Genomic DNA, 53340 nt, shown 5'->3' on the forward strand with positions numbered 1-53340 from the left:
AGAGAGCTGGATGGGAAGTGGAGCAGCCGGGACTTGAACCGGTGCCCACAGGGGATGCTGGCACTGCAGGCGGCGGCTTTGCCCCGCTACACCGCAGCGCTGGCCCCTTCTTTGCAAGTCTTGACCTGAGCGCAGGGCGTGTGATCACCAGTGCCTCCCCGCGGACGTCCGGGACCCGCGAGAGCGCGCTCACTCCACCACAGGGAAGACATCCAGGAGCGGTGTTCAGCCTGAGCGAGCCCTGACAGCTGCAGCCACTGACGACAAGGCAAGGACATGGCCGGACATTAAAAAGCACAGGTGTGTCCACTGCCGTCGGCGCTCCCTGAAAACCAGCTTCGTATGAAAAGCCCGTGCTATTCCCAGGCGCTTTGGGCCTCCCACTCTTCTAGAATTCTCTCTAAGGCGGAAGGTGGGGGCTGCCTGGAGGCAGCGGCACTTCTGGCTATTTGGTCCTGTAAGAGCCGTCCTTTGGCAAAGGCCTGCAATGGAGCTGCTGGACGCACCTGCCCGCTGGGCCACCTCCCTCCCCACAACGCCCTCACAGTGGGGGCAGGGATCATGGACAGGGAGTCGGGGAATTAGGACGAGCACATGGGCTGGGTCAGACTGGAGTCCCGTGAGTGGGCGCAGCCCCAGGAGTGGCCGGCGTCTCCTTCCTCCCGGGCTAAGGGACATTGTCCACTCTTGGCCGCTTCTGTTGCTCTCTAGCGGCCCCTTGTGGTGCTGGCGGCGATCTGCAGCCCAGTGCCTCTGCAAGAGGTCTGAGCTCTGAGAACCGGCAGCTTTGAACGCATCGAAAGCCTAGTCCTGGGCATTAGAACTTTCTAGATCTCGCCAGAAAGGCTCGCAGTCACCAAAGGCGGCACTGGCTGTGGCTCATTAGAAACGATCGGGCTGGGAGCCTCTCCATGTCTCCCGCGTTAACCAAACGTTTAACAATACCCTCCTGTGTGCCGCCCGTGACTGCGGCTCAGCTCAATAAATGGACACAGTGTCACGGTCGGGAGCCAGGCAGATGGAGAAGCACCCTTGGTGCTCTGGGCAGGCAGCAGGCCGGCGGGCCAGGGCTGGGATGGAGAAGACGCTGCTGCAAGTGGGAGGGCACTCGCAGGTGCAGCGTGGCGCGTGGCTGGCGTGGGCACGGCCCGTCTCCTCCTCCCCACCCACTCTGGAGCCCCCCTCTGCAGCCCTTCTTGAGGAATTCCTGATGTAAGCCTTCCAGCTGTCGCTCAGGCGCCCACTGGACCCTGAGGCCCCTGGCACAAACCTCACCTCCTCCCTCACAGTCCATATGGGCCCCACCGCCCTTGAACTTCTTTACGCTCCTCTAAAAGATGGAACTACTGCAATCACTCCCGGTGATTGTCAAAAGGCTTATTGAGGGGCCAGTGCTGTGGCATAGCGAGTAAAGCCACCATCTGCAGCACCGGCATCCCATATGGGCACCGGATCGAGTCCTGGCTGCTCCACTTCCTATCCAGCTCTCTGCTGTGGCCTGGGAAAACAGTAGAAGATGGCCCAAGTCCTTGAGCCCCTGCACCTGCGTGGGAGACTGGGAAGAAGCTCCTGGCTCCTGGCTTTGGATCGGCACAGCTCCGGCCACGGCAGCCATTTGGGGAATAAACCAGCGAATGGAAGATCTCTCTCTCTCTCTCTCTGTCTCTCTCTGTCTCTCTCTCTCCCTCCCTCCCTCTCTGTAACTCTGCTTTTCAAATACATAAATAAATAAATCTTTTTTAAAAAGAAAGAAGCCTCTGTGGAGAGGACTTCCTGGTGTAAACAGGTGGGTGGTTTTGATCGTCTCAGTAGGCGCTGTCCAGGAGCCCCGCCACCAGCACTCAGCCTTTGCTTAACTCTGTTGTTGGTTTATAAAAACGTCTCGCCCAACTTGAATTGTTATTGCTGTAAACGCAATGATGCAGGAACACGAGAGCAATCGAGGACAGTTTGGGAAGGAAAAAAAAAAATAAAGCCTTCCACAGAAAGGAGATGGGGAACAAGGGGGAAATGGCCTTTTCCAGCAGCAAAATATTATTGTGAGTCCAAAAAATGGCAGAGTGTCCACGGAGCCCTCTGCAGTCGCCAAGGGCGAGCCAGAAAATCTCATCCAAGCCCACTGCAGAGGTGGAGCCCGCGAGAGTGACATTCCAGACTTCCCGGGGCGTTGAATGCTCACTCCACTCGGTGCCCAATGAGGCAAGATCGGTGGCAGAGCTGCGACCTCCTGCAGGCCAGGGAGGTGCCTGGGGTGCAGAATTGAGGGACCCTCAGGCTCCTCACTCTGGGAGTGCCCAGCATGGCCGTGGGAAGGGGCATTTCAGATGCCGTGGCCATGGAGAAGCTCCGTCGAGTGAGGAGCCCTCAGCCGCGGTGACGTCACCTGGACGCAGGGGACGGCGTGCACCCTCTGTGCCCGGCCTGGTCCTGCGCCAGGTAGCTCCCAGCAGAGCAGAGCCTCAGCCTTGAATTTCAAGAGAGGGGAGCCCTGCACAACATGTGCCTGTGCAGACCAGAAGCGGAAGAAATTCCAAGCCTTGGTGAGGTCTGAACGTGAAGCCACGCGTGACAAATCGGCGTGTCTCACGACAACAGCCGCCACCGGAGAGACCCAGCCATGGGCTGCATCCCAACTCCGCTGAGCAGCAGAAGCCCCCTGCCTGTGGGATGTCTTTCTTTGGACTCGTGCACTCCCGCCTTGCTGACGTTGCCAGTAAACTCTTGTGTTCTGTTGGAAATGAGACACGCAGTTCTTGCCTTAACTCTGCCGGCCAGAGAGCGCGTGCATGGAGCGCAGACTTGGCTGGATGAGACCGTGCCGCTCTGCCCCTGCTGAAAGTTCCCCTACTCCCGCACCACGACTGCTGTTCTATCAGCGACGAGCAAAGCTACGTGCAGCGAGCACCGGGGGCTGGGGCTCCGGGGCAGGGACCTGGGTGCCTGCGGGCAGGAGCTGCCGCAGACCCCAGCGTTGCTTTCGCCATCAGTATGCTGCCCTGTGGCACCTTTGCTCCTCCCTCTGTGCGTGGGGAATCCGTTAGCGCGTGCAGCCATGCTGCAGAGCCCTTGCTAAGGGCCGGTCTCCATTCTGGGCACTGGGGAGACAGCATGGACAAAACAGACACAAGTCCTGTCCTGGGTAGCTCGCATTCTAGCACAGGAGGTGGGACGTTGGAATGAGCACACTGATAGACTGCGCTGAACCACAGAGGGTTTTCATGGGGAAAAGAGAAAGTACCGGGGCAGAGGGGTGGGCAGTGGGAGCCGTTGTGAGCAGAGGAGCCGCTGTGACAAGCAGCCAGGGCCCAAGCAGCTGGGAGAGGAGCGGCCGCTGGCTGATAGGAGGGAGGCTGGGGTACATCCAGCCCCAGGGAAGGACAGGAGCCAAGTTTTGAATGGAAGGTGTCCACTCTGGGGCATCCTGATGAAGATGGCGGTGGGGGTGGGGGCGTGAATCTGTAAGGCCCAGAGAAGACAGGAAGCCAGGAGGTGAGATGAGACTAAATCAATAAAAGAGGAGGCTTGAAAGACAGAGCCCCGAGGGCATCTGAGGCTCAGGGAGAGACGATTCAGCAGAGAGAAAAGCCGAGACAGACGGGTGGCTTGGAAGGCCAGGGAAGAGAATGGGTTAAAGATCAAAGTGCCTACAACGTCCTAGTTTGTTGCAACAAAGTTGCATCATTGATGCATGCATTTGTTACAGGGTTTAGAAAATATTAAAATAGTCACTTATAAGGTATCTTGCTCATGATAAGATTAAAAAAGGTTGTGGGGGGGGGGGGGGACCTGGAAGCAGTTAGCTCGGAACCAGGGCACCTGTGTGGTCAGGAGCCCGAGCCCGCCTTCTGTCCCCACACTGCTGTTTTCAGGGGAGTGGATCTGAACTTCTTGGTTAGAAGTGACTGCTCTGGGGCCGGCATTGTGGCACAGCGGGTAAAGCTGTCTATGACACCAACATCCCATGTGGGCACCAATTCAAGTCCCAGCTGCTCCACTTCCAACCCAGCTCCTGGTGAATGGCCTGGGAAAAGCAGCAGAAGATGGCCCAAGTGCTTAGGCCCCTGCTACTCAACGTGGGAGACCTGGATGAAGCTCCTGGCTCCTGGTTGCAGCCATCGAGGGAGTAATCCAGCAGATGGAAGATTCTCTCTCTCTCTCTCTCTCTCTCTCTCTCTCTCTCTCTCTCTCTCTCTCTTTCTCCCCCTTCTCTTTCTCTCTGTAACTCTGACTTTCAAATAAATAAATCTTTTTTAAAAAAAGAAGTATTTTGCTTTCCAAATTTGGTATTAGAGAAAAGCAATACACATGGTATTTAGAGAGGATGTTAGGAGAGTTGATCTGCTCGCTGCTATTGCCAACACGTGCCGCTGGAGGTGAGGGAGTGGGCGGAGGGCAGCGTCTCGTAGCTGTTGAATCAGGCAGGAAGCTGGAGCACCTGACGTAGCCGGTCCCTGATAAAGGAGCCTGCCCGCTGACGCTGCACACCCGGCTAAGAGTCGTGACCAGACCCCTGCCCCCTTGTGCCCGTTTGCTGATCAGCCCCAAGCGTGCAGCACCGAACCGTGCTGCCGACGTCTCTGCATGGCACCCAGCCCGTTCTCATCTGAAGTGGGATCAGCTACGAGGGCGACTCAAGAGCCAAATCACCTTGCAGCCCATCATCATTTCAGGCTTACAGGAACCACTCGCTCCGTCCCTGCCTTTCAGAGAGCTGTTCCATCCGTAGATGGTGGGTGTCAAATATTCATGAGCACATTGCACGAGGGAACAGCCAGCCAACGAGCCCTGGCTTATTGCTCTTTTGGCCCACGCTGCACCTACCTCCTTCTCTGCCCCGGAGCAGGAAACCCTCCCAAGCCCACTCAGAATCCTCTCTGCACCTCCGCAGCCCGCCTGAGGAAATCCCTTTTTTTCTGGGCTCTGATAATACCCTGAATTACCTAACACACTGCATCTGACCAACATTTGTAAGATGCAATAAAATAATGCTTGGAGGGAGATTTACAACATTAAAACCTTATATTAAAAAGAGTCCTGGGTGTCAACATTGTGGCATAGCAGGTTAAGCCACCACCTGCAGTGCCATATGGACACGGTTCATGTCCCAGCTGCTCCATTTCCTATGCAGCTCCCTGCTAATGGCCTGGGAAAGCAGTGGAAGACGGCCCAAGTCCTTGGGCCCTGAACCCACAAGGGAGACCCAGAGGAAGCTCCTGGCTCCTGGCTTCGGATTGGCTGAGCTCCGGCCATTGCGGCCATTTGAGAAGTGAACCAACAGATGGAAGACCTCTCTCTCTCTGGCTCTACCTCTCTCTGTAACACTGTCTTTAACTTACAGAGATTTCATGGTCTCTGGAAAAAAAAAAAAAAAAAACTAGGGGGGGCCGGCATTGTGCAGCGAGTTAAGCTGCTACCTGTGTTGCCAGCATCCCCTAGGGCTGCTCTGCTTCCAATCCAGCTCCCTGCTAATGAGCTGGGAGGCACCAAGAGAGGGCCCCAGTGCTTGGACCCCTGCACCCATATGGGGGCCCCAGATGAAGCTCCTGGCGCCTGGCTTCAGCCTGGCCCAGAGCTGGCTGTTGAGGGCATTTGGGGAGTGAATCAGCAGATGGAAGATCTCTCTCCCTCTCTCCTTCTCTCCCTCTCTCCCTCTCTCTCTGTAACTCTGCCTTTCAAATAAATAGATATTTTTCTGCAGAGAGACTCTCTGTTCCGTTAATGTGAGGATCTTCTCTTGTATTCAGGACAAGGCTCTGAATCCCCGGACGCCCAGCACTGCCTAGCTCAACAGCAATGAGGAAGAGAGGGGGCTGCGCTTGATGGAGGCCAAAGCCGGCACAGCGCGTGCAGGGAGCGGGGCCACTGTATGGCTCCTCCAGCCCACGCCCCTGTTCTCAGAAGCCCTCACAGCTCTGTGTCCTCTGGTCGCTTTTATCAGAAGATTCTAGAAAGCTGCCCTCCACATCCTACTCCTTGGGCTTTTAGTTGCCGTCACAGCTGCATGGTGTCTCCTCCTCCTGCTGTGTCCTGCCCTGTGACGTCGTGGTCCCTCAGGTGGGCAGCTGGCTGGGACTTCAGCATCCCAGGGACCGATTCAGCCGTCAGCAGACCATGCCCCAGTAAGCGTGTGTGGGTGGGGTGAATTACAAGCGACTTTCTGTGGCCCAAGATGACGTCACGCTCTCACGCGTTTTCATCACAAACCAAGTGGCCAAGCTAATGGGAGAGGCATCTGCTCCGGAGTGCGCTTCCTCCACACCTGGTCCTCTGGGCTCCTCTGGGACGGAGCACTTAGAAGAAGACGGAAAAGATTCTCTTCGCTGCCCAACCAGGCCTAAAACTCTGACCGAATGATCTGAAAGGCACAAGCTCCAGGGAAAACGCTGGATCCGACTGTGCTTGGAGCAGCCAGCGTGAAATGCGATGCGATTCAGAACAGACAGCAGCCGCACGCTGCAGAGGGAAGTCATTAACGCCCATGAGTAATGACAGAGCAAGATACCATCTGCCGGGGCAATGCAGCACATCTTCTTAAAATTCCGATTTGCCCGTAAGCCAGACACGGGGAGCGGCGACGTCGCTCCAGCTGTGGCCCGTGCTGCCTCCATCGCTTCGTATGGAAACGAAGACGTGGATGATGGAAAACCACGCAGGATGCATTTTGGAGCTGACGTGCCTTGTTCTCCGGGACACGCCTGCTCTTCACGTAACCGCGAGGACCCGTGAGCGATAATCTGCTCACCCAGGGCACGCGGGGATTTTCCCTACATTGTGGGGCTGAGAAGATCATGTCTGGTAGAGGCAGAGTCTAAGGGTTTGGCTACAACAATGCAGCTGGATCGGATCCTCTTGGAGTCAGAGATGAGGAGGCAGCCCTGCCACTCAGCGACCCCAGGGAATCAGGCTCAGTTTATGATGGACTCGGATATTCTGAGCCACGGTCCCGAGCCGCCTCTTAGGACGCACACAGCTGTTAGAGTTTGTAATGCCCCTCACTGGGACTGTTGTGAGAAGTTGTTCTGATTGCAAATGTGTAAGATCACTCATCGCTTGTGGATGTGTCCCAGAATCTCCTGTTTTCCCGTGGCATGTTGGGTAGACAGAGGGATTCACTTATCTGGAATTCTTTATAAGAGATTTATTTATTTGCTTGAAGGGTAGAGTGAGAGAGAGAGGGAGTACAGAGAGAGACAGAGACCTTCCATCCACTGGTTCACCTCCCAGATGCCCACAACAGCCAGGGCTGGGTCAGGCGGAAGCCAGGAGTCAGGAGCTCCATCCTGGTCTCCCACAGGGGTGGCTGGAGCCTAGGCACTTGAGCCGTCATCCACTGCCTTCCTAGGCGAGTTAGGGGGAAACTGGATGGGGCGTGGGGTAGCTGGGACTTGAACCAGCGCTCTGATCTGGGATGCAGGCATTGCAAGCGGCAGCTTAACCCACTGCACCACAACGCCACCCCACGTCCTAGCCCCTAACCCCAGTGCTGTCATGTCTCAGCTACACGACTTCCAGAAAAGCCCTTGATTTCCTATCCATCACGTCCTCTCTGCCGTTGTCAAAATCCAAAAAAAAGGACCACAGTATCCAAAGAAGCCAGTGTCAAAGGATCTTCGAGAACTGTAAAACCCTTGTGGTCGTGGCAGGAGCAGGCAGAGCCTGAGGAAGCGGAACTGCACAGGTGAGGAGCTCCCGGGCCAGCGTGGCCCCCACCCCGCCCCACCCTGCCTAGGATCATTGTCCCAGCAGCAGGACGACGGGTCCCAGTGGGCTGCCTCCTCCCTGCGGCTGGGCCGGAGCTGGAGCCAGGACCCAGCCTACAGCGGCACCCCTAAGCTGGTGTGCTGTGAGCTGCAGGCTATTTGAATTTGTGGAAGAGGGCACTGTCCTCCAATTATTGACAACGTGACCCATTCCTACTGCCCGTGAGCTGAAGACACGAGGAGTGGCAGCCTTGTTGAAAGACCCTAGCTGCTTGATGACCAAGCTTCAGGACCCAGAAGGCACCTGCTCCCGCACCTACCTCGTCGTATCCCCTCTGGCCCCATCTTGAAGACTGCGGCCCCCGAGGGAGGTGCGGTGGAGGAGGCTGGGAGACTGCAGGGGCTCCGGAGAGCCCGGGACTCCCATGGCCGAGAGCTTGCTGCGCGGTCCTGTTCGAGGAGCTGGGCAATGCATGTCCTCTGGCCACATAATTTCATTTGTGGGGTCCCAAACACTACAGTAAGTGCATGAGGATGGACATGCAATGATGTTTGTGAAGTCATCTTTTTAAAGATATATTTATTTGAAAGAGCTACAGAGAGAGGAGGAGGAGGAGGAGAGAGAAAGAGAGAGAGAGAGGTCTTCCATCCACCCACTGGTTCACTCCCCAAGTAGCCACAATGGCTGGGTATGAGCCAGACTGAAGCTAAGAACCAGGAGCTTCTTCAGGGTCTCCCACGCAGGTGCAGGGGCCCACGCACTTGGACCATCTTCCGCTGCCTTCCCAGGCACATTAGCAGTGGAGCAGCTGGGACTTGAACTGGTGCTGGTATGGGATGCCAGCGCCACAGGCAGCTGCCATATCCACTACACCACAATGCCGGCCCCAAGAAGTTATTTTAATAGGAAACGATCAAAAGCTACAATTCACTGTACAGGAACATGGTTGCATAACAGGTGGTAGATGTACACAACAGGATACTATGAAGCTGACGGAAGACACTGGTTCGAGTCCCAGCTGCTCCACTTCTGATGCAGCTCTCTGCTGTGTCCTGGGAAAGCAGCAGAGGATGACCCAAGTGCCTGGGCCCCTGCACCCCTGTGGGAGACCGGGAAGAAGCTCCTGGCTCCTGGCTTCAGCTTGGTACAGCCCTGGCTGTTGCAGCTTTTTGGGGAGTGAACCAGCAGATGGAAGATTCTCTCTCTCTAACTCTGCCTCTCAAATAAATAAAAAATAATTAAAAACAAAACAAAACAAAAAAAAAAAAACAAAGAGAAGCACACTGCAAAGTATTACAAGTGCCACCCAGAAAGGAAACAAAGACATGTGTGTACATGAGTGTGCAGAGGCAGAGAGGGGCTGGGAGGCGAGAAGAAGGCTCAGCAGTGGAGGGGCGGGGCGGGGAGGCACACAGGGACCGGGAAGAAGACAGGGAGGGAAAAGGTCTGAGCGTTTCCCTTCATGCACTTGCAGAACGTTTGGAGGACACACAGAACAGGGCTCGGACGGGGCGGAGAAGGAGAACCGACAGCTGACACGGAAGACGAGCCGCCAAGTTTGGATCCGGGACAGCTCAGGGGCCCGGCCCAGGGATCAGCACGCCCCAGCCACGCCTGAACTCCAAAACCCGCCAAAAAGCCCAACACAGACGGCACCTGAAGCAGCAGGGCCCCCACCTGCTGCCTCCCAGGTGGGAGCAGGACTCGAACCCAGGCACCTTCCGTTCTGTGACGCGGACGGCCCGAGCAGCGACCTGACGGCTGCCCTGGCTTTCATTTTAGGATTAAACTAAAAACAGGGACTCGGCGTAACTTTAAATTACATATCATTTATTGAAATATAAAGATCTTCATTTACATGTCATAAAATGAAAACGGGCATGGGGCAGGGGGCATCTGTAACACATTTTGTCTTGGGAGACCCTCCCTCCCCAACCAGTTCGTCCTCACACACTCTCCACGCCACTGTTTGGGGAACACCTTAAGTCTTCTTCTCTTCATTATGTCTAAAATATAAATTTTGGACATTCAAAAGTGCAGCAGTTAATGTGCCTATAGGGAATATCACAGTTAAAAAAATATAAACAAAGGCAGTGAGACAGCTCGTCGTACATGTTTTGGCAGTATTCTGCAGGCCTACGTAGATACACATATGTACACATCGATGTATAACATCATTGCATCACAAGTCCCTCTCAGACAAACAGGACCGCTCTGTGCACGCGGGCAGACCACGGCGCGGGCACGGCCGCACGCTGCGTCGCCCACGCCGGCTTTGATTGTCATCAGGAAAAAAAAAAATCAAAGAGTGGGAAGCAGTGGCCAATTGTCTTTCTCTGGGGATTTTGCAGGAAGCAAACGGGACACAGATTGGAGATACACGGGACACTTTTTTAAAAAAAGCAAAAACTAACAATGCGGCCCCAGGCTCAGCCTGGCCACGGATTTGCACCCAGTCTTGTGGTGACGTGCAAGCCTGGGGCTTCGATGACCAGAGTGGCCACAACAGTGACTGTTAAGGGGCAGGTGACGGAGCGAGGACCCCCGAGCTGCGGTTCCAGCCACACAGAGGCTTCGCTGGTGCTACAGAACCCGGTCAGCTTGTTAGCTGGCCGATCCAGCTCAGAGCACACACTGGCCACGCAGAGGGTGGCTGAGAAAGCACCTCGGGGTGGCTCCCGCACCTGGCACGTGTCGCGCCCTGGGTGTCAGCAATTAAGCAACACGGCCGAGAACGCCATGAACCCACCCTGGCCGGCGTGAGTCACGGTGCATCGTCCCGTCTAACCCCGGTATAGCAGTGAAATGGTTCACCTCTTGGAGCAAAATGCTGGCCTCGTTGTGCAGAGAGGCAGCAGTGTGAGTGGCATCACTTCTATAGGTGTTTGTCCACGGGCTGGGGGTGCGGGCGGGCAGGAGCCGGTCCGTCCCCTCCAGGCAGGGAGAAGCAGTGGCCTTACCTTGAAGAAGACCTGCCCACGCCCAGTGTCCTGACCCTGACCCTGACCCTCAGCTGAGCCGGCTGGATTAAGTTGAGGGTAGCAATCTGGACGCACAGCCAGGCGCCGGGGACTTACACAGCAGGCTTCCGCATGGTGGCCCTCCAGCCCAGCTCCAAATTGCAAATCATTGCTTTTCCCACGGCAACCCCCAGGAACCCAAGCCAGCACTCCTGAAACTTGGCTCATCAGAACAGAACACGGGTGCCGGCTGCCCATCCACTCCCAACTCCAGATCCGGGCTGCCAGCTCCCTGGGGGCCAGAGAGCCGGGGCACACACACACGGCCGTCACTCACCACCACCCCCACTCCCAGCCTCGGGTTTCTAGCACTTTCTCTTTGAGGCCAGACAGGATCTCTGCTGCTCTTTCCCTCAGGGTGATGCCGGCCCGGGGGACTCTGACACCGGGGACCTGGGCTCGTCTCTCGTCCCGTTCAGTACCGCGGGCAGGGGGAGCGACTTGTACACAACCAAAGTCCATGACTTCCGGGACAACTGTGACCTTGTTCTCTGATGTCCGACCCACTGCGGTGATCAACATCATTTATGGGGAAACATAAGCTCTTTAAAAAAAGAAAGTGTCAAAAGTTGCAAACCTGTCACCTACTTAGGGTTCTTTTTTTTGTTTTTTAACTTGTGCTTTCTCGGGCAGGAGCCCGTGTTACGTGTTACACACTTAGCATCACTAATGACAGTAGTATGATTACAAACATAGGTTACGATACGAAAACGCGGCTTGGGGCTTCTAAACGACACACGTCTATTAAACGAGGCTGGTTAATGACTCTGCGCTACGCACGACTAAGATGCTCCAAGACCAGCACCTTTGAAGGTTCCGAAGTGGTTTTGTACAACACTGGGAGTCCAGAGCCAGTGGCAGCCAGGCTCCGACAGGGAAAGACACGGCTGGGCTGAGTGGTGTCTCAGAAGTCCAGAGGAGACGGACGCATCTCTCACCAGGGCTGCGTTCAGATTTATGTACATAACAGCGACACTGCAACTTCAGTGCGACTCCGGTTGTGCACGTGGACTTGAGACCCAGAGCTCACTTCCCGGGGTCCACCGTGCCCTTGAACCCCCCACGCCGCCGAGGCTGGCGAATCCAGAGGCAGTGCCAGCAGCGTCCACCTCCAAGCGTCCCATTCCCCCTCCGAGGCTGGTCACACGGCTCCCCCTGCCCCGCCCCGGAGAATCCCGGGCCAGGGCCTCCTCGTCCCGCATCCCCCACGTCGTCCTCTCCACCTCTGCCTTGCAAATAAAGTGGTTTTCTGAAAAGGATCCCAGGGCAGCTCCGGGAACGCGCGGGGACCTGCGGCTCACAGGAAGCTGTCCTCCACCAGGTCCGAGGAGTCCATGCCAATGTCGTCCATCATGTCCATGTCCTCGATGGTCTCGTCCTCTCTCTTCATGAAGGTGGAGCTGCTGGAACCCGTCTCGATGGCACTCTCCTCCGAGGTCTGCGAGCTGGAGGTTAGAGACAGAGGGCACGAGGCTGAGCACCGGGCACATCGCAGCCGCACTGCAGGGGGCGCCCAGCACCGCCCCTCCCGCCACGTGGGGCCATGTGGACAGCAGGGGGCGGGACGTGCAGCCCACCTCACACACACGGCCGCCTTCCTTCAGCACTGCCAACCGGCGGCCACCGAGCCCATCTTCCCTACTCAATCCCAGCAGAAGAGAAACCAGCAATGCACAAACACAAGGCAGCGGGAATGACAAGCAGAGGGAGGCACTGGGGGCGGTGCAGCCGGGCCAGCCACCTGCTCTTGGGGACAGGGACGCCTGTGTGCCGGGAGGCCCCCTGCCCCTGTGACCCCAGGGCTCCCAGTCCGGACCTCCCAGGGGAAGGCTCTCTGCCTCCTGGAGAGGGGGAGGGGGGGCCTTGCAGTGGACTCCCCCGGGTGGCACCCTCCGCCTGATGAACTTGAACGTACCTCCTTGCCTACACGAAGGGCATGCCAAGGACGCTCACAGCACGCCTGCTCGGCTGATGAGCAAGATACCAGCCGTGAGTGCCGAGCATGGGCAGGGCACGCGGCAGTGGGTGCTGCCCCTCCTGTCTTCTCACCCACGGCTGAGCTGGGCCCACACGCGCAGCACAGGGGGCTGGCACGGCGGGCGCGGGCAGGGGTGTTATTCACGGGCACGTGCGTGGGAGCCATGTCCTGGTGTCCCTTACTTAGTTCCAAGTGACTCAACCACTAGCAAAACGTGAGGACGCACGCAGGGGGCGTGCCTCATGAACACACCACGCGTGGGTTCCAACACTTCGGCACCAAAAACAGCTTATCTCCAGCGCCATTTCTGGAGTCCCCTCTATGTGACTGACACGCAATAACCTATGCCACACAGAGCTGAACACCTGCCAACAACTGTGCAATCTAAGTGGGAGGGAGGCTCATGCACTATTTTTTTGGCTTCTTCCCTGAAGACCCAGCCTGCGACCTGTGACCTGTGACCTGTGACCCGAGACCTCTTGTCTTAGCGCCATCCTGCCTTGCGCTGCTGTCCACGTTAGGTCTTTTTTGCCCCTCCAGATTATCACCTGCCGGCGAGGAGGTCCCTGTCCAACGTGGGACCAGCAGCAGTGAGGACACAGGGTCCCCTCCCTTCCCCATCCCCTGCCAAGCAGAGAACTGAGTCCCACAGCTCACGTCCTGCTGGGGAACACGGCGGCCACCACCCACGACTCCTGCGGCCCTGACTCCTCCTGGGCCCCAGGAGGCTGCCGGGCTGCGGGTTCCTTAGGCCTCAGCTCTGCCTGCACTTACACCTGTCCTGAGCCTCCGAATCCCATCCACTTGCTGATCCCGACAACCGTCCAAGGGCGGCCCCTCGCCCGGGACCTGATGTGGATGTGGACCCAGCCCAGCCGTGGGCGCTGGGATGGGCACTGCCGAGCCAGGCCCTGACCCTGCTCTTCCTCTGGAGGACACAGGGGTGTGGGCAGGGAGGACTGACCACCCCGAGACCCAGTACCAGCCCATTCCCGCGGCTCGCCCAGCTGCCCACACCCAGTGGCCAGTGCCCCTGAGCCCACTCCCTCCCCAAGGTCAATGTCCTGAGCCTAGAAGGAGGTGACTTCGGGGCTGACTGCCCAGCTGAGCCCAAAGCTCCCCCCGGCTCTGGGATGCCCTCACCCAGGGCCAGCTCGTCTTGCGGTTCAGGGCTACAGTCCCACCTGACTTGGGGCTGTTATCTGGGGCACACTGCCTCAGAGCCCCCAAACACAAAGCCTCCAAGGGGAGAGAGCCCCCAGGCCTCCACCCAGCCTCCCCCTGGCGCCCCCGTTCCAACACAGACCCCCAGGTTTGTTTACTAAAGGAACATAAACACACAGTAAAACAGCATCCCCCAGTCGAGGATTCCCAAAATAGAAGAAGCCAAAGCTGTACTTTGCAAAATCACCGGGTGCACGCAGATCAACAAGGGCTGCCGGCAGCTGTGCCGAGGGCCCCGACCACGCCACGTGCTCCTGCATGCAGCTCACGGAACGAGCAGGCAGGAAGGAAAGAAAAGGACCCCGGGCCACGTGGACCTTAATTAAACAGGCCACGATCAGCGCCTGGGGCTTGGGCGCCGGGAACCAAGGTTCTCATGCCGTTGCGTGTCTTGATAATGAACTAACGCATCCAGGCGGGAAGCTGGCTGGAAACGGAACTCCAGGCGAGTTTCGGGTGCAGGTTCGGTGCGCGCCTGAGACGCCGCCTGCGATGGCCATGTCCCGTATGGACGCCTGGGTTTCAGTTCCAGCTTCCTGCGACTGTGCGCCCTGGGAGGCTCAATGATTGGGTCCCTGCCACCCACAGGGGAGGCCCAGGTAGAACTCCTGGTTCTTGGCTTCGGCCTGGCCCGGCTCCGGCCACTGGGACATCTGGGGAGTGAATGAGTGGACCGGAGCATATTTCCTCTCTCTCTTTCTCTGCGTCTGTGCCCTTCTGCCTTTCAAAGGAGGACTAAGAATTCAAGAATGCTTTGTTTATTTTTATTTATTTCTATTTTATTTGTTATTTATTTGAAAGGCAGAATTGGAGAGGGAGAGGGAGAGGGCTGGGCCACATTGAAGCCAGGAGCCAGGAGCTTCTTCTGGGTCTCCCATGTGGGCACAGGGGCCCAAGGACTTGGCCATCTTCTACCGCTTTCCCAGGCCACAGCAGAGCTGGATGGGAAGCGGAGCAGCTGGGATTCGAACCGGCGCCCGTATGGGATGCCAGCACTGCAGGTGGCAGCTTTACCCGCTACACCACAGCGCCAGCCCCCATAATTTTTTTAAGGAGATAAACAGAAAGCCTTGCCAGGTGATTCGGAGGCGTGGCAAGCACGGGGGTGCGTCAGAGGCCCCAGAGCCACCTCCCTCCATCCGTCTCCTCCATCCGTCCCCTCAGCTCCAGGCCCATTTCAGACAGCGGCACAGGCTGCGCTCAGCACAGCAGCTACTGACCAGGTCCCCGAGGGCTCAGGTCAAAGGTCTGGACCCACTGGGGAAGTACCCCCCACACACACACATGCAGGTGCACACACACACTCCTATGAATGTATTCACACTCTCATGGATGCACTCACACACACGCACACACATGCATACACACTCAAGAATGCACTCGTGTGCACACGCATACACACATGCGCACGCATGCACACTCTCATGAGTGCACTCCACATGCACACACATGTGCACTCTCATGAATGCACTCCACATGCACACACGTGTGCACTCTCATAGAATGCGCACATGCACACGCATGCACACGCATGCATGTACTCTCATGGATGCACTCACACACTCAAGCACACGCTCATGAATGCACACTCATGCACACACATATACTCTCATGAACGCACTCACACACAAATGTACACGCATGCACTCACTCATCACATGGATGCACACACACTCTCAAGAATGCACTCACACATGCACACGCATGCACACACACACGCCCCCAACCCCAGCCCCAGCCCCAGCAGACGCCTCGGAGTCCCCTGGGGCGCATCTTCAAAGCCATGCAGCCCCCCGGCGTTCGGCAGGCTGACGGCTCCTGCAGACCCCCCTCCCCCCGCACAGCCCCCGGGGTCTGGCAGTGCTGGGGGCGGTGGGCGGCGCGAGGGGCGCCGGCAGCGCTGGGGGCTGCCTACCTGTGCCGGTTGCGCTTGCCCCCGTCCTCCTCGTCCTCCTCGGGCACGGGGTCGATGTCGGGCAGGGGGATGATGTAGCCGCTGTCGGCGCTCAGCCTCTGCTCGTCCAGGCCGCCCTCCCAGTCCTTCAGCTTGTCCTCCTCGTTCTTGTAGGTGACGCCCAGGTACGCGCTGTCGGTGTCCACACGCATGCGTGCCACGGCGGGGTGGTCGCTCCTCAGGAAGTCCAGGTGGATCTTCTCATAGCTCTGCAAGCACGCGCGGACCCAGGTGAGCACGCGCTGGAGCCAACAGACACCGACTGGACCCTCAGAACGCAGGCGAGGTCACTGCCCGTTGCAAACCAGCTCCTGGCTGCGAGCGTCACACAACGGAAGGGCATGGGCCAGCCATCCCCAGAGAGGGGGCCCACCAACAGGGATGCCAGGGGCCCAGGGGGTTAAGCTACAGCCTGTGACTCCGGCATCCCACATGGATGCCAGTTTGAGTCCCTGCTGCTCCACTTCCCATCCGGCTCCTTGCCAATGCATCTGGGAAAGATGGCCCAAGTGGTTAGGCCCCTGCACCCACGTGGGACATGTGCCCGAACCTCTGGCTCCCGGCTTCAGCTCAGTCCAGCCATGGCCACTGCTGCCATGTGGGGAGTGAACCAGCAGATGAAGATCTCTCTCTCTCTCCCCTCCTCTCCCTCTCGCTAACTCTGCCTTTCAAATAAATTACTCTTAAAAATAGATATATGGGCCTGCGCCGCGGCTCACTAGGCTAATCCTAAGCCTTGCGGCGCCAGCACACCGGGTTCTAGTCCTGGTCGGGGCGCCGGATTCTGTCCCGGTTGCTCCTCTTCCAGGCCAGCTCTCTGCTGTGGCCCGGGAAGGCAGTGGAGGATGGCCCAAGTGCTTGGGCCCTGCACCCCATGGGAGACCAGGAGAAACACCTGGCTCCTGGCTTCGGATCAGCGCGGTGCGCCAGCTACAGCACACCAGCCGCGGCGGCCATTGGAGGGTGAACCAAAGGCAAAGGAAGACCTTTCTCTCTGTCTCTCTCTCTCCCACTGTCCACTCTTTGTGTCAAAAAAAAAAAATATATATATATATATATATATATATATATATATATATATACTAGGAGCCCCTCCTCTGAGTCAGCAGCCAAGGCCATGTACCCTGCCCGGCCCCTCCAGCCCCATCGGGGCCCAAGAGGGAGCGGCCAGGCCTGCACTGGGAACACCGTGCCCCGAGCCCTGCTGTCCACACACTGGGAAGTCAGAACGACCCTGTCTCCCCCTGCAGCTTCCAGCTCTTCCTCCCGCCCACACCCCACTTCTGCGCCTCTGCAAAGGGCAGGGAGTTGGCGCAGGATAACTTCAAGTTCAAGTTCAACCTGCGGGTGCTTCCAGCACATCCCCCTGAGGACGAGAAAGAAGCAACCGCGATGGGAAACCTATCAGCCACAGTTCTGAAGGCGGGAAACCGGCCACTGGGTTTCAGGAAGGTGCCTCCCTCATTTACATATCCTGCTAGGTGCCCCGAAATCTCGCTCGCTCCTCAAACAATGTTTCCTGTTCCACAAAGCACCAGCTGGAGCCGCAGATAACAGCTGAGGCCGCCCCTCTGAGTCGGCTGCTCAAAGCCAGTTTTCCATGGATTTGGGCGCGTTCAAATTCGTGAGTTAATGGCCGCGGACGCCCGGGGACCTCCACGTGCACATGCAAACATGTGGAGAAGCTGGGGCTTATGGGGGCTGCTCGCTGCGGGAAGGGGCTTCCCATTCATCACTGCCACCAGGGACCCGAGCGCGTGCCGGAACCCCCAGCCCCGGGGCACGTGAGGTCTCTCTCCTCCCCCACCGCGGCACTGAGCACCTGCCCACCCCCTCCCCCCCGTCCTCAAGGGCCCAGACCTTTTTATACTGTCCGGGCAGCAGACTCTCCACGATCTCGCTCAGGTGGTAAAAGGAGGGCCGCTTCTCGGGCTCGCTGTTCCAGCACTTCACCATGATCTCGTAGCTGGAGAGGCAGAGGGCGGCCGCCTGGTGAGCTCGGGGAGGAGCACCTGGGCGCCCCGCCCCCGGCCCCCCGCCATGGGGAGGGGCTCACACTTCACTGGTGGCGTGGTCAGGCTTGGCCATCCGGTAGCCGCTTTTGATCTTGTTGTAGAAGGTGGAGTCCACCATCATGCCAGGGTAGGGTGTGCCCCCTGAAGTCGAGAGGGAGCAGGCAGGACTCAGCACTGAGCTGAGACATGGGGGACACGGGGAACCCTGTGGACAGGGAGCCGCGAGCCCTAACATCTGGAAGTGCGTGTTCTTCCCAGGCAGTGAGCGGTTACGGTCCAGTCCAAGCCTGCAGGCACATGCCCCCATCTCCAGAAAAGCACTAGGGTCGGTCCACGTGCCTGGCTGCTGAGGCCATGGGCAGGGACGGACTGAGCCAAGGGACAGCAAAGCCACGTGCCCCAGACACGGACCAGTGGCTAAGGCCAGAGTCGGGGCTTGGAAGGTCTTGGCTCATTCCCTGCTTTCGCTAAGGGGGTGTGAGACCCTGTTAAGCCACGCCCAGGGGAGATGGTGGTGACCGGCAGGGAGAGAGGGAAGGAGGAGGCCCACAAGGGATGACACACGTCCCAGGCACCCAGGGCAGCAGGGAAGCTGGTGGGCGGCTTCGTGTTCGCAGCCCAGGGCAGGTCAAGGTCAGTTCCCTCTCAGGCCTCCCCAGGACTCCCTTCTCTGGACTGAAGACAATGCTGAAGCAGCCCTGATGACTGACCACTAAGTGTCGGGAACCCCTGGGGCCGGGTTCAGTCATCTCAGGTCCCCCGGGGCCTGGTTCCTGGTGACGGACCCACCAGATGCCCAGGAGGCCTCTCTCCTCCAGGACAAAGACCAGGAAGGGAGCCGCACCTGTTCCCCCAACACACGCCAGCCCTCGCCTGAGCCCCAGCGCCAGCCGGTGAGCAAGGGGCAACTCCCCCAGGGAGCTCACGTGACCCAAAGTCACAATGACATATGTGTGATGAACAGGCAAGGCTGCCCTGTGTGGACTTGTCCCCTGTTTCCAGATCTCCCTGGGGGGTGGCATCGGGACAGAGAGGGGAGCAGAGACAGAGGCTGGGCGGAGGAGGGGATGGTGCAGCCCCAGGACCCCGACTCAGCCTGCAGAGGCCTGACCCGCACCAGGGAAATCACACAGCCCCCAGCCTGGAGCTGGGAAAGCACCCGGCTCCCGTCGGACCCAGGGCAGCCCGAGCCAGCAGGGCGGGGCCCGTACCGAGAGAGAAGATCTCCCAGAGCAGGATGCCGTAGGACCACACGTCGCTCAGCGTGGTGTAGAGGTTGTCGAAGATGCTCTCGGGGGCCATCCACTTCACGGGCAGGAAGGTCTGCAGGGGACAGGGGGCACAGTCACCCCAGGCCCGTGCACCACGGGCGACGGCAGCAGGCTCAGACAGCCGGCACAGGCCACCTGCCCCCGCCTGGGCCACGCTCACGGCTGCACCGGCCACCTGGACACCAGGAGCTCTCAGTAGCAGAGGGTCACGGTTCCCTTCTGAAACTCTGATAAAAGCTTAGACATCTTAGACGTCGGGACACCATCCCGGCAAACACGTGCCTTTCCACGCATGCACCTGTTCCACGTGCTACCGGCTGACACAGGGTGTGGCCAGACACCAGGCACCACCCCAAGGACTTCAGCGACTACTGGCTCAGCCCCCACAGCACCAGGACCAGGTACAGCGCATCTCCCCCCCACTCCAGATGGGGAGACTGAGGCACGGGAACCCGGCCGCCCAGGCAGCCCCTGCAGACCCCGTGTTAGGTGCCCGGCACGTACGCTGCCTTTGGAGACGTAGTTGGAGTCGTGCATGATGTCTCTGGCCAGGCCGAAGTCACAGATCTTGACAATCTTCCCTTGCGCCAGGAGCACGTTGCGCGCGGCCAGGTCCCGGTGGACGCACTGTGTGCAAAGGGGGCGGCGCGATGTTAGGGGCCTGTACCTGCGGCCTCACCCTGGCGGTTTGGGCCTCTCCCAGGGGGCCCGGGAGCATCCGGGTCTGCACCCAGGAAGTCCGCCCTAGAGGAAAGAGCTCTGTGGGCGCCACCCCCTGCTGCCCAGGGGAGCACGGAGGCCGAGGAGCTGGGCCCAGACCTCTCTCTCTCTCTGCGCCTCCTCCCATGCTCCCCTCACCCTGCCCCCTACAGCCAGGTCTACAGGAGTCTCTGCTCCCTGAACTCACATTTTTTGAAGCCAAAAATTCCATCCCTCGAGCGACTTGGTAGGTAAAGCTCAACAGATCCAACAAGGTGAGGCCTTCCGCGTTGTCATCCGAAAGGAGGTTTTTGACTTCGGACTCTGCAGGGGAGGAATAAAACGTCAGGGCAGCTGCACGGCCTGACCCGCCGCCCCGTGAGACCCGCCGCCCCGTGAGACCCGCCGCCCCCCCACAGCACGGATCCACAGCACTGCCTTCCACGGACTCCACCCCCACGGCGGCGAGCTCAGCTGTGCGGATTCCAGCTCCAGAAAGAACAGAGTCTGGGGCGGGGTGAGCGCGCTAGGCGGCTGCTGGGGACTCGCGCACCCGACTGAAGCTCCAGTCTGAGTCCCAGCGACTCCACCTCCGAGCCAGCTTCCTGCTAACGGGCCTGGAAACAGAATCTGCCACCCACGTGGGAGACCTGGATGGAGTTGCAGGAAGATGGAAGATTGCTCTCTCTCCCTCTCTCTGTCACTCTGCCTCTCAAATAAACGAATACACACACACACCCCCCTTACCTAAAAACCTGAAATCTGAAATGACTCAAATTTTGAAATTTTGGAGTGCCAGCCTGAAGCCGCCAGTGGAAGATTCCACCCAGACCTCACGCGAGTGCTGTGGACACAGGTGCACTGAGTGAGCACTGGGGGCAGTGGGCAGGACGCCTGTGGGATGCCTCAGCCCACGTCAGAGGGCCTGGGTTTGAAGCCCAGCTCTGCCTCTGATCTCAGCTTCCTGTGAATGTGCTGGGCACCCTCGGAGGCACTGGGGACAGCTCACTCCTCAGGTCCCTGCTGTCCACGCGGGAGGCCCGGACTACGCCCCGGCTGTTTCAGGCATGTGAGGAATGAACCAGCGGATGGAAGCCCTAGCTGCCTTCCAAACAAGTAAATAAATAATTTTTTTATAAAATTATCCACAGGCTGTGTGTATAGGCTATATGAAACATAAGTGAATTTCATGTTTAGATTGTCCCATCCCATAATATTCATTATGTTAGATGCAAATGTTCTAAAATCTGAAACTGTTTTTTTTTAATGTTTAAGAAGATAAGGTCTTTCCTTTAAAAAATTTGTTAGGCCAGCACCGCGGCTCACTAGGCTAATCCTCTGCCTTGCGGCACCGGCACACCGGGTTCTAGTCCCGGTCGGGGCGCCGGATTCTGTCCCGGTTGCCCCTCTTCCAGGGCAGCTCTCTGCTGTGGCCCGGGAAGGCAGTGGAGGATGGCCCAAGTGCTTGGGCCCTGCACCCCATGGGAGACCAGGAGAAGCACCTGGCTCCTGCCATCGGATCAGCGCGGTGCCATTGGAGGGTGAACCAATGGCAAAGGAAGACCTTTCTCTCTATCTCTCTCTCTCACTGTCCACTCTGCCTGCCAAAAAAAAATTTTTTTTATTTGTTAATTTGAAAGAGTTACAGAGAGAAGGAGAGTGAGAGAGAGAGAGAGAAATTCCATCCACTGGTTCACTCCCCCTGACGGCTGTAACAGCCAGGGCTGAGTCAGGCCGCAGGCAGGAGCCGGGAGGTTCCCTCAGGTCCCCCAGATGGGTGGCAGGCGTCCACACACTCAGGCCATCTTCCACCAGGCTATTAGCAGGAAGCTGGATCGGAAGTGGAGCAACTAGGACTCAAACCAGTGCCCGTATGAGATGCCAGCGTAGCACCATAGCTTTCCCTGCTACACCACAGTGCCTGTCCCAAGGTCTTTTTTTCTTTAAGTTTTATTTATTTACTTGTTTGAAAGGCAGAGAGGCAGAGAGATCCTCCGTCTGCTGGTTCACTCCCCGGCAACAGCCAGGAGCCAGGAGCCAGGAGCTCCATGTGGCTCTCCCATGGGGATGGCAGGGACCCAAGCACCTGGGCCACCACCCTCTGCCTTCCCAGGTTGCACTAGCAGGAAGCTGGATTGGAGGTGGAACAGCTTTGGGACTGGGACTGGGACTGGCGCTCCGACAGGCAGTGCAGGTGCCCCAGGCAGCAGCGCAACCCACTACTCAGCAAAGACCACCCCTGCAACACTTCCTGTCCCCTCCATTTTGCATAAGGGACACTGACCCCACTTACTGGCTCACACACACACACACACACACACACACACACGGGGTGCTGAGAAAGAGTGACCAGGAACGGCTCCGTTTGCTTTTCAAATCCCCCTTGGACATTTCTTAAGAAAAGCGGCCCCGATCCGGAGCGGACCCACCGCCCTGCCCCGAGTCCCGAGCCCCTCTCCCCCTTGTGCCCTTGTCCCCCATCTGGAGTGTCAGGGCTGTCGAGGAAGAAGGCAGGGAGGCCGCGCGGCGCTCCGCTCCCGATGAGCACTTCCAGGCAGGCGCGGTCTCTCCGCGCTGCAGCCAGCAGGCGGGGAGCTGCCTGCCAGCAGTTCCCCTGGCGTCCGGTGCCAAGTCCACCGGCAATGTCAACTATTTTTAACAACACGGGAGGGGAGAGGAAGCACTTGTCTGATAACTCGCACCGGCTCATCTTTCCAAAGCGCTTGGAAGTTCACCCATTTGGCAATGAGAAGTGAATGGAACCTGGAACGGCCGGAGTGGAAATGGCACTGTGTAGCGAGCTGTGCAAAGCAAGCACATTCTTTTTTTTTTTTTTTTTTTTTTTAATGGATTGTAGCTCTCACTTAGGAACCTTGAAAGCATTCAGAACCATCAGTGATTTTCCAAACAACTTCCGTGGCCGCTCAACCTGTCTGTGCGTCCCCCAATGGGCGGGTGTTCAGACAAGGCGGGGAAGGAGGCTGTGGGAGGAGCCAGCGTCAGATCTGTCCCGATAACCTTGGACTCCAGGTCTGTGCCAGCCCGAAGGCCTGGGGGCGCCTTCCCCAGGTGCATGCAAGGGGGCCCAGCTGGTGTGGCCAGCACCAGGATGGCTCCAGGCGTGTGCAAACCGATTCAAGCCTGCCACACACTCCTCAGCTGGGAAAGACACGGGTTCCCCTGGCTCCAAACGGTGCTCGGCAAAAGCACCTGCCACCAAAGGCGGCCTCCCATTGTGTGTTCTGCAGACTCGCCCATTTCGGAGACTTAGAAAACGTGAGGAGCTAACCAGTCTAGGAGCCACCCCAAGACGGCCGACTTTTAATTGTGCCAAGTAGGGGCATCAATAACTATCACTTTGCTTTCATTAGAGGGCAGAAAACGTTAACAGCCAAACCAAGGTCATTCCAGCAGAAATAGCCAGACTTCAAAATGGTTGTGTGAACAGACCGCACAGCCCCCTGCACGGAGCCTTGTTCATTCTTCCCCAGAAAACACGCCGGATGCCAGGCGAGGGGGACCTGTGTTAGGGACCCCCTTCCCACCCTCTCCCTCCTGTGGGGTTCCCAGGGGCACCGCTGTCCTCAGCGCGGGCACGGACGCGTTTACCTAGCGCGGACTTCTTCTTGTAGGAAGCCGGGCGATCGTACAGCGAGCGCTGGATGTCCGAGTACTTGGACACCTCTTTCCGCTCCAGCATGGGGACGTACTGCGTGCCGTCGGCCTGCTTCATGTCCATGTAGTCACCATTGTTCTCGAAAGACAGAATCACGTAGCTGCCAAGGCAGAGAACACAGCTCAGCCAGGGTGTCCCGCGGGGGTGGTCACCCAGCACTCGGTGGGTGAGGCTCAGGTGGGTGCTACAGCCTGCGTGTAGGGCCCTGGCTGGCGGCGGGGGGGGGCTCCAAGTGAGGTTGGGGGGACAGCAAAGCCAACCGCACCCTTCACTCGCACGGCCTCGGCGGGGAGACGGCTATGGAATAACCACGAATAATACGTGATCCTTGCCCACGGGCTGGGGAGGCCTGATCGTGCAGAAGGAACACGAGCCTGGCACATGCCAAGAGCTCCCGCCGGTGGCTGCCGTGACCTGCCGATGCCAGGTTGTGTCTAGGAGCCACACCGACCTGTCTGCACAGCTTAGGAGCCCAGACGCCCTGAAGTGCCCCATCTAAGACGGGACTTGCAAAACCTTACAAATCCACGACACTGGAGAGTTTGACGTGCAGGATTCCTTACTCCTTCTCTGGTTTTCGGGGCACAGATCCCGAATCTGGGCCCTGTGGCTTGGGCAGGGAACTCCTGCAACTCACTGGGTGTCCACCGGGGGACTCCAGATGAGCTTCTAGAACCTTCCACCTACAGAGAGCCTACAACCACCTGCAGGTTCCTGAGACAACCCTTGGCTTGACTGGCAGGCCCGGGTTCAGCAAGGAGCAGTGTGTGAAGCTTAGTGATCTCCAGGCAGGAGACCTCGGCACCTCGGCCGGAGCTGCAGGCTCACGGAGAAGCAGCAAAGGTGCTCCCAGAGGGGCCGCAACTCGCTCTCATCCCAGCCCGTCGGCGAGGCCTCCCACATGCTGTCCTGCTCCCAGTCCCTGCAGAAGTCACGTGTCCATCGGCACTGCCCTGGGACTTGCCCTTGGACAGGGTCATTTCGTTCTGCCCTGAATCTGCAGCCATGGGAGCCAGGGGGCATGGGTGCCCTCCACGTGCGACGCTCGTTGGACAATGACACATGGCAACCCCTCCCTCCATCCCTCCCTCTCTCTCTCTCTCTCTCTGCACCCACCTCCGTGTGCTTTCATCCGCAGGGTTCAACCCAAAGATGTCCAGCTCCTTCTTGGGCTTCTCCGGGTGGCGGCTCAGGAAGCTGTCCCTGTTCTTATGCAGATAGTTGACCAAATCCCCATAGAAGCAGTACTCGGTGATGATGTAAATGGGGCCTGCGGGGACCAGAGCGGGAGAGGACACGGCCGTGAAAACAAGGCACAGCAAAGCCTCGGGACGCCCTGCCAGACAGGCTGCCCGGACGCAGGGCCCAGGGGCTCCCATTCGCCGGCACGGCCAGGGTGGACAGCATAGGACTTAAGCCCGGCTCCAGTTTCCTCAGGACCGCCAGGATCGGGTGAAAACCCTCGCTCCCAGCCCCGTGCGCCCACCTGACTTGGTACAGGCTCCCAGCAAGTTGACGATGTTGAGATGCGGCCCCAGGTGGGTCATGATCTTCAGCTCGGACATGAGAGCCTGCTTCTCGCTGGACCTGGCCGTGGCTGCGGATGACATCCAGCCCGTGTCAGTGCGCCTGACCCGCCCGCTCAAGTGCTCAGCAGAAGCCGAGAATGTGGCCAGCACTGTGGCCGACCACCACTGCGCTGCCCCACAGGCTGCAGCAGACAGCCCGCCCACCCCTGGCTTTCAGAGGGCCCAGGGCAGGGGCTCAGGAGTCCAAGCTGCTGCCTGTGGCCCCGGCATCCCATACTGGAGCGCCAGTTCCAATGCCGGCAGCTCCGCTTCTGGTTCAGCTCTCTGCTGATGGCCTGGGAAGGCAGTGGCAGATGGCCCAAGTGCTTGGGCCCCTGCCACCCACATGGGAGACCCGGAAGGAGCTCCTGGCTCCTGGCTGGAGCAGGCTCAGCAGTTACAGCCATTTGGTAAGTGAGCCAGCAGATGGAAGATCTCTCCTCTCTCTCTCTCTCTCTCTCTCTCTCTCTCTCCTGTCACTTTGCCTTTCAAATAAATAAATTTTTATGTCTTAAGAAAACACACTAGAAATATCAACTCCTGAATTGTTCACCCCAGGGCTGGTGAGAAATCTAAATAAAGCTAACTGATGAAACAGACTAGGCACACATACAGCCTCTGGTCCTGAACGCGTGACTCCCCAGCCGCGTGCTCTGGCCCAACATGCGTCTTATCCCCGAGTTCCCAGAGTCCTCGGGACGGCAGCACTCACGTTTCAGCATCTTTACCGCCACCTTCATGACCGGCTGGGACCGGCTCAGTCCGTAGGCTGTCCCCTCCACCACTTTCCCAAAGGCCCCGGATCCCAAGATGCGACCTGCAGACAAGCAGAACCGTGACCCCGGTGCACGGCGGCGGCTCCCGGCTTTGCGTGCTGTGGCCAATGCACCAGGGTGTGTGCAGCTGGGCACGTGGGGCTGGGTGGGGAGTGGGTGCTCCTGCCCAGCCTGAGACTGGTATCTGGTGCCACAGGTTGACCACACCCCTTCATCAGGGCGCCTGGCTCGGTTTCTGGTCCAGCCTCCCACCAATGCGCACCCTGGGCTGGAGCAGATGACGGCTCAAGTGCCTGAGCACCTGCCACCCACATGGGAGACCCTGACTTGAGTTCTGGGCTCCTGGCTTCAGCCTGGAACAGCCCTGTTGTGGGCATTTGGGGTTGAACCAGTGCATAGAAGACTCTCTCTCTCTGCCTTTCCAATAAATAAATAAGAACGTTTTTTAACCTTGCGTTGGTAGATTATTCATTGAGACACAACCCCTGGCTCTGACTCCCACTTGCCTGCATCTTGCTTTCACGCATTCCGAACTTGACTGGAAAACAAACCAAACTGCCCTGGACGGCAGCCTCCTGTGCTTGGTCCCAGGCAAGACGGATGACACAAGCTGCCTGGCTGACTTTTACATGTTTTGCCTAAAACGCGCTTGTACTGTGACAGCCCACAGTGCAGATGCACCTGCCAGGACATCGAACACCTCCTTGGGCCACGCTGTGGCTGATTGTCCTCGGCCAGGTCCCTCCCGTTCTGCCTCACCCACAAATTCACTTCATTCTCCACCTGGGTCGCTTCTAAAGCAAAGCCATTTCAGTGGGTGGCTCTGCATGGCTTCCCAGGGTCTCCACTCGCTTGGTCACAAGTTCTTTAATCAGAACTCGTTAGGGAATAAGAGAGAAAGCCTGACTCAGTGAACGTATCAGCCAGAAATGTCGTTCTGAAAGCAAAGCTCTATCACGTAGCTCTGGTGAAGCACGGACCCCTTCCTCTGCCACTGGCCAGTAGGGAGCAAAGCTGTCCCCCCGGGAGCTCACCCAGCACGAGGCCATCTCGCGGAAACTCCCATCGCGAGTCGTACGGCAGCTGCATGGGGTCCACGTAAATGTATTCATGGCCGTCGGGGCTGATGGACTCGATGACCCGCCAGCGAATCTCGTACCTGGGTTTCTACGAGCAAGCAGGACAGGCACCGGCTGAGGCACCAGTGTCCCGGGGCACCACAGGTCCCCCCAGGCAGCAAGGCGACCGGCGCCACCTACAGGGGACTTCAGGACGTTCATGGAAAACGGAACATTTACTGGGGTGCAGGAACGCTAGACCCACACCCGGCGTCTCCCTAACACGGCTGTGCCGTGAGCTTCCCGAGGACCTCGTGTGACAGCTGAGCAAGCACCCACCTGCTTCCAGACGACAACCAGGATGATGAGCGAGACAATCACAACCACCAGCAGCACCAGTACCGCGGCCGCCACCGTGAGTTCCGAGCGCAGGGCTAGAGGGGCGGAGACAGACAGACAGGTGAAGAGCTTCCCAGGGCAGCAGGGTGGCACAGTCGTGGGGGCACATGAGGGACCCGGCCCATTCCAGGGGGTGATCGCAGCAGCCCTCCAACCCCCTCCCCCGCCTGGCACCCAGGAAACCAGGCCAGCTCTTCCACGGGGAGAGGATGGGACGCATGTCAATCTTGGGAGCGCGACGCTCCACAAAGTCGCCCCAGCCAGGCCGCTGGGCAGCACCTGACCCTCGGCAAAGGAGGCGGAGCTAGCGTTAAGGGCAGCCCCCCCCCCCCGCCTGTCCAGCTTTGTTAACCAGCACACACAGGGGCCTCTGCACGGCGCAGCTCCGAGGTGAAACCCACAGACAGCCCGGGGCCTCCACAGCTGCCCGCCCTGGCGTCCTCAGTCCTCCAGCCCCTTCTGGGAGGCCGAGCTCCCCCGAGGGACCCGGGGCCCAGCGGACGACTTGGTGTCGGCCTCACTCTGGAGTCACTCACTGGGAGCCACCAGCTTCAGCTCGCGGTTCTCCGTGCCCAGAGGATTCCTGGCCAGGCAGCGGACGGCAAGGGTCTCCTCCACCTTGGTGAAGGTCACCCGGCCCTCCACAGCGCCCCCGCCCCGGGGGTGGGTCTCCGTGACGATGTTGGACACGTTGTTGGCCAAAAGCGTCCACGAGGTTTCATTGTTACACCTGGAGAGGCAAAGGACACACAGGTCGGACCAGTTGCTGGGGCCCATGGAGACAAGGGCACCAGGGGGCAGCAGCTCAGGCCCCGCCCACATCTGGGCATGCTACAGGTGCAAATCAGGCCCCGCCCACATCTGAGCATGCTACAGGTACAGCTCAGGCCACGCCCACATCTGAGCATGCTACAGGTGCAGATCAGGCCACGCCCACATCTGGGCATGCTACAGGTGCAGATCAGGCCACGCCCACATCTGGGCATGCTACAGGTGCAGATCAGGCCACGCCCGCATCTGAGCATGCTACAGGTGCAGCTCAGGCTCCGCCCACATCTGAGCATGCTACAGGTGCATATCAGGCCCCGCCCACATCTGAGCATGCTACAGGTACAGCTCAGGCCCCGCCCACATCTGAGCATGCTACAGGTGCAGATCAGGCCACGCCCACATCTGGGCATGCTACAGGTACAGCTCAGGCCACGCCCACATCTGGGCATGCTACAGGTACAGCTCAGGCCCCGCCCACATCTGGGCATGCTACAGGTACAGCTCAGGCCACGCCCGCATCTGAGCATGTTACAGGTGCAGATCAGGCCACGCCCACATCTGAGCATGCTACAGGTACAGCTCAGGCCACGCCCGCATCTGAGCATGTTACAGGTGCAGATCAGGCCACGCCCACATCTGGGCATGCTACAGGTGCATATCAGGCCCCACCCATGTCTGAGCAGGCTCAATAAAATATCACTATGGGTCCCTAACCTTGAACCTCTGAGCAAACTCAAGAGTTCAGTAAGGCACGTTTGCTGATCCCAATCTCCAAACAGGAGGTAGAAACGTGGGCCTCACTCGGGACAATCCTCCTAGGACAGCCATTCTTAAAACTCAGCTTATTTCCTCAGGCTAGAGACCCCTGGGAGCTGCTGCAAGCCGTGGGCCAGCTCCTCACAGCTGTGCATGGGCCCACACACACCCAGATTAACGAGCACCGTGCATTTGGTCACCGGGAGTCACCAGCACAGACAAAGGATGGTGACAAGAAAGGGAAGGCCCTGGAGGTCTCCGTCCCCAGGCAGCGGCGGCCTGGATACCTCTTGATATCCTTGCAGATCATCCATTCGACATCCGGAAGAGGCGTGCCCGCAGCCGTGCACCTCACCGTCTGTCCCCCGGTGGGGGCGTGGTGGTCATCCACCAAGTCCAGGATGGATGCGGGCACTGCAAGAGGGGGGGAGGAGTCAGGATTGGACCTGTGAGGCCTGCAAAGTGAGAGCGGGGGTCGGGACTTGGGCACATAGCTCCTGGACGCCCCGCGAGGGGCTGAGGCAGCGGTGCGCACGGCACTGGGGCTCCGACTGTGCCACTGGGCTAAGCCCGTGCTCACAGCTCCAGCGTCTCGGGATCTGCACCTGCGATGCGCTAAGTCCAGGGTGAGCAGAGTGCCTATGGTACCTGGTTTGCTCAGCAGGGATGCAGAGCTGGGGATTCTGCCAATGCATTCGGCTCAATCAGCATTTGCCCAGGTGCGTCTGTCAAGTCTTAGTAGGCGGGGAAGATGCTAAGTGGCAGACGGGCTAGTGCTTGCACCACAGGCTTGCTGTGAGGACCGGCACGTGGGGGGGGCTCAGTGACTGGGTGCTGGGTATCATACAATATGATGTCAGCGTGATATGACGGGGTATGGTATATGATACAGGTATATGATGATATGGGTATGACATGATGTGGGTATGATATATGATACAATTATGATATGATATGGATATGATATATGATACAAGTATGTGGTATGAGTATTATGATATAATATGGGCATCATATATGATATGGCTATGATATATGGGTATAAGATGATATGATATTATATGGGTATGATATAAGATATGGGTATGATATGATGATATGGGTATGATATTGGTATGATGCAAGATATGGGTATGATATAAGATATGGGTATGATACGATGATACGGATATGATATTGGTATGATGTAAGATATGGGTATTATATAAGATATGGGTATGATACGATGATATGGGTATAAGATATGGGTATGATATGATATGATATGGGTATGATGATACAGGGATATGATATGGGTATGATATAATATATGTGTATGATATATGATATGGGTATGGTATGATACAGGGATATGATATGGGTATGATATAATATATGGATATGATATGATATGATATGATATGGGTATGATATGATACAGGGATATGATACGGGTATGATATAATATATGGGTATGATATGATACGATATGGGTATGATATGATACAGGGATATGATATGGGTATGATATAATATATGGATATGATATGATATGATATGATATGGGTATGATATGGGTATGATATGATATGATATGGGTATGATATGATACAGGGATATGATACGGGTATGATATGATATATGGGTATGATATGATGATATATGGGTATGATATGACATGAGCAGACTCGAGTGGTCTGGCTGGGGAGCGACCATTGCACAGTGTCTACAAGTGAAGCAAACTAAGCAAAACTCCCCAGAGCCATCCAGGCTCATGCAGACCACAGAGCAGGACTGCACACTTCTCAGAACTGGAGGTGCCACACTACAGGTGCAGAGGGGGCTGTCGGAGCCTCGGAGCTCCCGGTGAGAGCACTCTGGAGTAACCTGGAACCTTCCAGAATCACTCTGGACCCTGCTTCTCCCCCATAACCCGGGAGAGAAGCGCCTGGCTCTCTCTGGGAGGCACCCACTCGTCCAGTCCCCTGCCTGCTCACAGGGGTCCTCCTGCCCCCGCTCCCCACCTTGAGTTAAGAGCTCGAACGTGTAGCTCTGGACGTCATCTTCATTCTCAGCCACGATGGTGTAATGGCCGCTGTCCTCCTCCTTGGCCCGAATGAGCTTCAACTTGCATCGATACCTTCAAAGAGAAGACTCCGTCTCAACACAGCAGCGCTGAGCCCGTGCCACTCATCGGAGCCACCACGGTCTTGGGTTGAAATCCCAGGTTTGTAAAAAATTAAAACATCTTCTCCCCTTGTCCGTGCCCTGCCTTTTTCTGGGATTCACCCCATACTTTCTACATTTTGAAGTCTAACGAGAGGAAAAGACTTTTGGGACAGATACTGGTCATCTGCAAGTTCTGCTGTGGCCTGACTTTTGAACCAGGAATGCACAGCCTGTGAGCTTCTCTCATTTGGAAAAAAAAAAATTGATTTCTACCTTTTTTAAACAAAACACCTGCTTCCTATAAATATCCACCATCTGGGATCTCCACCGTCTCGGCCAGTGGAGCCCCAGGAGAGCAAAGAGCCAGGGAGCTCTCTAGGAACCCGTGTGGAGGACCTAACATTCCCACTGCTGGCGTTTGCCTACAAACTTCAGAAAGTTCCAGAAGAACCTAATGAAGCTGATACAAGTGGGGAGGAGGCGCGACTGGGCAGACGGACAAAGAGGAGTGAGCCTTCTTACGAGGCGTTTGTTTTGTTTTGTTTTGTTTTTTTAAAGATTTCTTTCTTTATTTGAAAGGCAGAATGACAGAGAGAGGGAGAGACAGAGAGAGGTCTTCCATCCACTGGCTCCCTCCCCAGAGAGCCACAGCGGCCGGGGCGGAGCCAGCCAAAGGCAGAAGAACCTTCCAGGCTGAGCACTGCACTATCTGCCATCCCTGCTCCACAGAGGTCAGAAAATTCCATTTTCCACATGCTGCTGATCAATTACACATGGAGCTTAGTCCAGAAGGAAGCAGGCAAACGCTGAGGCTAACGGAACAGAGGAGACAGGCGCCACCCCGCTTCTGCACAGGCTCGGAGCTGAAGGAGCCAGCCCTTGCAGACACAGCTCTGAGTCTCAGATCCCGATCACAGCCGAAAACCCCAGGAGACCTCAGGCTATCACCCGACCCCAGTCCTCCCCTCCAAGGGCCTAAGCTTTTCCCAAAGCTGCATTACAGGTCCCTGGGGGTGACAGACCCAGACTTCTCCACCAGTGGTCAAGAGACGAGAGCAACCTGCCCATGTCACCAAGCAGCCCCGGCACCACTTATAGCCAGGACATTCCTAGTGCCCATGGAGCCCCCTACCGGGGCAACTGTGTTCCACGCTGAGCCAACAACACTGTGTTTCCTGGAGACATCAAGGAATGCGTTCAACCCAAATGGTCTCCATTACCCTTTCCTTCCTCCCTGCCCCACCCCGCAGAGCCAGCGCCCTGTCTGTGACGGGGGTGGGGAAGATGACAGGTGGCTCCTGGTGCCACCGACACACCACCCATGCCGGGGACCTCCCACCGCCCCGTCTCAGGTCTGCCAGGTGCGCCTGGGGCTCCTTACCGCGTCTCCTGCACCTGCTCCACGTCCGTGGTGATCTCCGTGAGATTCTCGATCAGAGTCCGGCTGTCCTTCAGCCAGGATATCCTGGGCGGGGGGTAGGCACGCACCTCCACCACGAAATGCTTCACTTCGTGCAGGTTGACGGCCTCCGACTGGTTGAAAGTGGGCTTGATCTCCACAAACCCCTTCTCTGCAGAGGGAAGAGTGCGCATTGGAGCAAGGGCGTCAGTGCACACGGCCCCCGCAGTGCACACGGCCCCCGCAGTGCACACGGCCCCCCACAGTGCACACGGCCCCCCACAGTGCACACGGCCCGGCAGCCCTCGCGGGAGGCGGGCCCTACCATGCACGGCGATGGTGACCTTCTTCATCTCTTTGACCTCCCTGGTGGCCTGGCGGGCGGCGCACTCGTAGTCCCCACTGTCCTTCACTGTGGCCCTGGGGACCGTCAGCGTGTACACCAGCTTGAGCGTGGGGACTTTGATTTCTTCCAGCATTGTGACACCTTTGCCCTTCTGCAGTGGCAGAGGAAAAAAAAAAAAGCTTTGAAGACATGCGCTCTATTTTATTCATTTATTTGAGAGGCAGAGAGAGGACTAGCATGTTCCATCTGCCCGTTCACTCCCCGCAAGGCCCACAACCGCTGGAGCTGGGCCACGCCGCAGCCAGGGGCCAGGAACACAGTCCAGGTCTCCTGTGTGGGTGGCAGGGGCCCAAGGACTTGAGGCCTCCCAGGGTACACACAGTGGCATTAGCAGGCAGCTGCTAAAAAACAAAAACAAACAACAAAACAAAACAAAACAAAAAACCACGCAAATCCAGAGTGAAGCCAGGACTCCACGCCAGGCACTGTGGTGAGATGCAGGAGTCTGAGGCAGCTGGGCCAATGCCCACCCTCAAGGGAGGAGCCTGAAAGACCACCCGGTGCTCACTGCAGAGGCGAGGGGCCCAGCAACGCCGACAGGACATGGATCACTAGGGAGATGCACCTGCCCACGATCCCTAGCGAGATGCACGTGCAGCCAAGTGCACCACGGCCGTCTCCATGGGGCACCCACCATCTCCCCGGGGTAAGTCCACTGCAGGTCCACCACTTCGTTGTTGAAGACGGCGCAGGTGACCACAATCGTCTCTCCTGCCTTATACACAGTCTGGAGCGCTTCCATTTCCAGATCCAACTCCGACGTCGCTGCAACGAGAGCACACACGAGCGCCTGAATCCCCCGGTGCGCTCGGCTTATGAGACGGTTTCAAGTGCGCACGGGTGAGAAAACCCCGCAAAATGCTCCACCAATCAGTCTGGAGATTCCTCAGAAACCTGAATATAACCCTACCGTTCGACCCAGCCATCCCACTCCTTGGAATTTACCCAAAGGAGTTTAAATTGATAAAGAAAAAAGCGGTCTGCACCCTAATGTTTATTGCAGCACAATTCACAATAGCCAAGACCTGGAACCAACCTAAATGCCCATCAATGGTAGACTGGATAAAGAAATTATGGGATATGTATTCTTTAGAATACTATACCGCAGTAAGAAACAACGAAATCCAGTCATTTGCAACAAAATGGAGGAATCTGGAACACATCATGCTGAGTGAAGTAAGCCAGTCCCAAAGGGACAAATACCATATGTTCTCCCTGATCGGTGACAACTGACTGAACACCAAAAAGGAAACCTCCTGAAGTGAAATCAACACTATGAGAAACGGTGACTTGATCAGCATAGCCCTGACTGCTAATGGACAACTTAATACATTATCCCTCATAGTATTTTTTTTTGTCTGTTCTTAATATGACCGGTTTAATTCTGTAATTATCACACAGTTATTCTTAAGTGTTGAAAATTAACTGAAATGTGATCCCTGTTAAACATAAAAGTGGGAATAAGAGAGGGAAGAGATGTATAATTTGGGGCATGCTCGGGCTGACTTGCCCCAATTGGTAGAGTTGGAAACATACCAGGGGATTCCAATTCAATCCCATCAAGGTGGCATGTGCCAATGCCATCTCACTATTCCAAGTGATCAATTTCAGTTCACAATTGATCATAATGAAAGGACTAAGAGTCAAATGGAGCACATAAACAAGTCTAGTATCTGCTAACACTAACCGATAGAATAAATAAAGGGGAGAGTGATCCAACATGGGAAGTGAGATACTCAGCAGACTCATAGAATGGCGGATGTCCTAAATAGCACTCTGGCCTCAGAATCAGCCCTAAAGGCACTCGGATCTGGCTGAAAAGCCCATGAGAGTATTTCAGGCATGGAAAGCCAAGAAACTCTGGCAAAAAGATCTCTGCGAGTGAGATCCCAGTGGAAAGAACAGGTCTTCAAAGAGGGAGGTGCCTTTCTCTGAAGGGAGGAGAGAACCTCCACTTTGACTATGACCTTGTCTAAACAAGATAAGAGTCAGAGAACTCAAGGGGCTTCCATAGCCTTGGAAACTCATGACTGGTGCATAGGGAGATTACTGATGCCATAAACAGGAGTGTCAATTTGTAAAGTCAACAACAGGAGTCACTGTGCACTTACTCCTCATGTAGGATCTCTGTCCTTAATGTGCTGTACACTGAGGCTTAATGCTATAACGAGTACTCAAACAGTATATTTCACTTTGTGCTTCTATGGGGATGCAAACGATTGAAATCTTTACTTAATGTACACTAAACTGATCTTCTGTAAAAAAAAAAAAAAAAAAAAAAAAAGAAATTATCAATTCCCAACTTGACTCTCACTGGGATTAAACATGACAATAGGTCTGATCTGATTTCATCATCATTTAAAAAAAAATCATCTATTATTTTTCACTTTATGTTTCTGTGTGGGAACAAACTGTTGAAATCCTTACTTAAGGTATACTAAGCTGATCTTCTGTATATTAAGATAATCGAAAATGAATCTTGATGTGAATGGAAGGGGAGAGGGAGTGGGAAGGGGGAGGGTTGTGGGTGGGAGGGACGGTATGGGGGGGAAAGCCATTGTAACCCATGAGTCGTACTTTGGAAATTTATATTCATTTAATAAAAGATAAAAAAAAAAAAAAAAGAATGACATGAAAAAAAAAATGCTCCACCAATCAGTTCGAGGGAGACAGAATCTGTAAAACCTCAGAGGCCTGGCTATTGAGGTCCTGAAGACGGAGGGGCAGCCAGCGGCCGCACAGAAATACAAAATAATGACAAGAGCAGACAACAGTCCCACGTGAGCAGAACGCAGGCTCCCGGCTCCTGCGGGCAACTGTGCCCCGGCTCGCTCACGGGCACTGACTCGTTCACCAGCCAGGCTCGGCTGGCCAGCACCATGCGAGGCACTTGGCTCCTGTCCTGTGCCCACTTCCCCGTCACTCAGCTCCTCCCCAGAACCTAGCCCCGTGCCTGGCACAAGGCAGGCCCTCACCAAGGATTAAACAGCCAGCCACCCCCCACAACACTGAGCAAACACCTGCCAGTCCAGCACGCAGGGCCCCATCCGTGCCAGCTCGGCTCACATCAAAGTCCACAACCACACTCTCTCCCCAGCACAATCCCTTCTCTTAAGTTAATAAAATTCATCTAAGCCTCCACCGCCTCGCCCTGGGGTGTAGCTTTGTTTCCAGGGCCTGCGCAGCCAGGAACGTGCACAAAACGCTAAGAGATTTAGGCAAGAAAAGAATTCCTCGCAGTCTTTCGGGGTAACCGGGAGCTCCTACACAGGTAGGCACCCTGGAAGCCCGGTGGCGTCACGGCCACAGAGGTCAGGCTGACGCTGTCCAGCGACCGCGCGGGAGGGGACTGTGGAGCGAGAACCCCGGGGTGAGGGTGGGGTGGGGGTAGGGGTGCGGCACCTTTCAAGGCGTAGATGTTGAAGGGGATGGTCTGCACGGTCTTCCCGCGCACGGTGGCCTCACACACGTAGGGCCCCATGGTGAAGGTGCCATTGAAGCCGTGCCGGCTGTCGTAGGAGGCGGGCACCAGGCCCTGGCTGTTGCGCAGGGTGACAGGGGTCTCGGGGTCAGTGGTGCGACACGGGATGATGGCCGAGTCGTCGTCCTCCACGATGACCAGGTAGTCGGTCATCCCCAGGGGCACGAAGGCGACGTCCGGGTCTGGGGTTAGAGAGGAAGAAGAATCTTCCAGGCACGGATTCCAGCTCCACCCCTCCTTCCAGAAAATCACCCCGCCCAGCTACCCTCAGCACAGGTGCACCCCACTGACGCTGCCACCGCCACGCCCAGAGCTCACGTCCTTTTTTAAATAAAGATTTATTTATTTGAAAGGCAGAGAGAGACGGACAGAGAAGGAAGGAGAATTTTCCACCCACTGGTTTGCTCCCCAAATGGCTGCAATGGCCAAAGCCAGGAGCCTGGAGCTTCATCTGGGTCTCCTACATGGATGCAGGGGCCCAAACACCCTCCTTCTCTCTCTCTCACTCTCTCACTTTGCCTTTTGAATAAATAAAAAGAAATCTTTACAGAAATAAACTAATAAGCCAAATCTGAGAGAGAGAGATAGCAACAGGACCACAGGGAGCTCGGCCCGCGGCCCCACCCACTCACCTGGCACGTAGATGTACACGTGGCTGCCTTCCACGTCGCTGTCCTCCGTCTGCGTGTGGTTGTAGTAGCAGGTGTACAAGCCCGTGTGGGCCGCGGTGGCACTGCCCACCTCCAGCACGGCCACAAAATAGCCAGTGTTGTTCTCCTCGCTCCTGACGTCCACCCTGGGGCCCTCGTCCTCGGACACGGGGTACTGCCAGCTCACTTCACTCTCCCCGGAGCAGCGCAGGGTGAAAGAGGAGTTCAGCGGCACCACCCTCTCGCTGTCGCCGGGGGAGATGGAGGGTAGCGGGAGCTGGCAGCGCGTGAGGCTCGGCCCTGCAGGAGGAAGCCCCCGGTGAACGGGCCGTGCAGACACCACCATCTCGGTGAACGGGCTCTGAGCCTCCCCGGGGTGGACGTGTGAGAGCAGGGTGCCCCCGAGTGCACCCGGGCCACCCAGCACCCTGCAGAGGGGCTGCGGAGCTGGCGGAGTGGGTGCAGAGCCTCTGGTCTGGCTCATATCCACCACATCCCCATAGATAGGACCTAAAACGGCGAGCAGGTAAGCTAGCGCCTCAACTGGAAAAGGACGGGTGATGCAGGCACAAGTGGATAAAAGCCAGGCCCGTCCGACAGATGTCCCAACCAATGGCCAAACGACGACCTCCAGCGAGAGCCCAGGGGAGTCCCACAGCCAGGCACAGAGCCGCCACTCGAGTCCTGGGCACCAGGACAGGCACCTCCGAGACGGCCAGGCAACGGGAGAGCAGGTGTGACTTCCTGGGCACACACTTTCTGCTCTGGGTTCCTGGGAACGCCCTTTGTGGGCCCTGACCCACCCCTCCTGGAAGCCCATGTGCTGGGGTGGATGGGGGCTCTCCTCGCTGACCACCTCCCGTGCCGGATCCTGACCCTCCTGAAGCTGCCGCTAGGGGGACACCCAGGCCAAGGGAGCTGGGGTTTGTGGTCCCTGCAGCTCCGGGCGCTCCGGACACAAGCACCACACCCACAGGACATGGCTCCCCGGGGGCGAGGGGCCCAGAGGGGGCTGGGGCGCATACCTGCCAGGAGCCAGCCGAGGACCAGGACCAGGAAGGCCGGAGGGGAGGGTCCCATCGCGCCGCACAGCTGCAAAGCCAAAGGGAGACCACATTAGCAACGACGTCCCGCCCAAGACGGCCCAGCTGAGACAGGAAGAGGCGTTCAAAGAAGCCCCAGGTGGCGCGGGACCCAGGCTGCAGCGCCAGGAGCCTGCACGTGGCTTTCCCGCCCTTGAGTCCCGCTTTGTTGTCTTGGAACTGATCCAAGAAATGAGGAGAAACAGGGCCTTTTAGATCATGAAGTTCAGAATGGGCAAACCAGAGAGCTTGGGGCATGGACCTGGGCTTGCCAGCCCGCGCTGTCGCCCCTGTAGTCGCCTGCTCCCTGTTTCCAGAGGCCACAGGCGCTACAGCCCAAGGGGTGAGGGGCTGCACTTACCCACCGGGGACCCAGGCCCTCCCAGCACGCCCCCAGGGATCCCCACCACTCTCGTATGGGTGCCGGTTTGAGCCCCGGCTGCTCCCCTTCCCATCCAGCCCCCTGCAAACGTGCATGGGAAAGCAGCAGAAGACGTCCCAAGGGCTTGGGCCCCTGCACTGGATGGAGCTCCCGGCTCAGACTTGGCTGTTGTGAACCAAACTCCCACTAGCAGTCCCTCCAGGACACAGGCACAGTGCGGCTCCGTTCTCCCAGGGCCCCTCCGAGAGCCTGCTGCATTCACAGCCAGGCTGAACGAGTCAGGGACAGCCCAGGGCCCAGCCGTGTGGAAGGAGAGCCACAGAGAAACGGGAGTAGACAGAGAGCAAGCCGGGGGGCGATATGTGCCCAGAGCCTGGGGCTGGGGAACGCCGCAGATGTGGCGAACCCCAAGGAGCCTGAAGAACCCCGAGTTTCCCGACAAAATCTGGGGAAAGGAGGAGCAGGAGGGACTGACACTGCACAACCACGACCCACGCGGGGCATTAGAAAGGAAGGAACGGCAGGGAGAGGCGGAAATCTGACGGGAGCCTCTCTGCAGCCGCTCTCGGAGAGGCTCCTCCCGTGTTCCCACACCCCGGCGCGGACCAAGTGCTCTGGCTGAGGTCGCCGCCCAGGGGCTGCTACTGGCTCAGGGGAGTCGGGTGCCCAACCCTCACCCACAGAAGGTCATGCTGAGGGCCCAAAGTCGCCACACAGGCTCGACCTTGGGCACCGCCGTCCCCAAGGTGCACCCCGGCCATGCCATGGGATTCGATTTGCCTCTCCCCGGAGCTCGCCAAGCAAGATGCGAGGACACGACTTCTCAGGAATCTGGCTTCAGAAGGGGAGGGCAGAATTCGGCCTGGGACGGGGTCTGGCCCCAGGTGGGCTACAGAGACCCACGCGTAGACCTAAGTGTGGGTTCTGGCATCCGATGGGCACTTCCGCTGGATGGCGACCCAGTTACAGAAATCTTGATTTCTCCCGCGTTGACTTCTACGGGGGAAATGGAGGGGCTGCGGGGGGAGAGACACTGGCCAGTGGGGGCGGATGGCCGGAGAGAAAAACTTGAGAGGAAGACAGCCCATTATTCCTCGAGCCTAAGTTGTCATGGGTGCTGGTAGGAGCACCAGGACGCCGCTGATCCTAAGAAGTGGCAGTGGGCGGGGTCTGGGGCCACAGGCAAGCCACCTCTTGGGTAAGGGCTCAGCTCTGCTTCCAGTCCAGCCTCCTGCTAATGCAGACGCTGAGAGGCAGCGGCGCTGGCTCAGGTCCGTGGGTCCCTGCCGCCCAGCCATGTGGGAGAGCCCTGAAAGGCGTTCCGCGATCCTGGCTTTAGCCTGGCCCCAGCTCTGGCTGTGGCCGGCATTTGTTTGGGGACTAAACCAGCGGATGGAAAAAAAGTGAAGACAACAAATAGCCTTTTTCAATGGCAGCTGAGGCTCACAGAGGGTTAGCAAAGGACAGAGCAAAGTCCCACCGCTGGGGGCACAGCCAGGTTCCCGAAACACCTGGTCTCCCAGGCAGGGCTGTGTTTCAGCCCTGTCCTGACCCTCCCCACTATCTACAGACAAGCATGGTGGGATTTGGGGGGGCCCTGTTCCACTCTTCCTCCCCGCCAACCCCGATGAGCTGGGCTGAGGGTTCCTGGGGGTCGCAGCATGCGCCAGGGGCAGGACCACCTGAGCTGGAGGTGCTGTGTGTGTGTGTGTGTATGCGCGCGCATGCGTGTGCCTGCCACTGCTAATCCACTTAGTGTGCCTCAAAGCAAGCCCAGGGGCCTCTGAGTGCCTGGCTTCTGCCCCCTTCCTGGTTCCCTTGCCAGGCAGGCGGCTCGTGAGACTCCCCCAGCTTCAGAGGGGGCACAAGGGATGGGTCTCAGGCCGCACCAAACCTCCCCATGCATGTCCAGAGCCCGTGGGGCTGCCCCCATGAGCACCACGCCCTGGCACAAGCAGCGGTCAAGGACCACAGAGCCTCCACGGGACCGCGTGGGTCTCAGGTCCTGGCTCCCCTCGCTCCCAGGCCAGCACTCCCCTACAACTCCTGGCAACAACACTGACTCGTGCGTGACCGCCCAGGCCTTGCCTCCCCCGATGAGTGGCCCTCTGGGGGTCGACCCTAGGAGCGGAGGCTCACCCTGGGGACCCTGCCAGAGGTGGAGGCACAGCAATGGGCCACCACAGGGGACAGCAGCAGTAGCAGCAGGGAGCCGCGGGGGGGGGGGGCTGATGCACGCCTGCTACATCCCAGCTGTCTCACCCACAGCACAGACTTCCGTCTCCATCCCCTCCCACCACGCTCTAGCAAGAGAGCCCAGCAAGGCAGATTGGCCCAGGCGCACTCCTGGTCCTTCTCCTCTCTGGGGAGATGCCACGCATCTCACGCGGGAGTGGCTTCTGTCTCTTCCTCTACAAACCAGGACCGGGGGCAGGAGTGAGGCTGCGTGCACACCCACATCCAGGTCAGTTCTCTGCTTCCCGCCCATGCGCACCCTGGGGGGCAGCAGGTGCCGGCTGCTGTCACCTTTGTGGGAGACCCAGAGTGAGTGCCAGGCGCCTGGCTCTGAAGGGCAGTGAACCAGCAGGTGGACTCTCTCTCTGCCTTACAAATACAACGGAAATAAGTTTTTAAAAACATGCTTCCATCGAGGCTCGCCGGCTGGCACTGCAGGGACTGGTGTGCAGCTCGCCGGAGCACTCCGGGTTTTTTGTTTTGTTTTGTTTGTTTGTTTGTTGCCTTTCTTCCTGCAGAATCCTGCGATGCCTCGGACGCAGCAAGCTGCTCAGCGGCTCCCTGGGCTTCTCCTTGCTAAGAAAGCGGGAGCTGCCCTGCCTCTCTGGCTCTGACGTCCGACTCCCCACGGCCACTCCCACAGCCCTGGGAGCTGCCGCCTGTGCCGTGGCCACCACCGCCTTCTCCTGGATCATCTCAAACAGAAATAAGCACCCAGGGACAAGCGGCTCGGCTGGACAGGACAAGGGCAAGCAAAGCCGGACCCGTTCTCTAGCTCTGCACGGCGCCTCCTGCGGCACAGCCCGGGACACCGACGGTCACCCCGCCCCGGCCTGATTAAAGACCACGGGAGGCGCTCTCAGGGCCCCAAAGCCACCGAGGGCTTCAAGCCTCAGATGCCCGAGGTCCAGCTAATTCCAGCTCTGCTAAGTTAATTCTAACTGTGGAAATTACACGGCCTGTTTTTCCCTCTGCGACCAATGTTCTCCGGGATCTCACAGCTTCAGCCCAGGCGGCCGAAGGAGCGCATGGGTGGCAGCGGGCTGGTGTCCCGGCGGGGGAGGGGCACGCAGGAGCCCTGCGCCCCACCAGGGCCTGCTGCTGTTTTGCCTTCCCTGCGCGCGGCGGCACATTCCAGCGACGGGTGTGGGCTGGGACAGTCCTGGCTCAAACCTTTTCTGCCCCAGTTACGGAGCCAGGGAAGGCAATGACAACGCTTGCGTTGGACTGTCCCCAAACTGCTGTGGCTGCAGAGGACACATTCAGGAGCAGCAGCTAGTGGCGCACTGGTCGCCAAGGTGCCAACACCAGGTCTCCTTACGCGCAAACAGGAACAGGCACCCACCCGCCTTCCTCACAGGTGTGCTAGGATAACAAGGTACGGCAGGCGAACGCCGCTCTGCACATCAAAGCAAAGGATGGATAACTGCCTTCACAACCAAATAAAAAAAAATACACAAAAATCCACAGAACACACGCTGTCTGTGCACTGATTCTTGCAGCTTTAAGGAAAAAGGAACGGAAACAGCGTCTGAGCGTTGCTCCCGGGTGGACCCGCGCCCTCCCGAGACGCCAGGGCCACGGCAGCTCCCGAGGGCGGCCAGCAGGTGGCAATGTTGCTCCGAGGATGAGCGCCCCCCGGTTCGCCGCCACCACCAGTTCCGAGCTGTACACCCATCTCGTTTCCAACCCTTTCTGGGGTGGCACTTCTAAGTGTCGCTGGTGGCCACGGTGGAAAGCCCGCGGAGGGGGCGCAGGGATAGGAAAACCGCCACCGAAAGCGCCCGGAGCTCCCCGAGCACCCCTACCCCCGGCACCCGCGAGCATCGCGTACGGGCCAGGCCGCCGGGCGTCTGCGGTCCTCGCCAAAGCGCACGCACCGGCAGCCCTCGGACCGCGCCCGGCGGTGGCGGCCGCCCCTCCCCCGGGACCCGCCACGCTGAGCCACGACGACGCCCCCCGCCTCCAGCCCACGCCAGGGACCCCGGCAGGGGGCGCGGCAGCCCCGCGGATCTTACCCGGTTCCTTCCTCGCTCGCCCGCCGCCCCGCACTCGGGGCTCCCGCGCCCCGACAGCGCCGCCCGAAAGCCCTGGCGCGCGGTTCTGGGCCGGCACCGCCGTCGGGCCCCGCTACGCCCGCTCGCCCAGCCGCCCACGCCAACAACGCCGCCGCCGTTCCCCCTGCGTCTCCGGCGCCCAGAGGTCGGGGAGGGACCCCCGGGCGATGCGTGGCGCGGCCGCTCGCCCCTGCGCGCCGCGCCCCCGGCCTCAAAGCCTCCGCGCCCCGGGCGAGACGCTGGGCGTTTGCATTGTTTTCGACGGAGACCTGCGAGGCCCGGGCGGGGTGGAGGCGCCCAGGGGGCCGGGCCGCGGTTTAGGGTTACAGGCGCACGCCAGCGCCTCCTACGGGCCCGACCGCCGCGCGGCCCGCGCCGCGGTGCGGGGAGGCCGCGGGCTTTCCAGAACCCACGCTTGCTTGCCTGGGGCCCGCGCGGCCCGACGCTCGGAGGCGGCGGGGAGCGGCGCCCCCAGTGCCAGGTCCCCCCTGTCCTCTCCTGTCTCCCGCCCTCCGAGCCACCCCGGCTCGCGTCTCAGAGTAAAACAAAAGGACTTGGTACCAAGCCCTCTCCGCGAGACGGGCACCGCGGGTCCGGCCCTGCGCCCCGCGCGGTCCCCGAGGGCTGAGACGGGGCCGGGACTCTGGGGCCGCCGAGCGCCGCATCTTCGGGGCCCCGAGCGGGCGTGCCGCGCCCTCCCCAGCAGCACCGCTCCTCCCCCGGCCACTCGGACGCCGGGCGCAGCCGCCCGAGGGCCAGAGGTCCCGCCCGCTGGGGTCCGCTGGAAGGCTCCGGCCACAGCGTCCGGAGGACGCGTCCCAGCGCGGCGCACCGCCCACGGCCCGTCGCCAGGAGGCACCGAGCGGGCGGGCCGCGGCGCCAGACGCGTTTGCGGCTCCGGGGCCCTGTCCGACGCCCCTCCCCCGCATCCCTCCCCAGCTCACGGCCAGGAGCCCGGCCTCCGCTGAAAGCCATTGCCGGCCCCGGGACCGGGGCGAGCGCGCAGCCGTCCCCGCTGGCTCCCGCGGGCGAGGTCCTACTGTGTTGGGGGTCGAAGCAGAGCGCGAGGCAGGGGCTGGCCGGGGCCCTCCTAAGGGCCCTCCAAGCTGGGAAGGGGCGCGTGAAAGCCCGCGGCCGCCCCGCCTCGCGCTGAGTTCAGGGCTGTGCGCGGCCGAAGGCTACCGGACCCCGTCGGCCCTGCACGCCGCCTCCCGCTGCAGAGGCCGCCGAGCAGCGATCCAGAGCGACAGCGGCGAGGCGAGCGGGTCCAAAACATTGAGCAATCCCGCCGCGGAGCCAAAGAGCCATTTCCCACCCCGCCCAAGCCCCGGGCTTCTGCAGGCAGCTCGGCCCGGACCCGGCGGCCCTCACCCCGGAGCTGGAGCGAGCGTCACCTTGTTCGGGGGGCGCTTTGCGCGCCAAGCCTGAGGTCCTGGGCAGGGGCTGCGGGCGCAAGGCGCGGGCCAGGGTTCCAGCTGCGGCAGAGACGGGCAGGGGACGGCCACCGCGCTTCCCTGCAGGCGGCTGGCAGCTCCGCGCACCTGGCCAGGCGGCCCGGGCTCCTTCTCGCTCCGAACTGGCCGACACCCTGTCCACACAGAACCGCTGATCCCAGCTGTTTCAGGGCCAAGCGGACGCCGCCCGCTCCCTTGGCACTGCCAGGAGTTAATCTCACGTGCAAAACAAAAACAAAAAGCCCGCGATTTCCATGGGGACAGACGGCGGCGAGAGGAGGGGTGCGCGTGGACTGCTCCGAAGCGAGCCGGGAGGCTGGGACACGGCCGCTGAGAACCAAGCGGCTCGAGGCGAGTGCAGGGACAAGCGCCACGCATCCCCAAGCCGAGAAGGGCACGGCCCCGGCCACCGCGGCGGCAGCAAGGCGAGGGGCCGGGAGGCAGGGGGCCAGGGCGGCTCACCTCCCCCTCTCCTGCCTTCTTACCTCGCACCGACCGCCTCCGTCCCGAGGCCACCGACGTTCCTCCTTTAAGTTCTTAGAGCCTGTTCGCCGTTCCAGTCTGCGGCCGGGACGGCGCAGCGGCCCAGCCCCAGGCTTTTGCAGGAGCCACCCCGCCAAGGCGGCAGACGAGCCCAGACCGGTGGGGGTGGGGAGGGACCACCGCGCACGGCGAAGGCCCCTCGGAGCGTCGTTCCAAAGTCCTTAAGTCCCAGCTGCTGGAACGCGAGGTGATGACGACTTCTTCACTCCAGGCCAAATGTGTTTGTCATTACGCCAGACTGCTCGCCTGCGGCGCCCCCGCACCAGGGCGCACAGCCCGAGCGCTCCGCGGGGCCGGCGCCCGCTCTCCGTCGCCGCTCACGGGCCGCACAAACCGTTCGGGAGCTCCGCGCACCCTCGCCCCAGCCTGGGCGCTTCTGCTTGCCCCGCAGCCGCCGCCACCTGGCTGGGTCTGGCCCCGGCCCGCAGCGGGCGCAGCGCCGTCCAGCAATCACTTGCGCTCGGCTGGCGCCATGTGCACCGGGGGTCTGCTCCCGAGGTGCGGCCGCCTCCCGCCGAGCCCCGCGCGCCTCCCGCGCCCGGCTGCCCCGCGGCGCTCCACACCGCCGGCCGCTGCGCCGTCCCGCCAAACCGCGGGCCAGGAATGAAAACACTCATTAAAAACCTGTCGCCTTCCAAGACCCACTGCCAAGAGGAGCGCTCACACCCCTGCGTCCACCCCCAGCGCGGTATCCACGAACACCGCCCCCGCCCCGAAAAGAAACCTCAAAAATGTAAGCCTAAACAATTTGACTGGGAGGCCATAGGGTTGCCAGAAAAACACCGCTTTCAAAAATAAGTCTGGAAAAATGTGTGCGCTTTCTTTTTTTTTTTTTTTTAAATCAGCAGACTCAGTAACTCGGGTTCTCCCTCCCCTCCCCCTCCGCCGCTCTCCCCCCCCCCTCCCCGGGAGGTTTATTCGGAATTCACCCCCCTCGGGACGCACCGACTGCGACCCAGCGCTCCGACGCTGGAAGCTACTTCGCGTCCTCCACCCCAGCGTGCGATCAGGGACTTCCCTGTGGAACAAAAATCCCTTTTCTCTCCCTTACCTTCTCCTCCGATGTCACTCCACAATGAAAATCCTACACATGGGGTAAAAAGTGAGTCCACGGCCTGCGCTCTGCGCCCGCTGTCGCCGCCTCTGTTTCTGCGCCGCTCGCTCCCAGCGTAATGAGCTCAGAAACCGCGTTTTGTAATTGATTCAATGTTATAGTCCATCCTTCTAAAACTAATCATTTGCTCTAAGTAAATAGCTGTCAGGAAATGAAGCCCCCCCCCTTGGCCTCTTCAAAATAAAAGTTTCCCCGGAGCTCCCTGCGCTCTGAGTCTCTGCATCTCCGCGCGGCGCCCTCGCCTTTTGCTCTTACGCAATCAGGGGGTCCAGTCCCAACCCCCGATTTCGACAACAACTGGGGAGGGGAGGGGGCGGGGAAGCGGGCCAGATGGGGTGGGGGTGGCGTCAGGGGGGAGGTGTCGCCGTTCTGCCGGGAAAGAGGGTTCGTGAGCCTGCAGAGAGCCCCAGCATCACCAGAGCCACTTTGCCTCGCAACCCGGGGTCTGTTTTCTGGCGCTGCAAATAGTTTTGTATTCTCTTTGAAAAGAACAACAGGAACACATAAAACTCCGAGTCCGCGCCCAGAGAGAATATAAATCTGGAGTGAGAGATGTCCCTTTCGTACTAGGCTCCTGGCCCAGCTCGAAACGGGACCCTCGGGAGCGGTCTCCGAGTGGCCGTGCCGTTTTGGGCTGGAGGTCTTTGACGGAAAGTGCGGAGGAGCTGCTAATCCCTTAATGGGATTAGGCAAACTGCCGAGTCGGATGGGAGGATGATGGGTTTTTCAAAGGCTGGGTGGAGTCTGAAGTGGGGTCCAGAGAATGGAGGGTCTGTGTCGTCCGCCGGGGACGGTCTTCCGCAGGGCGACCTTTGCGCCCTCGCAGCCACGTATCTCGTTGCGCCTTTGTTTTGGGGTTATCTGGGCGAGGCCAGGGGCCCGGGGGCTTCGGCCCGGACGTCGGGGCGGTGGTCTAGGCAAGCCCGCGCGCCGCGTGCGTCCGACTCTGCCCGTGCCCCCGGAGTGGCCAGCGGGGCTCCTAAGCCAGCGCCGCCCGACGCGAGGCCCGGGACGGCGCCGGGAAGGGACGATCCTGCGCGCGAGGGAAAGGGGGCGCTGGCGCTCCAGCAACCGGAGCCGGGCGGAGCGGGGCTGCGGAGCCGCGGTGGGGGAGGGGAGCGCGTTCCCTCCCCGGCTCGCCCTCCTCCCCAGCTCTCTCGCCGCGGGCGGGCGGGGGGCGCCAGCCTTTATCCTCCCTGGCGCGCGCGCGCGCGCGCGCGCACTCAAAACGGCTCGGGCGGGCGAGCAGCTCCCCGCACGTCGAGCAGCCCACACCTCAGTGCCCGGGAGGGGCTCGTCGGCAGCGGACAGGCGGGGTTCGCCGAGCGGGGCTTCCAGGGGCGCAGGGTGGCAGGCCGGGGCCTCCGCGCGCCCGCCTCTCGCGCGTCCTCAGCCCGGGTGACTGCACGGCTCGCTCGCTATTACTTCCACATGTTCCTTCAGGAAGCCGTGGCAGGCAGATATATGAACAGCCCGTTGTTCGGAATGCGCACAGGATACCGTAATGCTTGTAGAAAACGAACGGCCGCTAGCTACCCGCCCACCCCCCAGAAAAAGCAACCGGGGGCCTCAGACCCCGGCCTCGCTGGGACGCCCCTCAGGGGCTCGGCGGCAGACGGCGACCTCGCGGGTCGCTCCGGAGCCGCTCGCGGGGACCCCCGAGGGGCGTCCCGGGGCCGCAGCTCCTCGGGAGCCGACAGCGGCGAGAGGGATGCGCCGACGAGCCTTGGCTACCCTCTGGTAGCGATTACCTGCCTAATTTGAACGCTGCCTTTGTTGCGATCATTAACAAACGGCTGCTAAAGGTTTCCATGTGTGACATTCTCCCAGGTTGAAAGGCCCGGGGCGCTGACGGCGCGGCTAGCACCCCGGTGGGGGGCGGCGCAGGGTGGCAAATGGTCGGGGGGCGGCGGAGCCAGATTTCGCCCGCTGCGGACGGACGGAGCAGAGGCCGAAGGGGCTGGCCATCTGCCGCCCCCTGGAAAGCAAAATAAACCCGGTGGCCGGGCGCCGCGGCGGGCGGGAGGTCCCCGCAGCCAGGCGGCGGGGGTGGGGGGTGGAGGGGCGAGGCCAGCGCGCCCCGCCCACGCTCGCAGCCCGGTCCGCACCGCGCCATCCGCCCTGCCCCGGCTCCGGCGCGGCCGGGGTCGCCCTACGCTCCTTCCACGTGGCTCCCTCGACGCCCAGGGCCCTGGGTGGTCTCCGGGCTGCAGCCGGCGGGAAGTGTGGCCTGGCCGGGGCGGGCTGCGGGGTCTTGTCTCCCTGACCAGGGCTGTGGCCGAGGCGAGCCACGGGGGACAGGGCGGGGGTTCACGCCTGCGCCCACCCGTGCGGGGATCGCGACTTTCGACCTCCTGGGCGCTTTTCTGGAGCGTCCATGGAAGAGTTAAGAATGAGGCTGCCCGCGCCAAAGCAGAGCAGGGGCCTGCGTGGGGCCGCGGGCGTTGGCCTTGGCCTGGCGTGTCCGGGCGGGCTGGACGCAAGGTTAACGCGAGGCCCCGTGGAGGAGCCCGGCCTGCAGTGCGGGCCCCGCCAACCTCTTGCAGCGGACCGCCTTGGGCCTTGTAAACAAAAAAACAACTCCGGCCCGGCCCGGCCCCGCCCTGCGCTGCCCGCGGGTCTCTAGCCCTCGGCGCCCAGGACCGCGGGGAGCGCCCGCGGGCCGGGCCTGGGCCTCGGGGGCGTGGCCCGCGGAGGGGGCCTGGGCATCTGCTCCCCACCCCCACCCCGATCCCGTCTTTTCTCCTGGAATTCGCGATGTCCCGTTGCTCTCTGAGACTTCTGAAGCCAGGCCGTTAGTGGGGAAAACCGCATTGAAGCAAACCTGTGAAGTTGTCTTTCCCCACCCCCAGGGACGCCGGCGCGGGGGGATGGGGGGCGGGGCGGGATGGGGGAGGTCTCGGCTCCGGATTTGAAAAGCAAGGGCCGTTTGGTGGTTCGCGGGAGAGCGCGGCGCTGACCGCCCCACTCCCACCCCTGGCCCTCCCGGCTGCAGCTTCCGGAGCCCCCAGCCCCTATGCTCGGGCCCGCCCCCGCAGAGGGGTCCATGGGTTCGGGGTTCACAGGGCCCCGAGGCTTGGCCCGCAAGTGGGGCGTGGGCGACCTGGAGGGCGTTCACCCCGTCTCGGGCGCGCGCGTCGCTCACCTCCAGTTGCCGCGGTAGCCAGGCCCGAGGGTGCAGCGTCTGCCTTGGGCTCCTTGGGGGCCCTCCTTCCAGGGGCGGCTGTGTCAGGGGTCCTCACGCCGCCGCAGGCTGCCCTGGGTGCAAGGCCCCGAGCTTGCGCGGTGGTCCAGCGCGGCTGGGGCGGGCTGCGAGCCCCTCGGAGCGGGCTCTTGGGGACCCCAGCTTCCTGGATTTAGAGATGCGATGGTCCCCCTTCCTCCCAGCGCCTTCTTAGGCCTGGGGTTTGTGTTGCTTTTAATTTGAAAGCCGGCGTGCGGGAGGCGGGGGCAGGGCGATGGGGAGGTCTGCAGTTTATTAGGGGCCTCAGCCGTCCCGTTCTGCAGCACGCAGCTGTGGCTGGGGAGGGAGGAGGGCTGGCTCCGGTGAGGTCAGCCTGCCTCTGGAGAGGGGGCCTTGTGCTCTCGGAGCCCCGCGGTGGAGGGAAAGGAAGAACTGGGCGGAGGGGCGCTGCCGCGCGCAGTCAGGTGGGCCCGGGCCCACTCCACGGAGGTCCTCAGAGAACATCGCAAGCCAGCGAGGCAGGCTCCCGATCACCATCCCAGAGCACTGGGATTTCACGCCGGAAGGACTCACTGAGCGCCGGCTGCCCAGGGCTCTGCAGCGGCGAAGCCTGGGTGAGCGGTCAGTGAACGCCAAGTGGCAGTGCTGGGCTCCAGCGAGGCTGGAGGTGCGCGGTGATGTCACAGCGCACAGGAGAGCGGGCACCAATCGGAGGCCCCTGGAGGCTTCCTGCAGGGGAGGCCGCATCCTGGGGAGCCTAGGAGGGTGACGCTGGGGAGCAGCCTGTGGAGGTGAGCAAGCCCCTGAGGTCAGCGGGAGGCGAGCGAGCGAGCGGCTGGGCAGAGGGGACTTCTGGGAGGCAGGGGGCCTTGTGCTGTGATCAGAGAGAGGAGGGAGTGGGCTGGAGTGAGGGAAGCAGCAGGCACTGCGCTGGCAGGAGATGGGGTCCCTGGTGTGGACAGGGGCTGGTGCTATGTTGAGGAACAACCAAGAACAACACAATCAGGAAACAAAATACTTCTAGCTTGAAGCATTTGAAAAAGCCACTAGGGCAGGTGTTGGGGCACACTGGGTTAAGCCACCACCTACAATGCTGGCACCCATATGGGTGCTGGTTCTAGTCCCAGCTGCTCCACTTCCCATCCAGCGCCCTGCTAACGCGCCTGGGAAGGCAGCAGAAGATGGCCCAAGTATTTGGGCCCCTGCCACCTACATAGGAGACCTGGATGGAGTTCCGGGATCCTGGCTTTGGTCTGATCCAGCCCCAGCTGTTGCAACCATTTGGGGAGTGAACCAGCAGCTGTAAGATCTCTATTTCTCTCTCTCTCTCTCTCTCTCTCTCTCTCTCTCTGCCTCTTTGTAACTACCTTTCAAGTAAATAAATACAAAACAAAGAAGAAAATCCTGGAGAGAATCCGTCGGCAGAGAAGACCCTGAGAATCCGTCTCCAAATAGTCAGCTGCTGTCTGAACCCACACAATGAGAGGTGGTTGAGGTTAGAGAGCTACCTACACTGTGCACTGGAGCCAGGCACACCTGATGGACTTGTGTTTTAGGAGTCATGGTGCAAGCACAGTATTTCGGCAATAAGGTTGTCCAAGCTATGGTCATAGCCACACCTGTACTCCGTGATCGCCCGTGATACCCCCAGGATGCAGGCTCTGGGGGCCCAGCTTTCCACCCACCAGCAGGAGACCCCAGGGTACTCACTCTCAGGGACAGACAAGCAAGGCAGACCCAATGCCGATGACTGCGTGCTGTCCTATTGCCGTGGTTCTGTCTTTCCTTCTCCGTCATAGGGTCTCTCTTTTTCTTTCCCGAGATGGAAGTCTCCCCCTCACTGTCTCTCTTGCAGCGAGGTACAATTCAGGACAACTGGATGAAAGCCGAAGTTGTGACTGCCACTGCTGGGAAGGGTCCCTAAAAACTCAAGGACACAGGCTTCTCAGTTGGGTCTTTCTGCTGGGTGAAAAGCGGATGTGTGGCTGGAGCTTCAGCAGCTAGGATGGACCATGAGGCTCCCCCAAACAGGGAAATTAGGCAATGGAGCTCGCTTCATGAACCTGGTAAACCACCCCCTGTCTTCTTGAAAACATAGTAGAAATAAAATTCTGTCTTCAGTTGCTTATGTTGGAAGTCAAAAGAGATGGTGGCTAATTTCTTTATTTGAAAAAGAGAGAGTTTCCTTCTGCTGGTTCACTCCCTAGATGGCTGCAATGGCCGGGGCTGGGCCAGGCTGAAGCCAGGAGCCAGGGGCTCTATCCTGATCTTGCATGTGGGTGGCGGGGCCCAAGGACTTGGCCCCTCATCGGCTGCCTTCTCATTTGCAGGAGCAGAGAGCTGGGTGAGCAGCCATGCATTCGGGAGCTTCCTGCATTGCAAGCAGAGACTTAGCCCACTGCGCCCCAGTGCTGGCCCCGGCCCCTCTCCAGTGCCTCTCCCCCCTGGCTCCCCCTAGTCTCACAGTTCCCCTCTCCAGTGCCTCTCCCCCCTGGCTCCCCCTAGTCTCACAGTTCCGCCCCCAGAGCCTCAAGGTTCGCACTTACACCATGGCTTGATCTTCAGTGCAGACCCTTCTGTGTTTGGAGGTAATAAAACAATCTCTCCTGGAGTCAACCCACAGAGCCTAGACTGGCTTCCCCCAGGCTCCTGGCCAAGACACTCAGCTCTGGGAGGCCAGGCGATGGCTCCCTCTTTGGCTCAGGAAATGAACAAACTGGACAACGGTCCTTGCACACCTCGTGGCTGCAGGACAGCCGTGGCCCTCTGGCTGCTCAGCCTTGGCCTCCTCCCGCATCCCCGGATCTTTAATCATAGACGTTTTCCACACAGAGAGAATCTGAGTGGAGGGCGCCCTCGCAGTCCTAACCTAAGCGTGGCCCTCGGCTTTCCCCCACGGCCTGGCCTGGCTGACTCAGCTCCCAGGTCACCCCGCGCTGTGGGAAGCCATCAGTGGGTGCCCCAGCTGGTCTGGCGCTCAAATAAATCTCCCCTGTGGAGGCGCTGTTTGCAACTTTGTGCAGGGGCCAACATTGTGGCATAGTGAGTTAAACTGACACCTGCCACTCCGGCATCCCATACAGGAGCTGGTTCGAGTCCCGGTTGCTCCACTTCCGATCCAGCTCCCCACTAATGTGCCTGGGAAAGCAACGGAAGATGGCCCGAGTGCTTCGGGCTGTGCTCCCACGTGGGAGACCTGGATGGAGCTGCAGGCTCCTGGTTTCATCCCAGTCATTGTAGTCATCTGGGGAGTGAGCCAGAGGATGGAAGATCTCTCTCTCTCTCTCTCTCTCTCTCTTATAACTAAATAAATCTTTTTTAAAAAAGATGGTGTGGTGCAGTTCTGAGGGAAGAAGCAGTCTGGAGCTAGTAATTTGCAGCCTCGGAGAGAAGCGAATGCTTGGGGCAGTACAAAGACGGACGGCCCTTAAGTGTCCCGAAAGAACCGTCAGGATGTGACACGAAGCACAAAGCGATTGCACACACACGCAGCTACGCAGCGCCTGGCTCGCTCGCGGAGCCATCCCGCCCCCACCCCGCGCAATCTCCGTGCGGCTGGGACTCCGGGGTGGAGCCGTCTGGGGAGATAAGAGGCCTTCGTGCTGCCCGCCAGCTCCTGAGCTAATGTTTCCCAGGCCAACAATGACGAGGAGATTGCCTTTGATTAGGGCGCGTTTTCCGTGATCGCCCGGGACCCCCAGCCTCCTAGACTTTGCACTGCAAACTCAAGAACCAGCGGCCCTTGCGGACGCCCGCAAGGCGCTCCGCGGCCCGAGCTGCGCGTGCACTTGGCGAATGGCTCTGTTGCGCCGTGAGCGCATTTATGAATCGAATTCAGGGCTCCCTCCCTGGAGAAGCGGGCCCCTCGCTGGAGCTCTAGGTCGGCCGTGCTGAGGTTTTGCCCCACTAGAGGGCGCGAGAGGCCAGCTCTGCAATGGATGCCCGGAGCCAGCCAAGCCAAACCTTCCTTCCCAAATATTCTGGAGAGAGACCAGGTCGAAGGCCCAGCCGTCCCGGAGCCTCTCCAGCCCCCTCCAGACACTGGCGCTGTTCAGTGCAGCCCCCAAGGAGCCCGAGGTGACACTGAACGCCTCCCCCTCCTGTAGGTGCTGGGGGAGGGGAGGAGGCTGGGCCACAGCTGCCAGCGAGGCCAGTGAGCACCATCCAGGGCAGGCCAGGCCCTGGGCTGGGCAATCCGGGAATTCCAACTGGAAAGCCACACACTCAAAGCTGCGGGAAGCCTGGGACTGAGCACCTCACCCAACTGCAGAGGGGCGGTGGCGGCTGAGCTGCGTTGGGACCCAGCTGGCAACCACCAGCGGAGACGGGCTAGGGGAGC

The 53340-nt window shown here is 59.5% G+C and overlaps 1 protein-coding gene across 4 annotated transcripts; it reads right to left on the minus strand.

The window, feature by feature from the left end:
* Positions 1–9510: 9510 nt before the first annotated feature.
* Positions 9511–49078, minus strand: PDGFRA (platelet derived growth factor receptor alpha). 4 transcript variants are annotated; one of them, XM_070048112.1, is made up of 23 exons: positions 48963–49078; positions 37976–38042; positions 36933–37250; positions 36222–36482; positions 33454–33584; positions 32739–32910; positions 32396–32585; positions 30870–30985; positions 29154–29280; positions 27876–28069; positions 27280–27374; positions 26917–27049; positions 25819–25923; positions 25025–25135; positions 24655–24808; positions 23472–23638; positions 20071–20186; positions 19668–19790; positions 19104–19215; positions 17934–18033; positions 17738–17843; positions 15839–16086; positions 9511–12166 (listed from the first exon to the last, which is right to left on the minus strand). In XM_070048112.1, exons 2-23 carry the CDS (start codon positions 38028–38030, stop codon positions 12019–12021), a joined length of 3282 nt encoding a protein of 1093 aa, XP_069904213.1. In that variant the 5' UTR covers positions 38031–38042; positions 48963–49078; the 3' UTR covers positions 9511–12018. The 4 variants fall into 4 exon arrangements, with proteins under 4 accessions (XP_069904213.1, XP_069904211.1, XP_069904212.1 ...); XM_070048110.1 differs by lacking the exon at positions 48963–49078 and adding an exon at positions 45755–46047; XM_070048111.1 differs by lacking the exon at positions 48963–49078 and adding an exon at positions 44646–44767.
* Positions 49079–53340: the final 4262 nt, after the last annotated feature.

This window comes from Oryctolagus cuniculus, chromosome 8 (genome assembly GCF_964237555.1).
Source record: "Oryctolagus cuniculus chromosome 8, mOryCun1.1, whole genome shotgun sequence".
NCBI classification, from domain to species: Eukaryota; Metazoa; Chordata; class Mammalia; order Lagomorpha; family Leporidae; genus Oryctolagus; species Oryctolagus cuniculus.

Excerpts from the sequence above, each read along its gene's own strand:
- PDGFRA (XM_070048112.1), bottom strand. The coding sequence starts at position 38,030 with ATGGGACCCTCCCCTCCGGCCTTCCTGGTCCTGGTCCTCGGCTGGCTC. Across the intron at positions 27,050-27,279 it reads TGGTTGTCGTCTGGAAGCAG|AAACCCAGGTACGAGATTCG; the intron begins GTGGGTGCTTGC and ends GCTTGCTCGTAG. Across the intron at positions 20,187-23,471 it reads CAAGAAGAAGTCCGCGCTAG|AGTCCGAAGTCAAAAACCTC; the intron begins GTAAACGCGTCC and ends CCTCCCCTGCAG.